This window comes from Saimiri boliviensis, chromosome 1 (genome assembly GCF_048565385.1).
Source record: "Saimiri boliviensis isolate mSaiBol1 chromosome 1, mSaiBol1.pri, whole genome shotgun sequence".
NCBI lineage: Eukaryota > Metazoa > Chordata > Mammalia > Primates > Cebidae > Saimiri > Saimiri boliviensis.
Genome location: NC_133449.1, coordinates 92,651,843 through 92,723,931, shown reverse-complemented (window position 1 = coordinate 92,723,931; position 72,089 = coordinate 92,651,843).

The window sequence follows — 72,089 nt, the reverse complement described above, 5'->3', positions numbered from 1 at the left end:
TTCTAAGCAAAAAGAACAAAGCAGGAGGCATCACACTACTGGACTTCAAACTATACTACAAGGCTACAGTAATCAAAACAGCATGGTACTGGTACCAAAACAGAGATATAGACCAATGGAACAGAACAGAGGCCTCAGAGGAAATACAACATACCCACAACCATCTGATCTTCAACAAACCTGACAAAAACAAGCAATGGGGAAAGGACTCCCTGTTTAATAAATGGTGTTGGGAAAACTGGCTAGCCATGTGCAGAAAGCAGAAACAGGACCCCTTCCTGACACCTTACACCAAAATTAACTCCAGATGGATTAAAGACTTAAACATCAGACCTAACACCATAAAAACCCTAGAAGAAAATCTAGGCAAAACCATTCAGGACATAGGTGTAGGCAAGGACTTCATGACCAAAACGCCAAAAGCAATGGCAACAAAAGCCAAAATAGACAAATGGGACCTAATCGAACTCCACAGCTTCTTCACGGCAAAAGAAACAGTCAGTAGAGTGAATCAGCAACCAACAGAATGGGAAAAAATTTTTGCAGCCTACCCATCTGACAAGGGGCTGATATCCAGAATTTACAAAGAACTAAAGCAGATCTACAAGAAAAAAACAAACAAGCCCATTCAAAAATGGGCAAAGGATATGAACAGATACTTTACAAAAGAAGACATACAGGAGGCCAACAAACATATGAAAAAATGCTCATCATCACTGGTCATCAGAGAAATGCAAATCAAAACCACATTGAGATACCATCTCACACCAGTTAGAATGGCGATTATTAAAAAATCAGGAAACAACAAATGCTGGAAAGGATGTGGAGAAAAAGGAACACTTTTACATTGTTGGTGGGAATGTAAATTAATTCAACCATTGTGGAAGACAGTGTGGCGATTCCTCAAGGACCTAAAAATAGAAATCCCATTTGACCCAGCAATCCCATTACTGGGTATATATCCAAAGGATTATAAATCATTCTACTACAAGGACACGTGCACACAAATGTTCATTGCAGCACTGTTTACAATAGCAAAGACCTGGAACCAACCCAAATGTCCAACGATGATAGACTGGATAGGGAAAATGTGGTACATATACACCATGGAATATTACGCAGCCATCAAAAACGATGAGTTCACGTCCTTTGTAGGGACATGGATGAACCTGGAAACCATCATTCTCAGCAAAATGACGCAAGAGCAGAAAATCAAACACCGTATATTCTCACTCATAGGCGGGTGTTGAACAGTGAGAACACATGGACACAGGGAGGGGAGCACTACACACTGGGGTCCGTTGGGGGGAAATGGGGGAGGGGCGGGGGAGTGGGGAGGTGGCAAGAGATAGCATGGGGAGAAATGACAGATACAGGTGAGGGGATGGAAGGCAGCAAACCACACTGTCATGTGTGTACCTATTTAACAATCTTGCATGTTCATCACATGTACCCCCAAACCTAAAATGCAATAAAAAAAATAAAATTTAAAAAAAAGAAAGAAATAAGCAAAAAACCCTTGTATGAATTCTTATTATTTATTTATAAAAATAAGCATGGTCTCAGAATAATAATTTTCTTAATTAAATGATTTTAGCTACATGAGAAATGTAGTATATCTTTTCTGATTTATTTTAAAAGGAACTTCTTCACAGATGAAAACTTTATAACAAAATAGCTCAGTATTCTTTTGGTGGGGATGAAGTCTCGTTTTGTCACCCAGGCTGCCGTGCAGTGATGTGATCTTGGCTCACCGCAACCTCGGCCTCCTGAGTTCGAGTGATTCCCCTGCCACGCCTCCTGAGTAGCTGGGACTACAGGCATTTGCCACTATGCCCTGCTAATTTTTTGTAGAGACAGTGTTTCACCATGTTGGCCAGATTGGTCTCGGCCTGACCTCAGGTGATCCACCTGCCTCAGCCTCCCAAAGGGCTGGGATTACAGACGTGAGCCACCATGCCCAGCCATAGCCAGGGTACTTTTAGGACTAGGTAGAAATCACTGATTTAAAGGGCTGGCACTTCACTCAACACCATTATAAAAACAGTTCAGATAATGAAAAAGCCATCTTCATGAGACTCTCTCTACTCTTTCCCGATGAATAAATTAGATCACAGGGGATCAGAAAAGATGAAGTGGGATATATTTACTTCCACCATTCTTCACAGAAACAAAAATGTTGAAATGAATATACACAGTTAAAAGGTAGATACCTACACATTGGGTTCTGTTGGGGGGAAATAGGGGAGGGACAACGGGTGTTGGGGAGTTGCGGGGAGATAGCATGGGGAGAAATGCCAGATATAGGTGAATGGGAGGAAGGCAGCAAATCACACTGTCATGTGTGTACCTATGCAACAATCTTGCATGTTCTTCACATGTACCCCAAAATCTAAAATGCAATTAAAAATAAATAAATAAATAAAAATTTTAAAAAATTAAAAATTAAAGAAAAAGGTAGATAAACATTTCCAAAAATAGAGAGCATGTTACATAAAGCAGCACTTTCAGAAGATACTCAGTGAAAAGATGACTCTTAGAGTTCTGTAATGCATAATGGTGTGTTAAAGCACTGATGTGTTCCAGCAAAGAAACCTGATTAACTTTGTTTGGACAAATATTGTCCACATTTGTTTAACAGCAGAACTTCCTTTGTAATAACTATGAACATAGAGGACATGCAATGTTCTCTAGTGTTTCCAGCATCTCTCTAATGTATGAAATCTTTCATGAAATTAAGCTGTTAGTATAGGCACGGAAACTCTATTTTCATGTATAGTATAGAATAACTTGAAAGAGGTTTGTTCCTTCGTTGACTCATTAATTCATTGTTCACTGAGCAGCAACTGTATGTTTAAGGATAAAGAATGGAATAATAAATGAGTAAGAGATATTGTATCTGACTTCAAAGATTGAACTTTTTGAAGAGAAATACATAATATTCAAGATGCAGAAAGAAAATATAAGCCTATTAGATAAAACTAAGGATACATTATTTAAAATCACTGAAGGATGAGAATAGGGAGATGAGTGGGCTGGAGAGATACAAATACAATTTCTAAAAGTTTTCTTTCTGGGCTAAATCTTAAAGGATTAATTCATTTTATAAGCCTGAAACAGTAAGGCAACCCCTCCTCTCACACTACTTTCTTTATCTGCTCTAGGCTTATCTGAGCTAAATCCTTCCTTTCTACTCTAAAGTTATGTATACTATGATTTTATGACAAAATTTCTGGTCAGGAAAAAAAAGGCACTTGAAGAAAGACAGAAATTTTCTTTTATCAAAACAAGTAGACAGTTCTTCTGTCACTCACATTCAGATCTCTAGAGATTATTCCAGATGAAAAATTCCATATGGCAGTTGTGAGAAGTGATGTACTTGACAAATTGCTCCCAGTACAGTTTAAGAGCAAAAAGGGTATGCCTCTAATTCATGCCACACACTGATGCCAGATTAATCTTCCCATAATACTATTCTGGGCACGATAGACCCTGACTGTAAATACTTTCCGCACATTCTACTGCATACATAAATGCTATGAAACCTCCAGTGTCTCATCTCAAACTGCCTTAAACTTGTGTTCCATGAATCCTCTCTTAATTGCCAATTATCAGATTAGAAAGGAAAGACATTTCCTAAGTGATTATATGTAAAAAAAAGAAATATTTTTAAAGGATGCAGGGATATCCTTGAGACCCTGGGAAGCAACTGCAGCTGCCTTGATGAAGGCTGAACTAAGGAAGGGGCATCATAAAGAAACAAGATATTTCTGTGCTCATTTATTTTTATTAAGATATAATTTTCATACCATAAAAGTCACCATTTTGTTTGGTTCCAATTCTTTGCTGTTGTGAATAGCGCTGCAGTAAACATACGTGTGGATGTGTCTTTATAGTAGGGTGAGTTAAAATCCTTTGGTTATATATCCAGTAACAGAATTGCTGGGTCAAATGGTATTTCTGGTTCTAGATCCTTGAGGAATCGCCACACTGTGTATACCAGAACTTAGTATCATAGTAATATTAAAAAGTCACCATTTCAAACTATACAATATAGTGTTTAGTATATACATAACGTCATACAACAATCATCACCATCTAATTTTATAACATTTTCAGCACTTGAGGAAACTCCACCCTCATTTGTTGGCATGGTATATTTTCTCCATCCTTTCATTTCTAACTTGTTTTTTGTCTTTGAATTTAAAGTGTGTCCCTTCAAAATATTCTACGGCATATAGATGGAGTTCATTTCCTTACATTCTTTCAATCCAAATCTTATTTGGAGCCTTTAATTAATTTACATTTTAATGTGATTACTGATAAGATAGGATTTACATATGCAGTTTTACTTTTCTATATATCTTATGTTTTCTTTGTTCCTCAGTTCCTCCAATACTGCCTCCTTCGGTGTTAAATAGATATTTTCCAGTGAATTATTGTAATGCCCTTGCCATTTCTTTTAAGTATACTTTTGGGTTATGTTAGTCGTTCCTTTGGGAATTACTATCTTAATTTATACCTTTCTTGTTTGGATGACTATCAGTTTAATTTCAATTACATATAAAATGCATTTATTTAGATCTGGTCTTCCTTCCCTTACTTACTGTCAAAATGTACCCTTATACATTATTCTCATCAACTTCTTAAGTGAATTCAACTAATCTAAGTCATTATCATTAGCAAATATTTGTTGATCATCCACCAACAACTCGTATGCCTACATTTGTCTTTTAAATCATATTTTAAAATAGGCTCACAAATAAAAATACATATATACTATCTTTAATATTTACCTATGTAATGATCTTTACTAATGCTCTTTATTTCTTCATGTGTATTCAAGTTACAATCTAATGTTCTTGCATTTTGGCATAAAGAACTCCTTTTACTATTTTTTGTAGGGCAGTTTGGCTAGCAATAAGCCTCTCAGTTATAGTTTTTAGGAAATTTCTCAATTACTTTTTCATTGTTGTAATAGCTTTCTCAATGCAGAATTCTTTTTCGGGAGGTTTTTGTTTGTTTCCTTTTAAAACAGTTAATAAAGCAACTACTGCCGTTTTCACTGACGTCTTAGCAGAATCAAGATTGTACACCTTCTATTTTTGTTTCTCTCTCTTGTGTTTTCTTTCCCGTTCTCTCTTTTTTTCCCTAACACTTACTGCATTATGTTAGACCTGAAGTAAGACTTAGAATTCCTCAATTTGTACATATTCATATAAAAGACGTGCATTCAAAGCAATGTGAGCCCTGTAGAACTCTCAAATTCTTTGCCAGCTACTGTTAGAATGTTTACTGTCTGCTGGCAACTTCATATTCTAAGGTACTAAAATCCCTGGAATCTGGCTGGTTCCTCTCTCTTCTCTTAATTCTATTTCTTCTCCTTATAGACTTCATGCTCATTTACCCCCATTGTCTTCTAATTATTCTGAGACAATGTGATGAAATATTCGATTCTCCAGCTTTTATCCAAAAATTCACCTCCAGGCTTCCTGTTACATATCCAAATCTATAAAAATATGTATAAAAGTAAAATGGCTTTTATTTCACATGATATAATCCCCTTTGGTTGCAATTATCAAGTTAATATTGGTCACCTCTTCCTTTAGCTGCTCATGTTCACATTTCTGTACAAAAATTCCCATTGTTCTTCCATCTTACATATAACACATTTTGACTTTGCTATGGAATACAGTTCACTTGGTAGGTCACTTAACTTGTTTCGCCAACTACACCATATGGTTCTGAGCAAGAAAAAGGTAGTAAACATTTGGTGAATCAACAAATATTTGTTAATGATAATGACCTAGATTATGTTTAATTCACTTAATAAATAGTAAGTACATACCAAGATTCACTGTTGGGGCTGAAAGGTGCAAAAAGCCACTCTATCATGCCAGCAGTATTTACAAAAGAAGCAAATAAGACAACAATAGGATACTTGTTAAAGATTTAATTAGCTTGATGCATGGTGTTCAAGCCATTGACCAATGTTCTAGTTCGTGGTGATCCTCTTCACTCACTTAGAAATGCTAGATATAACTTTGCGTCTATGTTGTTACAGAATATTCAGGAGATCAGAGAGACCAATGGGTGAAACAGGAGAATTTTATTAAGGTGGCCACCAGCTCAGCAGATTAGCATTCCAAGGCTGAATGCCTAACAAAGACAGGGTTTGTTTGACTTTTTATACATCCAGGATGATGTAGCAGCTAATCGATTTACAGAAGCCAGAACAAAGAACAGTTAATTAATTTGTAATATGTCTTGTGATGTACACTACATTTAAAAATAGCATTTTGAGAAATACATTGCGCATTCTTTGGGTGTTATCTTGCCCTGTGACCTTGCAGCTGATCTGCAAGAGAAACAGTCTTGAGATGCCTGGGAACCTTGCTGAGAATGTGGGAAGAAAGGATAAGGTAGGTTTTACAGGGAGTTCGTTAATTTCAAGCAGAGCTGAGGGTTAGGTTTTATATTGAACACAGCACAATAAACTTTATTATGCAATTACAGATGACTATTATTATTATTTAATTTCCCTCTTCAATGCAGCTATAGTTTGAATGCCTTTGCCAAAACTGGTGTTGAAATTTAATTGACAGTGTAACAGTATTAAGAAATGGGATCTTTAAGAGGTGATTAGGTGTCATGAGGGCAGTGGACTAATGCCACTATGAGGGGAGTGAGTTAGTTATCATGGGAGTTTGGCCACTGTTTTCTCTTTGTCACCCATGTGTAGTGTACTTTCTTGCCATATGATACTCTCTGCCATGGGATGACCATTGTCAAATGTCAGTGCCATACTCTTGGCTTTCCCAGCATCCAGAACCATGAGCGGAATTTTCTTAATAAATTCCCCAGTCCGTGGTATTTTTCATAAATTACCCTATGTGTTGTAGCAGCAGAAAACTGGACTAAGGTGTAAAATTGCCATCAAGAGTGGAGTTGTTGGTATAACAAATACTTGAGAGTATGGGAAAGTGACTTTGGAACTGGGTAATGGGTAGAGGCTGGAAGAAATTGAAGGAGAAGGCTAGAAAAAGCCTAGATAGAAGCATTAAGGGAGATTCTGGTGAGGGCTCAAAAGAAGAGAAGAGCTGTAGAAAAAGTCTGTATCGTTTTATAGATTACTTAAATGGTACTGAAAACTGAAGTAAAGGTCCATCCTTGTTACAAAGTAGTAAAGACCTTCGTTGAATTGTGTCTGAATCCTAGGACTTCATGAAATGTGATTAACTAAGGTATCTGATGAAAGACATATCTAAGCAGCAAAGCATTCAGCTGCTGCAGGTTACTTTTAACTGCCTGTGGTGAGATATGAGAAGAAAGAAATGTCTTAAAGATAAATTTAAATCATTAAAAAAGAAACAGAATGGAAGGATTCGGGAAGTTTGCAGCCTATCCCTCTACAGAGTGAAAAAAACATATTCCAATAAGAATATTAAGGGTATGTCCAACAGGCAGTTTGCTAAAGAGATTATTATGGACAGAAGAAATCCGGGTGCTATTCGTTACAACCATGGGAGAAAGACTCACGGCATTTTAGAGATCTCTGAGGCTGTCGCTACCTTCACAGACCCAGAGTTTTAGGCGAGGACAATGGGCCCAGGGTGCTCTCCATAGTCTCATTGCTCAGGGCTGTCTTGGGACTCTGCTGTCTGCATTCTGATGCAGCACTCCTCAGCCATCCCAGCCATTGCTCAAGCAGCCCCAGATATAGCCAGACCCATCGACCCAGAAAGTACAAGCAGTAAACCTTACGGCATCCACAGTGTTAATTCTGCAGCTGTGCAGAATGCAAGCATTCTGGTGGCATGGCTTCAGTTTCCTAGAACATTTTAAAGGATGTTGCAGACAGCTTGGTGGACTAGGCAGAAACCTGCTACCACAGAGTGTCCCAGCTAAGGCAACTTTGCTCCTGATAGAGCTGTGGGAAAGGAGCCATCTCAAAGACTCCAGAACTACAGAGTGACCAACATGCAGCACCAGTCTGTGAAAGCTGCACGGACAGAGCCCAGCAAAGCCATGAAGCAAGGCTGCCCAAGCAGGTGGGGGCCCAATCCCATCCCAATATATCTATGAAGTAGGATACGGAGTCTAGAGAGACTATTCTCCAACTTAAAGACTTAATGTTTCCCTTGGGTTTTAGAATTACTTGAAGCCACTTTCCACACCCCCTGCCACCTTTTATTTGCCCTATTTCTTATTTTTGCAATGAGAATGTCTATCCTATTCCTGTCCCACTATTGTATACTAGAAGTTGATCACTTGTTTGATTTCACTGGCTTACAGCTGAAGGAAATTTGCCTCAAAGTAAATTGTGCTTTGACTCCCACATTAAGTCTTTCTCCCACTGTTATAATAAATATGACCTGGATTTATTCTATTCTTATCAGTCTCTTTAGCAAACTGTCTGATAGACAAACCCTTAGAGTCTAGTCCACTCTAGACTTAGGACTTTTGAGTTGATGCTGGAATGAGTTAAGACTTTGTGTGTTATTGAAATAAAATTAATATATTTTGCTCTGTGAGGACATGTGCTTTGGTGGGCCAATGGCCAAATTCTGTCATTTGAATATCCCCACCCAAACTTACATTGAAATTTAATGCCATAATGTAATAAGAGGTGGGACCTGTAAGGTGTGATTAGGTTATGAATTCTATGCCCTCACAAGCAGACTGATGCCATTGTCATGATCGTAGATTAGTTATAACAGGAGTTTGGCCCCCTGTTTCTCCCTTTTCCATGTGCGTGCTTTCTTATTTCTGTGTAAAATGACCCCTGCTAGACACTAGTGCCATGTTCTTGGACTTCCCAGTCCTGAGAACAGTGAGCTAAGTAAGTCCTTCTTCATAAATTACCCAGTCTCTGATATTCTCTTGTAGCAACAGAAAAAGGACTAAGACTTGCTAAGGAACAGATATTTCATTATTTTAGCTCTTTGTTCTGCTCCAGTATTTACAGCAACTTCAGCCCTATAGATCTCATCCAGACTAAATTTCCACTCCTTTTACCTAGGTTTAATGAGTTTTTCATCCACAGAAATAAAGATAAAGTTTTCAAGATAAAAGAAATCCCTAATGCAGCTGATTTGCATTCAAAAGTGAATCCTCCAAAATCCATTATACTGACTTTTAATCAAAGGCAGATATGATGATACTTTTTGCTACAGGGGACATTTCTTTCTAAATAGACTATCTTACCATAGTAATAAGGTCTTGCAGAGGGACACCACTTCATAAACTAAGTCTTACTACATAAAAAATTAACTCATTTATTCTAGATCAAGCCATCCAGGTAGGCAGAGCAACCTTTATACTCTTTTTTTAATTTAATGAGGACATTGAAATACAGCATAGTCTTATTTGCCTTGTTGACACATTAATTATTAGAAATAAATTCCTCTGATCATGGGATTGAGGGTGATTTTCACTGGGTCCACAGTGACTATGGAGCAAGAGTAGGAACTTTGCATAAGAAAGCCAGGGTACAAAGTTAACTAACTCTCAAGAAATATTTGTTTTAAACCATGATCTCTAAAAAAGAATCTCTAAATAAGAGCCATTTCTGCCACTTTTAAAGATGATAATGATGTGACAATGCAAAAATAATGATGGTGATGAGAATGATGAAGTTAATATTTATTGGAAGTTTACTACAGGTTTGAGATTGTGATAGGTGCTTTGACTGATGAAGTAGCTAAATCTTCACAAAATTGTTCAAGTTAAGTACATCAATCTGGGTCCCTTCAGGAGACAGAAACCACACAGTAATTTGGATGTAGGAAGTTCAATATAAAGAATTATAACTATAACAGGAAGATAGAGACATAAAGGAAATTTAAATGGTAACTTAGGACTAAGGAGATAAAAACTTGGTAGAGGTGTCTTCTTCAAGGGTAGAGTAAAAATCTCATTTGATACGTTAAGATTACAACCTGAAGCATAGCAGAGAAGTTCATTGAGCTGTCCAGGCCAGAGCTGAACCATAGCTACTGGACAGAAGGATGATACCCTCTAGGACTCAGGTGAGTATAGCTGGTGAGTAGATAGATATGCAGACTGAGTCCCACTTGTTCTCAGGGCAGCATTTGCATGTTATCTTTGGTGCAGTGTCCATCTATCAAGAGTTGATGTACCCCTCTGGGGAACAGGTGGGATGAGGAAGGTGAGGGTGTGCAAAGGGAGTGGGGTTGCTGCTAGGACAAAGATTGGGCTATACCCATGTTCGTGAACAGTGAGCTGAAGTGATCTGATCACTAGACCTAGGCCAGGGTTGCATGGTAACTGAGAAACAGCATGCTCTGAGGCATAGTTGGGGCAGAACAGCATGGAATGTACCCATACACACTTAGTTATGACTAGGCAGGAGGTACAAGAAAGAGGAATGCCTCAGCACCCCAGAAATAGAAAAAGCAACTCCCTTCCTCCCCAGTGTCCCTCTAGAACTACCTGCCACGTTTCACTTTGTGCTAACTGTAAAGAAAAAATGTTTAGCTGCAGTCCATTATACCAGAGCAGGTACTAACGGGTGACTTTCCAGCTGAGAAAGCTCAGCCTCCTACTTAGCTGTGACTACAGGTGCACACCACCATTCTCACTTAGTTTCCCTATGTTTTATTTTATGGACAAATGAGGTCTTACTATGTTGCCTATGATGGTCTCAAAATATAATTAATAACTGACACAATAGGAATGCTGTTTTTTTTTTCCTATTTTAAAGATGAGAAGCAAATTTAGAGGAAGTAAGTAACTTGTTCAGATCATGTATTTAGTAGGTGGAGGAGCGCACAGACTCATCCAGATGTTTCTATCCAAAGGCACTGTTTTGGTGCCTAATATGATAGATGCACTCTGTAATATGCAAAGTCTCTTCCCACATTTTTCCAGGTAGCAACTATATTTCCCAGTGCCACCACCTTTGCTGCAAAATACAGCCATATGTTCAAGTTCTCTCCACTAGAAAGTGAGCGGAAGTGATGTGAACCATGATTTTTTTTTCTCCTTCAACCAGTGACACGACTAGAATCACAATGACCTAAGTATGCTTGGAAGCAAATATGCTGAAGATTGCAGACCCAGCTTCAGTCTGATTTCCAGTATCACTGTGAATGCGGAGCAAAGCCGCCCATGAGAAATACGCTCCTGTTCTTTAAGCCAGTTTTTAAAAGTTTATTCTAATATATTCATGGATAGATAATTATGTGTATCAAATATCAAAGTATATTGAAAGTTGTTGCCAATTTTATTTCCTGAAACGTATGTAATGCTCACTAAATATTTGTGGAAAGAGAAATCAATGAGTACTTGCCTTAATTTTAATTAAAGCTGATAAAGCCTTAAGGACCTTCCTACTGTGTGTGAAATAGTATTTGTGACAATCATCACTTGTTCACCTTGGATTTTGCTTTGAATTACTTTTTCTTCTTTTTGATTGCTGTAAACTAAGTGCAATCTCATTACTTATTCCTCTCTCCTTTTAGTTACATTATCTTAATACACAGATATTCTCTGAGTAGCTCCACTGAGTTTGCTTTACATTGCTTTAGTTCTTTACTGTATTTCTCTTTAGGGACTGAGACTATATGATGTACAGCCATACGTAGACACACTAGGAAGTAGCATAGGATAATGAAAGTCGTTAGGAATTTAGAGTGCTTAAGACTTCATTCTGTCACTCTCTATTTCTGTATTTTGGAGTTGGTTCCCTAATATCTCTGGGTTTCTGTCCCCTAGTTGATGAGATCAGGAATATATGTTGTTTTCTGAGGCTTATTTAAAGATTATGAGAATAAATACAAGTAAAATTCTATGATGATATTGGTAATTATTATTGTTATAACATAGCAAGCACTCACTCAGTGTTTGATAAAATGGATTGGAATGAATGGAAGCCATCTATTTAGCTTGATAGTCATTGTGCCTATGAAATTTCCCAAGAAGGTGCTACAACTTTTAGTACTTTGCATTGAGATCTAGTGCATTGAGAAAATTATTAACTGAATAAACTAGAAGCTGGAGATAAAGTCATCTTCTGAATACATCCAACTACTACCAGGTAATGTATTAGACTAGACTTTGGAGAAAGAAAAACTACAATGAGCTGGGAATAGTAGGAAATGGTGAATATGTAAGTTTAATATTTTAGAAGATACACTCAAGCTAAAGTAAAATTGGTTCAAGATTTAAGCTGTCAGACACATCCAGGAAGGGACAAATAGGATTTCATGGCAGTGCGACTCTGACAGAATTTCCATGATGTTTATATAAAGAAAAGACTGGTTAATGGGAATATAAATAATAGATGCCTTGAATGTCACCTTTTATGTTACTCCAAGAAGTTTTTATGTCACTTTAAAATCCTGCTACAGAAAATACATAAAATTTTAAAATAATTGTTTAGTACCCTACTCACTCCACTAAAGTATAGCTTAGAAATGTGACACAGGCCTTTTACTGGTTTATTTGGGCAAAGTATGCTAGAGTTCAACAAACATCATTTCATTGAAAGAAAAAGAAACCAGGCCAGGCACAGTGGCTCATGCCTGTAATACCAGGACTTTGGGAGGCCAAAGTGGAAGGATTGCTTTAGTCCAGAAGTTTGAGATCAACCTGGGCAACATAGTGAGACCTCATCTACACAAAAAATAAAAAATAGGAAAATTAGCCAGATATGGTGGTACATGCCTGTAGTTACAGCTATTTGGGAGGTTGAGGTAGGAGGATCATTTAACTGTGGGAATTTGAGGCTGCAATGAACTGTGATCGTACCATTGCACTCTAGCCTGGGCTATAAAACAAGACTCTGTCTCCAAAATATAAAATAAAGAAAGGAAAGAAAAAACTCATTTAAGGTAGCCCAAGTAACAGAGGTGTGATACCAGATATTCAGAGCAGTCTTAAGAAAATCCAGAGACAGCTGAACAGCCAGGCCTTGTGAAGGTCTGGAAATGAGATGCTAGTGACTGATTCCTCATTCATCCTTCTCACTTGTTCCCGTGGCCTCTCTGGCCCAGCCTGGCTTTTCTCATCTCTGTTTCTCATTGTGCCTCACTCCTGTTCTCCTTTCCATCTCATAATCAAGATTCTGCTGCATATTTATCTTGCACATAGGCCCACAGGAGCACCTTTAGAGCACCACTATCCACGACTCTTTCTCAATATCTCTCTGTTTTGTTTACTTCCAATTCATGAGAAAGAATCAGTCTTGCCCAAGTTCATTTTTCCAACATGGCATACATTACATGTTTTATTGCCCACTCAGTAGGAGCTCTTAGTAGAGCTGATTTTCTAAGGCAAGGCTTGGAAGGGACTGGCACCAGAAACCTTGCTAGAACAGATGTCATGATGGAAATGCATGGGGCTGCAGGGTAGGAATGTGTTTCATGTTACTTCTAGAAATGCTACTATTTGGTTATAGAATCTTAGGTAATCCCAGGTTTAGGTCTCTTTGTTACAGATGAAACTAGTTAGACTACTAGATGACTGTTAATATCTGGTCCAGCTCTAACTGACTTGATCATAGGAATAAATTACGTTCATATAATTACCCAAACTGGAGGTAACCATTTTGTAATGATTTGGTTTGTCTTATTGAAACCAGAGAGTAGAGATGGCCTCTTAGTAAGTTTGGCCATAAGTTTAACAAACACTAGCATCTTTGTTATAACAGGTTTGTATGGCTAGATCACTTACAAAGAAGAGAGATTTATTTAGACTTAAAAATATGGCTCAATATTTATTTATGATTCCCATTGTTTGTTTGTATAAGAAAATATTTTACTGTGTAAATCTAACCTCACATTAAGCAACATTTTATTCTATTCATATCTATGACTATAGCAGAAGTAAGAAACAATGTACAGAAACAAAACTCAACTCTTTCAGTTCATATTTAAAAATCTATAAAACATGCAAGTAACATAATTTATAAGGTAGGCTTAATGAATGTAAAATTATGTTATGTATAAACATAAAGAACAATACACACATGCAGAATACTCTTACATAGTCACATAAAAACTACAATATAGGGCCGGGTGCCATGGCTCACGCCTGTAATCCCAGCACTTTGGGAGGCCAAGGCAGGGGGTCAACAGATCAAGACCATCCTGACCAACATGGTGAAACCCTGTCTCTACTAAAAATACAAAAAAATTAGCTGGGTGCACATGCCGGTAGTCCCAGCTACTTGGGAGGCTGAGGCAGGAGAATTGCTTGAACCTGGGAGGCAGAGGTTGCAGTGAGCCAAGGTCACGCCACTGCACTCCAGCCTGGCACCTGGTGATGGAGTGAGGCTCTGTCTCAAAAAAAAAAAAAAAAACCTGCAATATAAATGGAATAATTAAAATACTAAATAAGCATTCTCTGATCACAATGTTGAACAAGGAAAGAGGGAAGGAAGAAAGGAAGGAAGGAAGGAAGGAAGGAAAGGTGGGAGGGAGGGAGTGAGGCAAAGGAAGGAAGATAAATTTCCTTACTAAAAATAGTTCTCTTCAATAATTATTTTGTCAAAGAGGAAGGAAAATCTAAATTTTTAATTTTCTAGAATGTAATTAATTAATTACAATGTTGTACATTAAAATGCACACTAATTGAGCTAAAACAGAATTCAGAACAAAAACATTCCTTAAATTCTCATGTTTTTAAAAATAATGAAAATAAATTAATGAAGCATTTTGTTTCAAATGTTAGAGAAATAATTAATTAAATATCAAAGAGAATATAAAATAAATAAGAAAGCATAATAAACCAAATAACTGCTTCTCAAACAAACAAAACAGTGAACTAACTAAAACAGTGAATTTTATAAGAAAAACTTACACAAAGCACATAGACGCAAAAGAATAAATTGTAAGAAGACAAGAGTGACAGGAAATTTTAAAATATTATATATATATATATATGTATATATATAATAGTCTACATTACTCAACAAAATCTGATTTGATATAGGAAATTTATGTGGCATAAATCATGTTCAAAGAAAATATAATTTACTCCAAATTATTCCAGATAGACAGATTCTAAAAGACAATTAGTTCAGCTTCAACACCTAAAGAATTTGAATGCCATCATTCCTGTACTTACAACAAGAAAAAGAAAATGAAAGACTAATAATTAATGTCTTAAAAACAAAAAACAAGCAAACAAAAACAATAATTATTGTCTTGTCTTAGATTCATCATCGAGAACTGAGGTTGTAGGGTGAACAGCCACCCGGAAAGGGTAGGGGGGAAGAGTGATACAGAGATCTGAGCAAAAGCTGATGGAGCCATTAACTAGTAGGAACACTAATATGGTAAATTTTATAAATTTTGGGGGGCTAAATGGGGACAAACTTGAGGAAGAAGAATTGGTAGGGCCCAGTTTTTAGGGAGGAGTCTCACATTTTCATAGACTTTACCTCCAGGGACTCTTCCAAGTTTTCATGGTGAAAACTGGAAGAATAAGAGAATGCCTTCATGTCAAGGAAAGGGGAAAGTAACCATCTTGAAACAGTCCAGAGTGTTCCTAATAAAAAAACTATTTTCCAAGAGATACTACTTTATGAGAGACTTATCTGACATAAGGGGAGTACAATTAGCCAACATCAGCCCCCTCATATCTTCTCTCATGTAAAATGTAGGGGTAAAGTCTAAGAAATCCTTCTGAAAATCATAGCCCAGAGACTCAATTGGGCTTGGTCTTAGTCCATCTGTGTTACTATAAAGGAATATCTGAGGCTGGAAAATGTATCAAGAAAAGAGGTTTATTTTGGCTCACAGTTCTTCAGGCTGTACAAGAAGCATAGCACCAGCTTCTGCTTCTGGTGAGGGTTTCAGGCTGCTTCCACTCATAGTGGAAGAAGAGGAACTGTCATGTGCAAGATCACAGGGCAAGAGAGGAAGAGAGCAAGGGTGAGGTGCCAAGCTTTATAAAACAACCAACTCTCAGAGGAACTAATGAAGCAAGAACTCACTCCACTACCCCTGAGAGGACAGTGATCAATTCATAATTTGATCTCCAACACTGGAGATCACATTTCAACATGAGATTTGGAGAGGTCAAATATCCAAACAATAATATTCACCAAAAACCTGAGAATAAAGGATAATATTGTAGAACACTTCTCTCCAGATCCTTACCACAACATTGACAGGGACTCACTGGCTTACAACAGATAAAGTTACAAATTACAGACTGTATTTAACAAAGAGTTCCGAGAGAAACTCATAAAGGGAACTAGAAAAAAACAGAGAAAACGCATTATGAATAAATAAAGGAAACATTAAATAATGTATTGTTCTTATTCTTGTAATAATAGCAACAATGCATTAGGTGACTATAGCATTTAGATAAGTGAAATAAACAAAAATGATGTCATAAGGCATGGGAAGGGAAGAATTGGAAATGCTCTATCAGGTACCTGCATAACCCATGAAGTAGTACAGTATGATTTTAAACAGACTTAGATTAGTTGTAAATGTATATTACAAACTCGAGGGAAATGACTAAAAAAATTAAAAGAAGTATAAGCAGTATTTTAAATTGTTTATTTTGCCATGATCTTCATGAACACAATAAATAATATTACTTACAAAAGGAGAGAAAATATAATGATATAAAATGCTCAATTAAAACCAGAAATACCAAAGAACAGAAGTTAAAAAAGAAATGGTACACATGCAACAAATAGAAACAGTTACAAATGTGGAAGGCATCAATTCAACTATATCTACAATCACTTTAAATGTAAATGATCCAATTAAAAGAGAAAGACTGACAGAGTGGATTAAAAATACAGACTCAACTCTATATTACCTACAAGAAATCCACTTTAAATATAAAGACACGGATAGATTAAAAGTAAACAGAGAAGAATATGTCATGCTAACACCAATCAGAAACAAGCTGAAGCAGCTGGCTATATCAATTTCAGACAACACTCAATTTGGAATAAGGAAAATTATCAGGAATAAGGAGAAGCATTATTTAATGATAAAGAAGTGAATTCTTTAAGAAGAAATAACAATTTTCATATGTATGTACCTAAAAAGATTTTCAAAATAAATGTGGTAGAAACTGATAAAACTGCAAAGAAAAACAGACAATTTCACTGTTATAGTTGGAAACTTAAATATACCCCCATCAGGAATTGACACATCCAGCAGGCAGACAATCACTAAAAATATAGTTAAACTGAACAGCACCATCAGTCAACCGGATGCAATTGACATTTATTGACTATATAATTCAATATCAGCAGAATACACATTCTTCTCACCTCACATTAAATATTCACCAAGACAGACCACATTCTGGGCTATAAAACGCAGATCAAAAAAATTTTAAAGAATATAAATTATACAACGTTTTCTCCAAGATCTCAATGGAATTAAATTAAAAAATAATTGCAGAATGATGAAAATGTTAAAATATTTGGAGCTTAACCAAGACACTTCCACCTTAGGAAACTAGAGAATAAAGAAAAGATTAAGACTGAATATGACTAACTAATGCAGAAGAAAGGAAATGATAGAAATTAAAACAGAAATCAATGTAATTTAAAATAGAAAATTAAATGAGAAAATAAATGAAACTCAAACCCTCAAACTGAGTCACTGGAACTATATCTATCTATCTATCTATCTATCTATCTATCTATCTATATCTGCCAGGATAACTAACACAAAAGAGATGAAACACAAATTACTAATATCAGAAATTGGGGTCATTATTACCTATTACATGCTCACTGAAAGAATAATAAAGGAATACTACAAAGAATACCATGTGTACAATTTTGATAAATGAAATTTACCAATTTCTGGAAAGAAACAACCTTACAAAAGCTTGTGTGACAAGGAAATAAATTCCTTCCACAAGAAGAGAATATAATTATAGATATATAATTAATATATACATAAATAATATACTTGATCTGTACTATTAAAAATTAAATCAGGCCGGGCGCGGTGGCTCAATCCTGTAATCCCAGCACTTTGGGAGGCCGAGGCGGGCGGATTACAAGGTCAAGAGATCAAGACCATCCTGGTCAACAGGGTGAAACCCTGTCTCTACTAAAATTACAAAAAATTAGCTCGGCATGGTGGCGCGTGCCTGTAATCCCAGCTAGGAGGCAGGAGAGTTGCCTGAACCAGGAGACGGAGGTTGCGATGAGCCGAGATCACGCCATTGCACTCCAGCCTGGGTAACAAGAGCGAAACTCCGTCTCAGGAAAAAATAATAATAATAATAATAATAATTAAATCAATAAGCAATACTTTTACCAAAAAGAAAACATATAGATGGTTCATAGGTGAAATCTACCAAATGTTTTAAAAATGAAATGATACTAGGTTTCTATACTGGTGGTCTCAAACTCATTAGGCACCAGGAACTGGTTTCCTGGAAGACAGTTTTTCCAAGGATCAGGATGTGAGAATGGTTTCAGGAAGATTCAAGCACATTACTTTTATTGTACACTTTATTTCTATTATTGTAATATATAATGAAATAATTATACAATTCACCATAATGTGGAATCAATCAGTGAGAGCCCTGAGCTTGTCCTGCAACTAGCGGGTCCCACCTGTGGGTGATGGGAGACAGGGACAGATCATCAGACATTAGATTATCATAAGGAGCGTGCAGCCTAGGTCCCTCACATGTGCAGTTCACAATAAGGTTTATGCCCCTATGGGAATCTAATGCCGCTGCTGATCTGACAGGAAGCAGAGCTCTAGGGATATCAGCGACGGAGAGCTACCGTAAATACAGTTGAAGCTTTGCTCACTGTTCCCTCACCTGCTGCTCACCTCCTGCAGTGCGGGTGGTCAGGTTTCTAACAGGCCACAGAGAAGTACTGGTCCTGGGGGTTCGGGACCCCTGCTCTATCTTCTTTCCTAGGAAATAGGAACAAAGGGAATACTTAACACATTCTATAAGGCAAGAATGTCCCTGCAAACAATTTCCTATAAAGACACTGCAAGAAAGAAGAAAACTACAGACCTATAACCCTATAAATATAAATGCAAAAATCTCAACAAAATTTTGGCATTCAATGTAATAAGTTATAAGAAGAATTATATACATCATGATCAAGTGCTTCTAATTTTAGATATGCACAACTGGTTCAATATACAAAATCAATATAATTAATTACATCAAAGGGTTACAAAATAAAAAGGACACGTGCACATGAATGTTCATTGCAGCACTGTTTGCAATAGCAAATTCCTGGAACCAACCCAAATGCCCATCAATGATAGACTGGACAGGGAAAATGTGGCACATATACACCATGGAATATTATGCAGCCATCAAAAACGATGAGTTCGTGTCCTTTGTAGGGACATGGATGAACCTGGAAACCATCATTCTCAGCAAACTGACACAAGAGCAGAAAATCAAACACCGCATGTTCTCACTCATAGGCGGGTGTTAAACAATGAGAACACATGAACACAGGGAGGGGAGCATCACACACTGGGGTCTGTTGGGGGGAAATGGGGGAGGGACATTGAGGGGTGGGTAGTTGGGAGCGATAGCATGGGGAGAAATGCCAGATATAGGTGAAGGGGAGGAAGGCAGCAAATCACACTGCCACATGCGTACCTGTGCAACAATCTCGCATGTTCTTCACGTGTACCCCAAAACCTAAAATGCAATAAAATAAAAAATTAGTTAATTAATAAAAATAAAAGGTATATAACCATATCAATAAATATAGAAAAAGAATTTGATTAAACCCAACTCCCATTCATGATAAAAACTCTCACAATGGGAGATGTGGTGGTTCATGCCTGTAATTCCAGTGCTTTGGCAGCACACTGATTTTTGTTGAAAGAAGAGTGGCTGCACTGCTCCTGCTGAGTTTGGCCACATGATTATTTGCTGTTGCTACCAAGTCATGGTACCTGACGAACATCAATTCCTGTGAATCTGTACGAGAGCAGAGCAAAATCTCCTTTCTAAAATGCTCACTTTTTTTCCAAGATTGGGGAAAAATCATTTCTTGTGAGTTGGATACTTTTATATTTTAAGTATTAATATAATATATGGACACAGTCCTTTTATTTTGGGTATCTGGAACATTTTGCTTTGTTCCATTCAACATAAAAGTCATGAATGATACTCTCAGGCAAAATTCTCAGAATGCAAAGCTAGCCTACATGGGATCAGTGAAGAGTGAAGATCGCTGCCTCCCTTCAGGACTTCACGACTATTACAATTGCAGCACATCATCAGACCACAAAATCTTAGACTAGGGTTCCTTGGGATTCACAGGAAAGATTGGCATTAATCTGTTGACAACACCAACACATGTACAAATCATACAATTATGAATTGATTTGACTACAAAATAGGTCCATCAAAATGCCAGCTGCCAGACCTTACTTCTACACAAATCACAAAATAGACACTGATGGTTTGTTCAGTTAGTAATTAGAAGACTTAACCATGAGTTAGAGTCCCTTAACACACTGAGAAGACAAATAATTTAGATCCTGCCTAGAAATGGTTTTCCTTTATAGAATCTTCTTTCTTTTCTTCTGTATTTACAAATAAAGGGTATTACTTTTGTTTCCACACATACTTAATAAATGAAAAGCAGAGAAGTTTGAGGGGTTGGAGAGAAAAATGCTCCTGTAGTCATGTGCCCTGTTTTTTTTTTTTTTTTGAGACTGAGTCTCACTCTGTCACCCAGGCTGGAGTGCAATGGCATGATCTCTGCTCATTGCAACCTCCGCCTCCTGGATTCAAGCAATTCTCCTGCCTCAGCCTTCTGAGTATCTGGGACTGCAGACATGCCACCATACCCAGTTAATTTTTGTATTTTTTTTTTTTTAGTAGAGACTGGGGTTTCACTATGTTGGCCAAGTTGGTCTCAAACTCCTGACCTCAAGTGATCCATGATCTGTCAGCCTTGTACTCCCAAAGTAGGGTGTGAGCCACCATGCCCACACTAGTCATGTGCTCTTGCAACTCAGTAAGTATTCATACTTCTCTCTTCCATTAGACTAGATGTGCCTGGAGGGCAGAAACCATACTCTACAATCCCTAAGTATCCTGCTGCTAGCAGGGGCTCCAAACAGAGAATAAATAAATGCTTGCAGAAAGAAAACTTACCATCTATAAAAAGAAAGTATTTGATTCACAAAGAATAATTTGAGGGACAGGTGCAGTGGCTGAAGCCTGTAATCCCAGCACTTTGGGAGGCCAAGGCTGGTGGATCCCGAGGTCAGGAATTCAAGACTAGCCTGGCCAAGATGGTGAAACTCCATCTCTACTAAAAATACAGAAAGTTAGCTCAGCATAGTGGCACGCACCTGTAATCCCAGCTACTCGGGATGCTGAGGTGGAGAATTCCTTAAACCCTGGAGGCAAATGTTGCAGTGAGTCAAGATCCCGCCCCTGCACTCTAGCCTGGGTGACAGAGTGAGACTCCGTCCCCTCCCCGCAACAAAAAAAGAAAAAGAAACAAAAAGGTAGAATGATTTGAAGGGAAAAGACAATTCAGGAGCAAGATGAGTTGAACTGCAGTGTGGACATGTGAACATGGGAATCAGAATGATTCATGCTGGGCTGGAGTGGCCACGGCCAATTGTGTAGTCCCTGGTAAGCTCCTAAAGTGTGACCATCTTAAAGTAATAGGATTTTTAGTGATCTTAATGGGATTTCTAAATCAGATTCTGATTCTGCCACCACTCACAGCATGGTCCCTATGAGCTGTAGGTGTCTCTGTAGATGGAAACAAATATGTTTATTTGAGGACTAATAAATTTCTGCAATTATCTGGATTTTGTTACACAGAAAAAAAGAGCAAGTAAGGAGGTTGCGAGAAGGAATCTCCTCTGGTGAATGAGTATGCAATGTAACCCTGGGAACTCACAGATCTGGGGGTCCCACAATTCTGCTGGGATGGAGGTGGAAGGCAGTGGCTTTCTTCTTCTTCAGGACATGCAATAATGTGCTACAGGCCCACCACAGCCTCCAGGAGTTGGACAGTCAGCCTTTCAGTCAATCACAGAAATAACTAACACCCAAGTCCAGATTGCCTAGCCCCTAAAAGTCTATTTCTCCACCCCATTATTTGCTTTCTCAGGCCTGCAGTATAAAGAGGGAGACCTCCAGAAGGAGAGTTCTTTTTTTATTTTCAATACTTTAACTTCTGGGGTACATGCGCATATCATGCAGTTTTGTTACATAGGTATACACATGCTATGGTGGTGGTTTGCTGCATCCATCTCCCCATGATCTACATTAGGTATTTCTCCTAATGCCATCCCTCTTGCATTAGAAAGCAACCCTGGCTGTGCTGAGCAGATGCCCTGGACTAGGGTGCACCTCTGCAGAATTATGAGAAGCTGTAGGGCAGGAACGGTGGTGTACCTACATCTCCACGTTGGCTTGGTGAGTTTTCCCTTTTCCCCACAGAGCTTTTTCTTAATTCATGCTAAGTGCTGGTGTGATGTTGAATAATATTTTCTGCCCTCTTTTGTGACAGATGGTAGTCCTGGAGAAACCCACCTGATAGAACATCTATTAAATCTTCCACAAGAGCTATAGTTGTCAGACACTGACTAGTATTGTCTCTGTCTCTTTCATCCTTCATCCTACTACAGCCTGCTTCTCTTGCTCATGTCTGGCAACCTGTGGAATTCGGACTTCTATAGGTAGCCATTCACTAGATTACAGAAGTTCTGTCCACAGATCAGCATGCTGAGAAAGGAGTAAAGGCTCTTGAGTATACTGATACGTGTCCTACATCTGGATGGAATTTAAGGTGGAAAACTCACAGCTTTTCTGTCCTGCTTGTCTTTGACAATGGCAGAACCTCATGAAAATAGGTTTCCTGTTAACTTGGTGGGTTGTTTAGTGAATCTCTGAGTTGAGCTGGACAAATATTCATTTATTTAGTTTAATAAATAATATAAAGAAGAATATTTCATTTCTACCTGCCTTTATGCTACGCTGTCATTTACATTTTATTTGGATAACCTAAGTATATTAATTAGCATGTTAATGCTAATAAATTGCTACATTTGAGACTTAGGTTGAGAGGTGGTTTACTGCATTATATTGTAAAAAAGATAATACTATACTTATGTGGCCATCACCAGTTTTCTTCAACAAGAAAACAATGGAGTAGTGGCTTCTTTAGAAAATCTTCAGATAAGCATTTGAAACTTTTGTCTTTCAAGATATAATGGAAAGAATCCACTTTTCCCTTGGATCAATCATGGATGACTTAGCCCATTTTGGTTAAAGTCTTTGAAAATCCTTCAGTGTAATTTCCATTATGTTCTTAATACCTTTAAACATTAAGGGGATTAAGAGAAAGAGAAAGATGAATTTTCTTTCTTCTCTGTATCAAGACGTTAGGTTGTTTGGAAATAGTTTAAAAGAAAATAAACAGAAGAGGCTGCATCTCCAGCATTTAATAGCTTTGCCATGATATAATTTTCAGCAATGAGTTTACTTAAATATTTTTCAGATTACCATAGTTATAAACTGGATTTACTGTAAAATACAAAGATATATAACCCAGTAATAGGATTCACATTCCAGGTAGATGTTTTTCCTCCCTGGGGCAGAAAGAAAAACAAGAAGATAGCATTTTTCAGAGTTCTAGGAGACATCATTCACATTGTCTTTGGAAATTCAAAGACAGCAGTGACTTTCAAAATTTAAAGATATATCAATTCATTAATTATCGATATTTAGAAACAGAATAGAAATTTAGGTTGTTTTCATAAACTTCAAAGTAAAGCAAGGCAGAGCGTGGCTGGTTTCCTGCTTTTCTTTCTTTTTTATTCCTTTTTAACTTTTCTCTCCCTTGTTATATCCATTTTTTACTCTCATTTTTATTCACCTTTTGCACTATTTTACCTACTATATCATTTTATTGAACATGACCAAATAGAATCTCTCATTTTTTTATTATTCCAAACCAAAATAAATTTCATTCTAGTGTTTAACAACTCACTGCAAGAGCATCTATGTAAATACTACCCAAGCAAATAAATGCATTCCACTTTTTGCCTGAACTAAAATACCAAGAGAAATCTTGTCAAAAATTAAAGGAAATGTTAAGACTATACCCTATTAATCTTTTTATTACTCGTTATTATAATATTATATATGTACAAAGACATACAGAACTACGAGTATAGCTCAATGAATATTCACAAAGTAAATACACTTGTGTAATCACAAATCAAGAAACAAACCAGCACCTCGGGAGAACCATTTGCCCTCCCAGGATATACCCTCACCTCTCCCCAAAGGTAAACTGAATCTTAACTCTTTTTACATTCAATTATTTTTGCCAGCTTGTTTAATTATAATGGAGAAATGGAGTATATATTGCTGTGTTTCGGCTTCTTTTATTCAATACTATACTTACATACGATTCACCTGTGTTGGTGTTTGTCACAATAGTTCATCAACTGTTGTGATCTGGAGTTTATAGAATTCCATTTTAGAATCTACCACAGTTCACATTTTATTTCTATGGTTAATGTACTTTTAGATATTTTTAGTGTTGGGCTCTTAAAAGCCCATAAATGCATTGTTATCAGGTATATATCCAGAAATGGAATTATTGGGTCATGGGTAATGCATAAGTTCATTTTTCTGATATTCCCAAAAGCTTTTCAAGTAATTTTACTAATTTACACAGCAAACTAGCAGTATATCAGAATGCAATTATTTCATGTTCTCTCAACACTTTGTATTTTGATTTTTTTTTTTAATTTTAGCTATTCTTTTGGATTTGTAATGGTATTTCATTGAGCACTTTTTCATACGATTATTTAGATATGCTGATCCTTTACAACTTCTTATTGAAATCTTTTGCCCATTTATTTATACTATCTTTATCAAATTTTATATTGATTATAGGGGTTGTTTCAGAATCTATGAGTCTTTTGGTCAATATGTGTATTCCAAATGTCTTTCTTTTCTCACTTCCCTTTCTAGTGCTTTGTGTGTCCTGTTTCGCAAATCTTTCCATAACTCCAGGCCATGACAATACTCATTTGTATTATATTATAGCAACACTGTTTTATCTTCTACCTTTAAATCTCAATTCACATGGAGATTACTTTTTTTATGTGCTTGGTATGAGTAGTGGTCAAGGTTCATTTTTAAAATTAATTATTACCTTTTATGCTTTAAAGTTTAAAGGTTTTATGCTTTTAAAGTTTTAGGTTTATAGATAAATTGAGCAGAAAGTACAGTTCTCATACACTCCCTTACCTCTTCCTACCTTTCCTCTATTAACTTGCGTTTGTGTGGCATATTTGTTACAACTGATGAGTCAATACAATATCACGCTTTTGTCTCCCTCTGCCTGTGCAACAAGCTTGGTTTCCATCTTCACTGCTTCATGCCATCCTCTCCAGGAGGCCCTACGTGAGTCTGCCACAGGCAGATACTGGGAAGCCCAAAGGAAAATGCCAGAACACTTGGAAGCTGCTAAATAATTATGCAAAAAGTGAACCACAGTCTTTTATTGTGATCTTACTAATATTTCACATGAAGAGCCAAGGTGGCCAACTAAATGCAGTCAGAAAGAGCTTTTCTCACCTGAAGATCAGACCATGAAGACCAGCACACTCTCAGAAAGAATGCATTGAGGGTGGACAAAAGGAGGGGGCAGACCCTGGACTGAAACAGAAAGAAGATGGGAACCCTGCACGGGGTTTCTGAGCAACAAGACCCCTTACAGGCCTCAAGTTGTTCCTGGGGAAGGAATGAGCTAAATAGACATGGAGTGGACTACTCTCCCCGTGAACCTCTGGAATCCTAGCTGCTGCAGACCTCATAATCACCTTGGACATTTAAGCTGGCAGGAAAAGCTTCTCAGAAATTTGGCAGGGACAAAAATCAAGCCTGCAGGGAGCCCAAAGGGCTTGGCATGAGTGCAGCTGCAGCGGAGCACAGCCAGGGATGCCCATATGTCAAACTTGCCATTCTCCTCGAGGTGGCTTTGGCTTTTGTGGACTGTCAGGAAAGGGCTATCTTGCCTGTGGAACAGAACAGCCACTGCCATAGCTCTTTTACTGGCAGACCCCACATCCCTATTCAAGTTCAGAAAATTCAGGTAACTCCTGTAAAATACTACTCAAGATGACCATCACCAAGACACAGTCCTCAGATTCTCCAAGGTCAATATGAAAGAATAAATTTTAAAAGCATCTACAGAGGAGGGGGATATCATCTACAAAAGGAACCCCACCAGGACAATGGTGGGCTTTTCATCAGAAACCCTGCAAGTCAGAAGAGATTGAGGGCCTATATTCAGCATCTTAAAAGAACTATTTCCAATTCAGAATTTTATATCCAGCCAAACTAAGTTTCAAAAGTAAAGGAGAAATAAATCCTTTTCAGACAAATAAATACTAAGGGAGTTTGTTACCAGCAGACTTGCCTTACAAGAGACCTTTAAGAGAGTGCTAAACATGGTAGCAAAACACTGTTATAGGCAACCATAAAATCACACTTAAGTACATAGACCAAAGACACTATAAAGCAACTACACTATCAAGTCTACATCACAAGCAACTAACAACACAAAGAGAAGATGAAGTCCACACATATCAATACTAATCTTAATTGTAAACAGGCTAAATACACAACTTAAAAGACACAAAGTTGCAAGTTGAATAAAAAAGCAAGACTCAACCACATGCTATCTTAAGGAGACCCACATAACATGAAATGACATCCATGCATATAAAAGTTTTGCTTACACTATACAATAATCTATTAATTGTAGAGTAACATTATTCTAAAAAGCAACGTTCATACCTTAATTAAAAAATAATTTATTGCTAAAAAATAAGTACGCCAGATCATCTGAGCCTCCAGCAAGCTGGAATCTTTTTGCTAGTGGAAGGTTTTACCTCAATACTGATGGTTGCTGGCTGGTCAGAGTGGTGATTGCTGGCAGTTGGAGTGGTTGGGACAATTTCTTAAAATCAGACAAAAATGATGTTTGCTGTATTGATTGACTCTTCCTTTCATGGAATATTTCACTATAGCATGAAATGCTCTTTGACAACATTTTACGCACTGTAGAACTACTTTCAAAATGGGAATGAATTCTTTTAAATCCTGACACTGCTTTTTAAAATATGTTAATGCAATATATTAAATCCTTTGTGATCATTTCAATAATGTTCACAACATCTTCACCAGGAGGAGATTCCATCTCAAGAAACCAATTTATTTGTTCATGCACAAAAAGCATCTCCTTATCCCTTCAGGTTTTCTCATGAGATTGTAATAATCAGTAACACCTTAAGATTCCATCTCCAATTCTAGTTGTCTTGCTATTTCTACCACATCTGAAATAGCTTCCTCCACTGAAATCTTGAGCCCCTTCAAGTCATCCACAAGAGTTGGAATCAACTTCTTTCAAACTCCTGGTAAGGCTGATATTTTGACTTCCTCTCCATAAATTATGAATGTTTGTAATGGCATCTAGAAGAGTGAATCATTTTAAAGGTTTTCAACTTACTCTTCCCATACCCATTTGCAGAATTGCTATCCACAGGAGCTATAGACTTAGAAAATTTATGTGTTTTTTTCTGTGGTTGTGTTTTTTTTTTTTTTTTTTTTTTTGAGACGGAGTCTCTCTCTGTTGCCAGGCTGGAGTGGAGTGGTGCGATCTCTGCTTGCTGCAATCTCTGCCTCCCGGGTTCAAGTGATTCTTCTGCCTCAATCTCCCAAGTAGCTGGGACTACAGGCACTAACCACCATGCCCAGTTAATTTTTGTATTTTTAGTAGAGATGAGGTTTCACCATGATGGCCAGGATGGTTTCAATCTCTTGACCTCATGATCTCCCTAGTAGCTGGGACTACAGGCACTCACCACCTCAGCCACTCAAAGTGCTGAGATTACAGGCCTGAGCCACCACTCCCAGCCACAAAATGATTTTCTGAGATAATAAGACTTGAAATTTGAAATTACTCTTTGACATATGGGCTGTAGAGTGGATGTTGTGTTAACAGGCATGAATACAAGATTCCACCAGCATTCTTGGTGACCAGGGGCATTGTGAATGAACAGTAATGTTTCGAAAGAAATCCATTTTTCTAAGTAGTAGATCTCAACAAGGGCTTTAATAATTCAGTAAGCCATGTGGTAAACAGACGTGCTGTCATCCAGGCTTTGTTGTTAAATGTATAGAGAAAAGGCAGAGTAGATGCAGCACAATTTTAAGGGCTCTTGGATTTTTGGAATGGTAAATAAGTAATGCCTTCAACCTAACATCACCAGTGCATTAGCCTGTAACAAGAGAGTCAGCCTGTCCTTTGAAACTTTGAAGGCAGGAGCATGCTTGAAAACCAGTGATGTAGATTGAAGGTTGATCGAGTCTGTCTATTCGAAATTTTGTTTGTTTTAGGTGAAAAATTCTTCTGCCTTTGATGAGGAAGAGATTTGAACATACATCCTTAGATTCCTATTTCTGTTTGGGCCCTGTGGTAACTCCACTTCCTTACCAGATATATCAACATGTAACATATAAGGGCTCTTAAGCTTCCTACTATTTAGCTTTTCATAAATAACTTTTAAATAACATTTAACAATGGGGACTCAGTAGGTTTGTAGTTTTTAAATATTCTATAGCTAGAGAACCTAGATTTAATCTATACTTATTTAAAGATGAAAATGAGATGAGGAGTGACAAATTCAAGTAAATATTTTAAAGCCTAAATTTTAAAAAGATTTGAAAAAATTTAACCTTCAGTAATACATCTCACATCTGTGAGTAACCAAAAATGTCTTGAATAAAAAAATTTCACACATTCATGATTTGTTTTTGCCATTAATAGATGGGGTATTTTTACTTTTACTATTCAATGTTTTCTCTTTATCTAAAATTCTATTATTTTTAAATACTATCATTTTCTCCTTTAAAATTAAGAATTCATTTCTTCATTGAAAGAGGGATTTTAGTTTATTTTACATTTAAACCAAATGTGCTGTGGTAGGTATATTTAGGAGTTCCCTCAGTGACTGAAATCTATAATTGACCAAAATATTTTTTACAGAATCTGATTTAGGCTAAGTTTGGCAATGCAGTGAGTTACAGAACAGTTTCTCTTGATCTAAACAGTTGTCAGACTATGAAAATCAGTGGAGCTTGAGGCTAAGTTAGATCAGAAATTTAATGCTCAGACCCTTAACTTTGTGGACTTCATAACTGAGACAATTCTGATGTGACAAGTAAAGGCAAGGCCAGTAATCTCAACAGGGCCCTTAGTGAACACTCTTCTGGAAAATAGAATATTTGTAGGCATTTATCTCCTAGAAGGAAAGGGCCTGAAAAGTCTTTAGAATGCCCCTTTTATGGTGGCTGAAGCTCAAGCTGGATAAATGACTTATTCTTAGTCCCAGAGCTGGTTGGTGGAAGAAATAGGGTCAGAATTTATATTTTCTGACTTCTAGTCCATGTCTCTTTCTACTAGACCTCTCCACAACAGGGCATGAGAGGCCATCTGGTGGGTGGGCCACTCACAGACAGCAGAGTTAGAATTAAGCATGTCCTGAAGCTGCTAAGTCCAGAGCCAGAAAAGGCCAAGCAGAGATTTCCAGGGTGTAGCATCACCTTGGAAATTTCTAATTAACTTTCTAATTTCCTTAGAAAGTTAAAATGGACAAAATTTTGTCAAGAAAATGCAACATTTTCTGGTAAGGGACTAAGAGAGAAGGAAGATGGGTATGGCTAATGGGGAGGAAATTGAGTAAGTAATTAATATCTGAGTGTTTGGAAATGTCAGAGGATGAGAAGGTGAAATCTGGGCCTCTGTGATTATCATTTAGTAACCTTAAGTGACAGAGAAATGTACAAGCTCATGCATAAATCCATTCAGTAGGGGATTGTAGGCAAATATTAATACAAACTGTTCCTGTTTCAAGACATTTATATTAAGGTCTTTATCAGTCTAATACAAAAATAGAGAAATAAGTAATTCCAAAAGAAAAAAAATATTCTTCTAAATCTATGTTTAAAATAGATGTACTTTTCAGTCAGAACAACTCTAATATATGAAAACACTGCCACACTGTTATAATCCTTAGAGGAGGATTGTGATTTAAACAAAACTATTCAAGAATGTTGATTCTTCAAAAAAACAAAACAAAGAAACAAAACAGATAAATATGTTAAGAACTTTGTAATGAAGCAGAAAGAAAATAATCTCACACTGGGTTTCTATAGTGTTATATCTCTTGTGTAGGAGCTAAAAGTGACTGTGTGTTCCAAACAAACACAATTGTATCAACAAAAACACTTCAAATGTTTCCAAAGAACTGAACTGTTTGATCAAATGTCTGGATGTTTGTCTATATTTTCTTCATTAAAATTTGAGGTATGATAATGCAGGTGCAAGCTATTCACTTTTTTTTTACTATCTTGATAACTAAACGTATTAATCACCAGCCATGCGTTCATCATCAATCTCTAGTATCAAGGTCATGAAGGTGATTGGTCTTGGACAGGCTGTTGATTGATAGAGCTCACTGATAATTCTTTATCTGGTATAATTTGGCTATTATAATCACCTTAAACATAAGTATGTTCAAATTTCAAGGGTAATATTTGGGAGATTGTTCTCCCAAATGAAGATGGGAGAGTAGGGGAAATAAATGTCAGATGAGAAAAATTAAAACTATTAAAATCAAATCGTTTACCTCATTATGGCCATTGTACTTGATAATGGAACAGGACTGCTGTTCTAATGCAGCATATTACTGAAAATAACCAAAATACTTGCATCATCTCTCACTTTAGAATTTACGAAACACTCTCCAATAGAGTACCTTTTAATATTCTCTATAATCAAGTGTAGTAGTGTGGTATAATGTAAAAATGTGTTTGGGTTTTGTCCCTGATTCCTGGCACAGAGCTCCTAATACTCTCAGGATTTTTTGGGTGATAGAAATGTCTTCTGTTATTCATAAGGAGCCCCCTTTGAGCATACCTGAATTTATGCTGATAAGATGACTTAGGATAGGATCCCCAATTACTTTCAGGACCAGGCTGGCTACCAGAAAGACCAAATGATTAAAAGAGCTGGTGCTTTCAGGCCCATCCCCAGCCTCTAAGGAGAGGATCCAGGGACTGAAGTTTGAGTGCCATAAAACCTTTCAATGAGATTCAGAAAGCTTCCAGGTTGGTGACATTAAAGTGCTGGAAGGGTGGCACACCTGGAGAGGACTTGATAGCTCCATACCTTTTCTGATGTAATTCTTCCATCTGGACGTTCCTGAGTTGTATTCCTTATCATAAACTGGTAAGAGTAAGTACCTTTTTTTTTCTTCAATTAGTTGTTCTAGAAAATTAATAAACATGAGGAAGGAGTAATTAAAACTCTAAATTTATAACTGGTTGGCCAGAAATACAGGTGGCCACATGGGACTTGAGAGTGGCATCTAAAGTGGGGGTAGTCTGTGGGACTTAGCCCTTAGCATATGGGGTCTGCATGGATTCAGGATAATTAGTGTCAAAACCGAATTGAATGGTAGGACAACAGTTGGTGTCTAGAGAGTTGGAAATTGACTAGTGTGAAAAAAAAATCCCACAAATTTGGAGTCAGGTTTGACAAACTCTTGCTGATGGTGTTAATGACATCTTACCTTCTTTCAAGTTGCAGGTGACAGGTGTGTATGCGTGTATATGTGTTTGGAGCAGGATGTGGGCAATGACAGGAAACAATTCAGAGTCAGGCTAAATATCAACAGCTATACTAAATGGTAGCAAAAAAGACCATGGGCCAAGCGGCTTGTATGTGTCAACTCATGAATCACTAGATAATTACATCATGAGGCAGAGTCATCTTAATGCAGTGGTTGAGTTAAAAATGAAACTCCAAGCTACAAGTGATGCTTTAGATCACACTTAGAGAACTTGAAATGGAAAATCACAGTGATTTTCCTCAGACATTTTTTTAATTATAGCTGCTTTTTAAAATATGCAAATATTTTCTAATGATGTTAGCTTCATCTTACTTAACTCATCCATGTATGACGCATTAAGTGTCATCTTAAACTGATAAATCCAGGCTATGATTTCAACACAGTGGCCCCTTGTGCATTTCTTTTCTTCAGGAATGATCTCAGAGAGCTTCAAATGGAACACAACTCTAATGACAAGTTGAATAGATAGGTTCTGCATTCATTTTCAAAATCTGTAAATCCTGGTGGATGGCCCTCCTTGATTACTATAACAACACACCAAAAGTGCAAATCTGATTAACTGTTCCTCTTCATAGCCTTAGTGCTTTCAATACATGTAATCCTTAACTCACTTGAACAACTCCCAATACTCTTAATGGTAACTCCACCCCCCTGGTCAGCTCCAGAAGGGTCTTCATTTTCTGCACCATGCCCAGTCTTGAGCTTTATCGCTGTCTCTCCATCATGGCGCAATCAAAGCATATGGAGTTAATTGCATTCCCACATCCTGCTATGCTCCCATATGTTCTCAAGTTGTGCAGGAGTCATTAGATTGTGTGCCTGAAATAAATAGCCTCTCCCACCTCTCTACCTGGCTGATTCCCACTCATCGTTCAAACGCAGGTTAGGTGTCATGTTCTCCCACTCTCTGAGAAGCCAATTCTGTCTGCCAGGCTGTGATTTTTTGCTTTTGCTCTGTCTTCATAGCTGTTCTTACTTACCGTTATGATTCTTACATGGAGTTGATGGCATCCTTGCCACTAGGGAATCTGAACAACAGGCACTGTGTTTAATCATATGAGTCTGGTTCCTGGCAGCATGATGCACAGCAGTCCCACAGCAGGTTGAGTGAATGGATAAAGCCAATATGAAAAGAAAGTATAACCTTCTTCCTTAACACAAATACATTAGTGATAAGTGTTTTAGATATGTGGTGACCTAGGTTATTTATTTATTTTATTTTTTAGAGGTGGGGTCTCATTCTGTCACATATACTGGAGTATGATGGTGAGATTATACCTCAGTGCACCCTCAAACTCCTAGGCTGAAGTGAACTTCCTGCCTCAGCCTCCCTAATGATGTCTTAGGTTATTTAAAAGCAGTGTTGACCAAGGATGGAAATGATCTAAGCAAATTTTACAAATGTCTTTGGCAAATGCCAACTGTGTATGGCACATCTAATTTAACAGAATTTAAAGGCAAAGCATGGTTTGATGGAGACTTACATTAATTATTATTGTATTCTGTCAATACTTTCAGAATATTTAATTTGCACATTTCAGATAACACAAAGAACCCTGAAATTATATTTTCATTTAACCTTTCTTCCTTTTTTTTTTTCCTATTTCTGTGCTTCCTCTATGTGGGAGCAATTGTGTGGAATGGTAGCACAGCAAGGGCTAGGAGGAGAGCTGAAGCGTTGACTGAAATAGTCAAGGCTGTCTTTAAAGGAAGGAGCAATCTCTACAGAACTGTATCATTATTTGACAACTTTGCAGCACACTTCTATAGTATAAGTGTTTTAACAACTATCTAATCAAAATATTTTATGACTTTTTCTCTTACTACAAATACCATATGTCCTTGTTTCAAATAATAATCTTGCCTTCTAAGAAAACAGAAACAGGCTGAGTGTAGTGGCTCACGCCTATAATCCCAGCACTTTGGGAGACCAAGGTGAGTGGATCACCTGAGGTCAGGAGTTTCAGACCACCCTGGCCAACATGTGAAATCCTGTCTCTACTAGTAATACAAAAATTAGCTGGGTGTGGTGGTGCATGCCTGTAATCCCAGCTACCCAGGAGGCTGAAGCAGGAGAATCACTTGAACCCAGGAGGCAGAGGTTGCAATGAGTCAAGATCACACCTTTATACTCCATCCTAGGTGACAAGAGTGAAAGTTTGTCTCCACAAAGAAAAAACAGAAACAACCCCAAGGGGAACTTCCTTGTCTTCCTTCTACAAAGCTACCAAACCTCCTGTATCTGCTTTCCCTCCTGTAAAAAGAGAGAAAGACCCACATGCCTATTTTTTATACATGGTAGAAATCATCCTCTTTTACCTTCCCATTAATTTCTCTTCTACATTAGTTGGGCCTTTTTATTATTATGTCTTATGTAATTGCTTGTTCTCCATTGGTTTATTCCCATTCTGGTGCACTGTCTCCCAAATTTAAGTAAATGCATAAGCCCATCCTAAACCCTGCAACTCTTTCCAGGCATTGACTCATTTTTCAACAGCACTTTACAGCCAAACGTCTTGAAAGAATGATTGACAACTGCTGATTCCACTATTACATCTCAATTTTGCCCAACACACACAACCAAGATCCTGATCTCACCACCCTAAGTCTTGCTTGGTAAAGCAGTCAATAACCTTCATGCCGTATTTGTCAGCACAGCTGACCACTCTTCCTAGAATTCTGGGAGAGCCCATAATCCTGGTTTCTATCAACTTGATAGACTTCCTTCTTAGTCTCTTGAGATGTTTTCTTCTCTGTTCAGTCTCCAAATAATATTGGCTAGCAGGCTTACTCTTGAGCCTCTCCTATTATCTAATCACAATTTATCTTTATGTAATTTTAACCATAGCATTTTTAAAAACATATTACACATTTGTTGATGACACCCAGACTTATATTTCCAACTTTCAACAGGAACCTCTGGCTCATATAACCAACTTGTCTGCTTGAACTCTCCATCTGCATAGAGACAAGTAGCTTACTATGCCACAAATAATTTCATTTCACAGTTCAAACCTTAAAATTACCTCCCCCACAATCTCATCTATTTCAGTCAATGGCTCTCCCATTTATCCAGTGGCTCAGTGTAGAAATTCAGAAGTCAACATGCTTTTTCTCTTTTCATTATCCTCTCCATCAAATCTTTCAACAAAGCTTGACCCAGAAAATATGTATCATACATGACAGCTTCTCTCCATCTTCATGGCTACCACCCTAATTTAAGCCAATTTCAAGGGTTTTTTTTTTTTTTTTTTTTTTTTTTTTTTTTTAGCAGCTTCCTAACGTAAGTTTATTATTTGGCTCCATACAACTGCTGGAGTGATATTTTCAATTGAAAATCAGAATATGATTCGTACCTGTTTAAATTATTTCAGTGATTGTCTCTGCAACTGAAGTCCAAATCAAAATTTTTAATATAGTTCCAAAGTCCTCCATGACTTGACTTCTGCCTGCTTTGTCAACTGTCTCTCTAATGACTCTGTCACAATCAAGTTGAGCCTTGCAGGCCTTCTTACTGTTTTTTATTGAACACATCAGACTTGCTATCACATTAAGGCTGTGGCACAAGTGATTTCCTCTGTGAGTATTTTTCTACTAGATCTTTACATGGCTGCCTCCTTCAAAACATTCACTTGAAATCTCAGATCAAGTTTAGTATTATATGAGGTCTTCCTCATCTTCCTCATCTAAAGGTGAGGTCTTCCTTGAATATTTGATTAAAATCTTCCTCACTTTACCTATCTATACCTAACACCTAATATATCATCAGGTTTCATATTTTCTTCACACCATTGATGGGTATAAATATAAACAGAAACTTAGTGATGAATATAGATAAGTAACCCATACACACTCCCCAAACAAAATTTAATCTTGCTTGGTAAACACCCAGACCTCGTGCTTTTTTTCCTCTAACCTCAAATATTGAAAGTTTCCATCTTCTTTATGGAGTAGTTGAATCAGGTAAATGACATAATGGATATAACTTAACATTCACACCAGAGGCAAATATAATTTTTAAGACACACAGACATCTTTGGTACCTGCTGTCTGCTCAGAGAAAAATTATAGACTGAGAAAGATGGAAAAGATAGTAGCTTCAAGAGAAAATAACAATTAAACCTTTTAAGAGCCTGAGCAGATAGAGAAAGGAAGTAGTAGAGAAAGGCTGGGCCTTGTGGCTCACGCCTGCAATCCCAGCCCTTTGGGAGGCCAAGACAGGCAGATCACCTGAGGTCAGGAGTTTGAGACTAGCCAGGCCAACATGGCGATACCCCGTTTCTACTTAAAACACAAAAATCAGCTGGATGCGGTGGTATACACCTGTAATCCCAGCTACTTGGGAAGCTGAGTCAGAAGTATCACTTAAACCTAGGAGATAGAGGTTGCAGTGAGCTGAGATCATGCCACTGCACTGCAGCTGGTGCAGTGGTGCGAGACTCTGTCTCAATAAAAAGAATACAGAAAAACAGAGAAAGACCCAAGTAGGATAATCTCAGTAGAACTTGGACAATTAAAATGAACACATCACAGAATCACAGATGCCTGCTGAGGGAAACTCCTTTTATTTAGCTGTATTTCTGTTTCCCTTTCCCCTTGACTGTAATTGAAAGTGGGTGAGACATGTGTACATAAACTGCTCAGATCCCTGGTCTCTGATTACACATGTAAGGTGAGCTGAAGTCTCCGCCAAACTAGACTAAAAACCAGCACACAAGTGGTGTCCTATTTTTCTTGCAAATAATTGGCTATTTTTCTCGGATAAGACCTTTTTAAGCATGACTCTGCTTTCAAACTTCCTTTAATTGCTAAATACCAATAGATTCTGCTTTGCTGAGCATTCCCAAACTGAGGACAGAGGAACCATTCGTTGGCTTCCAAGAGGCAGCTTGCCAAGGGCAATGTTACTGTTCTGGAAGTGTACATTCTTCCTATCAGAGTGAGCAAAAGAGAGTATTTCAGCAGTCCTGGCACAGCAAAACATTAAGTTAATAGAAGACAATGAGCATAGGATGACCCGTTGGTTCAACACACTGGGAATTTATGGATATGCACCAATTGTCTCTTTAGCTGTCCCTCAGAGTACCCCAGAAGTCAGGAAGTATAAAGTCAGGAGAAAAGCAATAAATAATAAGACAGTAGACATATTACAGGATGAGATTGCATTCCATTTTTTTGCCTGGGAGCCAACTGCAATTTCAATAATCTCATGTAAACTGCTTTATTTGTACACATCTGAAAGCAAGGCCATTCAGAAACAGCAAGAGCTGGTCAGCAACTGATAGCCTGAAATGGAAATGTATGCACTTTTAGGCTCCAAAACAATTTGATCTGTACAACCTGAGAAACCAGCTCCTCATGAGATGAGGAATGTTTATATAGATTGGCAAAATAGCACACAGAAGCTGCAAAACCCCAAAACCTCAGGAACAGGAAAAATCATGATCAGACAATAAACTAGTTTTAAATTAGTGAAGTGCTGGGCTATCAGCATGAGCATACTGCATGCAAATATGCCTCAGATAATTTAACACTAATTACTAAAAAGAAGCTGTGTTTTCCTGACCTTCTCTCTTACCTTCTTCTCTGTTTATGCATATTTTGTTTGTTATGCATATTTGGCATGAGCCTGTAATCCCAGCACTTTGGGAGGTCAAGGCAGGCAGATCACCTGAGATCAGGATTTAGAGACCAGCACAGCCAATATGGCAAAACCCCGTCTCCACTAAAAATACAAAAATTAGTTGGGTGTGGTGTCACATGTCTGTAATCCCAGCTACTTTAGAGGCTGAGTCAGGAGAATCACTTGAACACAGGAGGCAGAGGTTGCAGTGAGCCTCTTTCATTCTGTCAATCTCTCCATCATTTTATGCGTATTTGGTTTTCCTGTATTTCTTTTTTCTCTGTTTAGTCTTTATTAGGTCAACTGGGAGAGTGCAACACGTGGCTATGACTGTAGTATGATATGTTGGGCTTATTTGGGGATTTCCATATAGACAGCTTCAGCTACTCCAGCAATTCCCACAGGCAGTAGGGAGTCTTTTAATATTTGTGTATGCTTAAATATATTCATGTATTTATTTCTACTGATAGCTACATCAGAATCCAGTGGTATGATCATTTCAACTTTGCTCGGCTTGTAAGGCTAATAGAACAAAATCCCCAAAAAAGGAAATCAGAGTTACAATTTATTTAGCAAGACCTTCACTACCAAGGGAAGTGGCCTCTGACTTTCAGGGGGTAATATCTGCCAACACAAAGCCATGAAAGGCAGATAAGGGATTAAGAAATTTTGCTAGTTTGTCTCTGGGAATTATTGTAGATAGATGCTATTTGAAAGACTGAAAAGGATTTAAATATGTAACACTGTTACAGTAGTTCTCATTGGATTATGCAAAAGACGTCTAGCTGACTCTTAAGCGCGGATTCATTAATGCTTTGCTCTCTTTCTTTACCTCATCTTCCAGTATACAATCTGTTTGGTTTTAGCTGGGGTGACCCAGTGCTTCCTGAGTCTCCCTTGATCATCTCACACTTGATAACACCTTCATCATATCGGAAAATAAGAACACAAACTGAAATCCAGTGTTACATTTTTCATCATCAATTGCTGTGAAAACCCAAATAATTAAGAACATGATCAATGTATACATTGGCACTGAAGAATATAGCATTTTATTCTTCCATAACATAGTAATTTTTATTTCTGGCTACATATTACTTATGAGTCACATCTGCTACTAGACTATAAAGTCCATGGGGACAAAGACTGAATCTTGGTCATATTTTATTTGTAGCATCTAGCAAATGTCTGGCACATCCTTGGCTCACATTGAATAGTTGAATTTTTTTTTAAAAGGTGATTTGGAAAAGTTCATGGCCAGGCCAGGTGGCTTACACTTGTAAAGCTGGCACTTTGGGAGGCCAAGGTGAGATCTCTTGAGCCCAGGTTTTTGAGACCAAAGTGGGCATCATAGTGAGACCTCATCTCTATAAAAAAAAAAAAGTTAGCTGGGCATAATTGTGTGTGCCTGTAGTCCCAGCTATTTAAGAGGATAAGCCAGGAGGATCCTCGGAGCCTGGGAGTTTGAGGTTGCAGTGAGCCATGACTGCCACAGCAGTTCAGCCTGTGAAGACTTTGTTTAAGGATATAGATCTTAATCTATTTATTCATCTGGTAATAAAATAATTGGAGGAGGTGAGAAGTATAGGTACAATTTGTTACATGATATTAAAAGTAAATAATATTATAAGGTTCATAAGATAGAAATATATTCCACACTCATTTAGTCACTAATATTTAATCCCTATCATGAGCTATAGAAACAGCAGTGAAGGTACACATAAAGATCCATCCCTACCACAAATACCCAGAATGGGAAAGTGAGAAAGTAGACGAGATAGATGCACACACACACACAGACACAGACACACACACACACACACACACACACACAGAGCGAGAGCGAGAGAGCGAGAGAGCGAGAGAGAGAGAGAGAGAGAGAGCACCATGGGGGGAGAGAGAAACATACTTGACACAGCTAAGGAAACAAATCATACAGGGAAGAAGGCTGGGAAGTGCTGTGGTGGTTGGCGGGGCACTGACATTTTGGTTTCAGTGACCAGGAGAAGCCTCACTCAACGTACCTCTCAGCAAGCACCCAAAAGAAATGTGGGAGTGAGCAAGACTTCTCTGTTGCAAAAACTCTGAGTAAGCAGCATGCCCATATGCTCATGACGTGGCTTGAAGACCTATGTATATTTTTATTCTTTGGCTACTTTTCTTTCTCTTTTTTTTCTCAAGTTATTTGATTATCATGTGGATTTGGTGGGTTTTCTTTTATTTATTTTGGCTGAGGTCATTGAGTTTCTAGGATTTTTAGGTTTATAATTTTCATCAAATTTGGCAAACTTTTGAACATTATTGCTTTAAATAATTTTTCTGTCTCCCGTTTTCTCTTCTCATTTGGAGGCTTCGATTATCCATATCTTACTCTATGTGAATCTTCTCTGCAAGTCCCCGGTGATCTGTTTATTTTTTCTTTAGTCTTTTTTCTCACTAAAACAATTTTTGGTCAGTTTCTATTCTTTCTAAGAGAAATACTATGGACAATTTCTAATCTTACATCTTCAAGTTCGCTGATCTTATCTTCTTTACTATCAAATCTGTTCTTAATCTCAGAGATGTTTTTATGGATTATCATTTTCTTCATTGGGTCATTAGCAATTAGTGACAATTTTCTTATTTTTCCAAATTGTTATGCTTTTATCCTTGTATTACTCCAGTAGAACATCCAGTGCTCTTCTGAATAAGAGTAGTGAGGACAGACATTCTTGATTTGTTCCTGAACTGAGGAGAAAAACATTCAGTCTTTCACCATTGAATTTGATGTTAGTTGTATATTTTACTTATCTATGTTGTTCTTTGATATGGAGTCTTGCTGTGTTACCCTGACTGGAGTGCAGTGGCCACAATCTTGGCCTGGCTAATTTTTATATTTTTAATAGAGATAGCATTTTGCCATGTTAGCCAGGCTGGTCTTGAACCCCTGACTTCAAGAGATCCACCCATCTTGGCCTCCCAAAGTGCTGGAATTACAGGCATGAGCCATTGTACTGTGCTGCAGTTGTTTTTATAGGTGAGTTTTTGAACATTTTTTAGGATTCCATCTTGACTTATTTGTAGTGTTTTTGCATTGTTTGCTTAGTTTTCTGAATGGTCTGCTAGGTACTACAAAATACATATATAACTTATTATAATCTACTGGTATCTGTATTTAAACACTTTGGGTGAAGTATAGAAACCTCCCTTTGCTTTTTAGATCTTTTTTACCCTCTTCACTTTTTCACTAATCTTAAGTATTTAACTTTTCTTAAGTATTTCCTCTACGTGTATTAAGCACTACACAAGATGGCTCTATACTTTTTACTCAGCTATTATACATGCTTTAACCCTTTTTTATGTTTGCCCTGACAAAACATGTCAGTGGCACTTGCAGCTACAGGGTTTACCCCAAGATAATTTTGCCATGACATATCTGGCTTTCACTATTATTTTCATATCACTCTAGTACATCAACTTTGGGAAAAAAAGACATCGTTCTACTTATCACATTCTGTATTTGGTAGTGGTATTTCCATTTACAAAATATGTTAATTCTCAATTGCTGAATATGTCAAGTCCTAGAAAATGTGGCATTTCTACTCATGATGTTAACATCATTCTCAAACAGTTGTTGGCCAAATATTCAATTAATAAATCTGATTGCTCTGAAATAGACAATTCTGATTATTCAGATGACTCTGATGTTAGTTCTGTTTAGAAACAACTCCAAGAACAGTTTTTACATTTTATTTTCACTTTGAAAGTCAGATTTGCTTCAGTCTCGAAGAGTATGTTTATGTAAAATTAAATGAGCATTAGCAGCAAGGTGTACGTTAGAAAAAAAATGGAAAAAGGGTTAAGAAACCCATAAAGGCATTGTATTTACTTCTATTTTTACCCATTGTAACATTCCTTTTTGTTTCTGACATTCTAAGCTGTATTCTTTTATCATTTACTTTCTTTTTAGAGAATATTCTTTAGTCATTCTTTAAGGGAAGATTTGTTACTAACAAATAGTCTTGATTTTTCTCTATTTTAAAATATCTTTGTTTCCACTAATTAAGTATTTTTTTTAAATATAGAATTTATGATTCACAATTATTCTTCTCAACCCTTGAAAAGTGCTGTGCACCTTACTTCTGACATTTATGGTTTCAAGTGAAAAATCCAATGTCATTCCAACTACTAACTGCTGCTATTCCCATAGAGGTAGGATGTCTTTGTTTTCAAGAGTTTTTGTTCCCTTTTGGTTTTCAGGAATTATGGTATGTCTTAAAGTAAACTTTTCTTTTTTTAAAAAAAAATTATCCTATTTGGGTTTCACTCAGCTTCTTATACCTATAGGCTTATATCTTTTAAAAAATTTGGGAAGTTTTTGGCCATTATGTCATTGCCTTTCCAGTCCCACTAATTACCACCATTTTTTCTGGGACTCAAATGGTATTAAGTTCTCTTGTGACTGTTCCATAGGAACCCAGGTGATATGGTTTGGCTCTGTTTCTTCACCCAAATGTCATCTCGAATTGTAATTCCCACATGTCAAGGGGCGGAACTATAATCCCCATATATGGGGAGGGAAGTGATTGGATCATGGGACCAGTTTCCTCTATGCTGTTTTTATGATATTTAAGTGAGTTCCCATGTGCTCTGATGGTTTTATAAGTCTTTGACAGCTCCTCCGTCATACCCCCCATCTCACCTGCTGCCATGTAAGACATACCTGCTTCCCCTTCCACCATGATTGTAAGTTTCCTAAGGCCTCCCAAGCCATGCAGAACTGTGGGTCAAATAAATCTCTTTTTAAAATAAATTATCCACTCTTGGGTATTTCTTTACAGCTGTGTGAAAACGAACTAATACATCATATCTCTGTTTAATAATTTTGTTTTTCAATCTATTTTCTCTGTTGTTCAAATCAAATAAATTCACTTGATTTGTTCTCAAATTCACAGATTCTATCACCTGCCATGTCTACTCTACTAATAAGCTCATCTATCAAGTGTTTTATTTTACAGTAGTTTTCAGTCCTGTAATTTTGATTTAGTTATTTTTGGCAATTTCTATTTCTTTGTTGAAATTGTTTTTTCCATTTGTTTCCAGATAATTTTAAGTTGCCTGTTAAAGTAGTTTTACAGTATTTGCTTTAAAACTCTTTTTAGATAATTCCAATAGAGTAGTCTCCTCTTATCCACAGTTCTGCTTTCTATGGTTTCAGTTACCCTTACCCATGGTCAATCATGGTCTGAAAGTATTAAATGGAAAATTCCAATAATAAACAATTTATAAGTTTTAAATTGCACACCATTCTAAGTAATGTGATTAAATCTTGTACTGTATTGCTCCTTCCTGCCCTGGACGTGAATCATCCCTTTTCCTAGTTTATCCATTCTGCATACACTACCCATCTGTAGATCTTGGTATCAGATTGAAAATCCATAGTATATATAGAACTTGGTACTATTTGAGGTTTCAGGCATCCACTGGGGGTCATGGAACATGTCTCATGGATAGAGTGAGAGAACTGCCTCTGATTTTTCTCAGTGCTGTCATTTAATTGACTTTTCTCACTCAATTTGTGCTGGTTCTTGATAAGTGGTTTACATTGTATGTTGGACTCTGAATACTATTTAATGAATTAAGTAGTCAACCAAACAATCCCCTTGTTGAAGTGTAGTTAAAAAACTTGGTATGTGAGCATGCTCTGCTTTTCACTGGGCCCCATCGATATCAGCACCAAGCACTGACTCACTGCCTGAGTGTAGATGAGTGGAGTGAAATTATTCTCCTTAGGCTTTACTAACACTTCCTCTTTCCAACAAAAAATGAGAACCAACTGGTACTGCTTGTTGTCTCCCAGAAGGAGTGTGTCCTCTGCTTCCTGCTGTGTTTCACTGATGCCAAAGAGGGAGGAAGCTGAGGACTGACTCAAAAACCACTTTTATTTTTTCTGCTACAGGTATGAGGAAGAAACTCAGCTCCTCACTGGAGCCCACTGATGACAGGGGTAGGGAGATGGGGCAGTGAAGTCAACCGGCTTCATTTCACACCACCTCTTCCCTTCTTTAGTGCCAGGTGGTTGAGCACGTTCAGCCTCCCCTCGGTTCCTACTGACACTGAGTTGGGTGGAGTGCTGTTCAGCCTGGCCTTCCTCCACCTTGCTAAATTTCCTGCTGTTTGTGGAGGGTGGAGTCTCCTTCACTCACTGCTGAAATCTACTGACGCCACCCCAATGGGAGATCAAAGTACTGCATACCTCTGCAGGGAGGGAGTGTTGGAGGGCTGCTGCTTGCACAGGTGGGTGGGAGGTGGGGTGGTAAATAAGCTCCCTTCAGTCCTGCTGAAGCCTGGGGTCTGGGAAGGTTCTGTGGATGTTTGCCTGAAGTATGGCAAATATTGTCAATGAGCATTTCCATTTTGTTAGGACACACTTTTCCAAGATTTTTGGCTAAGGTAACAGGCTTTTCTTGGAGCTTTTTATGTGTGTGTCTATTGGTAGTTCTGGAGATTCCACAGTACCTTGTCCAGAATATAGGAGTGGCAAAAGAAATACCCAGGGAATTGGCCATAGTGTCTTCTCTCAAGTCCTCAGTTCACCAGGCAGCCTACCTTCTTTTCTTTTTTTTCTTTTTCTTTTCTTTTTTTAATTGCATTTTAGGTTTTGGGGTACATTCGAAGAACACGCAAGATAGTTGCATGGGTACACACATGGCAGTGTGATTTGCTGCCTTCCTCCCCTTCACCTATATCTGGCATTTCTCCCCATGCTATCACTCCCCAACTCCCCACCCTCCACTGTCCCTCCCCTATTTCCCCCCAACAGACCCCAGTGTGTAGTGCTCCCCTCCCTGTGTCCATATGTTCTCATTGTTCAACACCCGCCTATGAGTGAGAAAATGCAGTGTTTGATTTTTCTGCTCTTGTGTCAGTTTGCAGAGAATGATGGTTTCCAGGTTCATCCATGTCCCTACAAAGGACACAAACTCATCATTTTTGATGGCTGCATAATATTCCAAGGTGTATTTGTGCCACATTTTCCCTGTCCAGTCTGTCATTAATGGGCATTTGGGTTGGTTCCAGGTCTTTGCTATTGTAAACAGTACCTTCTTTCCACCGTTCAGGCTCTTTCTGTGCTTGTTCATTGGGCTTTAACTCATTTTATACTTATAAGTGGGAGAACCTGTGAGTGAAGGGGCTACTCCATCTTCCATTCCATTTTTTCTAGAACCACAGACCAAGATATGCCTAAAATATTTTATGAATACATCATCCTTGCACATATTTATGAGGTGTATGTGATACTTTGATAAAAGCATGCAGTGTGTAATGATCAAATCTAGGTAATGAATACCTCCATCATCTCAAACATTTATCATTTATTTGTGTTAGGAACACTCCAAAGTTAGAGTGAAGGAATACATCTTAGGGTCTGACAGCACAAGAGGATGACTATAGTTAACAATAACGTAGGATATATTTCAAAATAGCTAGAAGAAGAGATTCGGAGTGTTCCCAATGTAACTACATTCCAAAAAGCTCTTTTGTGAGTAGTAAGACCTCAGTGCTTGGAGGAATCAGGTTACAAATTTTATTCAAATCGAAGTTTCTACTTTGACTGACTTAAAAGTGAGCAGGATAATAAGCTGTTTACTAATAATCTCAATGTGAACAAAAGGATACCCCAGGCAAGAGCCCAGGCACAAAGGGGTAGAGGAGGACAAAAGCAATTGACCAACCTACAGTCCAAAAGTGAGGGGTAAATAGACTCATCTATGCTGATAGAGTGGTGGCCACAGCTGGGGATGGGCGCACTGAAAGTGTAGTGACTGTTACAGCTCCAGATATGGTCATTTATTTTATGTATCTTTTACCCCCAAAAGAAAGTTTAGAGAATAGTTTACTATAAGAAATTTGTAAGAAAAAAAAAAAAAAAAAGGAATCTTAAGAAAATAGCATCGTCTTTTCTGGAAACAGCAATATATATTTTTGTGTGTGTGAAGTTACACTGAACTTTTTAACTCTGTATTTAGAGAATTAACTGATTCGCATTTTAGATTTCCTTACTCCTTCTTCCAAATTCTATTTTAAATAAGCTTTTGAGAATTGTGTGGTAGTGAGTGGGGAAGGAGAGGAAGTAAAAAATAAAATAATAATATGGCAGGCATTGACACTAATTTGCACCTCTAAATGACTTTTATAAATCACGTTCTTCATTAAAAAAGAGAAAAAAAGGAAATTGTTATCTCTCTTACCTGTTCCCTTCCCTACTTGAGAAAGAAACAAAGAAACAAAAACTTGTCAAGGAAAAAGAGGAGCGGGGTCTTTTCTCTGACATTAGCATTATAACACGTTTATAGCAAAACATCAGCTCTTTTCTTAAAACAGGTAAAATGCAAATACATTAGGATGCTGAAGGTTCAAACTATGACACAATATGACCTTGGCAAAGGAATGTACAGAAAGGCAAACATAAGAAGCCACCATCCGGCTCCCAGGATCATACCAATAATTCAGCAGTCAATGATTTTTTATCATAGAGCCATGTTTCCTTAAATAAATTATTCTAGCTCCCGTTCTGCTGTTACCTATGCAATTGCTTTTGAAATAGAATGCATTCTTATTCTAAATAAGTGTGCTTGCCATGGTGCTGAATATCATTTCTTATTCTGAGACTAGAATATTAAAAATAAATATTTGCAGCTCCTGTGATAACAAAAGAAACACAACATGAAGTCCAACGAAATGTAAGACAAAAGAAGAGAAAACATTTAAATGCCGAACTTATAAAGAAAACAAAAAGCAAAAGCAGTTGCTTGACGTTTCAGAACTCACTGGCTTGAAATAAATTGTTTGCTGAGTAGCAATTTTCTCATTGTTTTAAATGAAAAGTAAATCTATCCTTTTAAAAAAAATTAGATATACTCAATTTTATGTAATAGCATAGAACTTTATTTTCTGCTAATGCAAATAAATGTCCTTCACACATAGCAGACAAGTAAAATCACCAAAAAAATCTTAGTTTAGTTGTTTTCCTGATAGCAACTTCGAATCGATACATCAACTAAGTAACTTCTGCCAAGACTTAGTTGCCATCACATTTGCTTGTTTTTATGTGGTTTCCGGCAATCAAAAGAGAGAAGAAGAAGAGGAAAGAAAATAAATTTCATTCATATTGTAATGACAACTTTAAAAAATTACAAATTTAGTTTGTTTCAAGAGGAACAAACAAGGAAAGGCAAATGAATCAAGAACACAAGCCCAGGTATGTCTCATCTCTCTGGCATTCATTTCCAATGCTAAGAAAAACAGAATCAATCATCTTACCACGCCTAGACTCCAGCTTCACCTCCAAGATAAATAAAAGATCTGACCATTGGTGCATGAATTCAGAATGCAATTATCTTCCTGATCTTGTCACCAGTTTGCTATGTGACTCTAGAAAGACTACTTCTCTTTTCTATCTTTGTATTATTTTATATCTTCAAAATAAAGATATTTTTATATTGTGCATGCCTTTTAGGAAAATATAGTGTGACCTCAGCATGGTGTAGGTGGTTTGAGAAGCAAGTATCCCTTTATGTAGCTGGGAAATCACTTAATATGCTTTATAGAAGAAGTGCACTCCATTAAGTTATTTATAATGCATATTTCCTCAAAAAATAGTATTGTGTTATTAACTTTCATGAGGTAATCAAAGTTGCATTCCTATAAGGAAAAAATCAATTATCCAGAGGAGGCAGCATTCAGATTCAGATTCTACTGAGATTTATTTGTTGAGCACTGAAAATATGCCTGGTAGTTATTAAAAATTTTACATACTTCATGAAAATTAATCTTTACAACAATCAGTCAGGAACTTCTTTTTAACAACAATAATGTCGTTACTGTCTCTTTTTTTTAACAAATAAAGATGTTGGGGCTCAGAGTAGTTACGTGACTTGTCAAGGTGACAGATGGAAGGGGTTATGCCAAGATTTAAGATTGGGCCCATTTCTGTACATTTTCTATTCAGTAAACTCTTGTTAAGAAAACAGGCACCCTCACAGCAACCTCGCAGCAGACTTTCTGTTATGAGGAAGGCACCCAGCAGCTCTGACTGGTAGCAGTTTCTTCATTTATTCAGCAATCATGTTTCTTTTAGGAATGACAAGTCAGATACTGCATTAGATACTGGCAATACAGCACAGTCTCACCAATAGCAGTCTAACCGTCGTGACTGTGATGATAAGTCCCAGCACAGAGGCATGTATGAGAGTCTAGAGATGTGCAAAGAGAATTCTGCTAGGCCTGAGGGAATCATCCCAGAATGCTGTGCAGAAGCGCCTTGAGGTTCCAGCAAAATAAAACCGCCCAGGAATGCTGTGAAGAAGTGCCTTGAGGTTCCAGCTTACATTTTCTGAAGTTTACTCTAAGTTTGAAATTTTATACTCTGTAAAATTGATTATGTTGCAGTGTATCAACTTACAATTTGTCATTAAGAAATGAACTATATTACCATGCGTGAGGAGAGCTGGTCAAATGAATGCAGGCAGGGTCGGGCCTTGAACACACTTCCTTACTGAAGCCTCCATTTTCTCTGGAAAGCTGGGTCCTCTTCTCACAATGAAGGGCTATTAGTGGACTTCACAGGTTTCTTTGAGTTGACAAATCCCTGTTAATCTCTGTGTGAGAAAGCTGACGCATCTTTTCATGTCAATTAACATTCAATCTTATCAACATCGTCAATATCTTTATAATAATATTTCACCTACATTCAAGTTAATAAGCTTTATTTAGAATAAGATGGAATAATTGTAGGTGTTTTTTTGTAGAGTTGCTAATTTACCCTGAGTTCCTGTTGTGTTTGGCCCACTTTCCAAATAGCATAAGCTTTTAAGCTTTTAAGCTACCATTTTTGTCTGCTTTCTCCCCAGGTTTCTCTTTATCACCTAAATACGGAGGAGCTTTAAAGGGATACGTAAATAGATGAAGAGGTAATTGGGGAGAAGAATTAGGCATTTTAATTTGTGAATTCTCATTCATAACATCTAAGGTAACCTTTTTATATAGGGTTTGTAGCCCACATTCTAGCCCAGAAAAGCCTATTGACAGGAACCAGAGATCACTGGAGTCTAGCAGCCAAAAAGGAAATAATGACAGGTTGGTGCTAACAGAAAAAACAAACTCTATAATGGAGGCTTACTCTGAGCCACTATGAGTAACTGTGACCCCAAGAAAAACACAAACCCAAGAAGCCTTGAGTGACTGGTACTGAGGTGGTCAGATCACAGTTTTGGTTTTATACGTTTTAGGGAAGCTGGAGCTACCCAAATACATAAATCGGTATGTGGATGGTATACATCGGTTTAGCTTGAAAAGGTGGGATATCTTGATGAGGGGGCTTACAGGTTGTAGGTGGATTTAGAGATTCTTTAATTTGCAATTGGTTAAAGGAGTAAGGCTCTGTCTAAAATCTGGGAGTCAGCAGAAAGGAATGCTTTGAGATAGGGATGCGGTATGGCAACACTGACGACCTGCAGGCGTGACTTAACCCTTGCCAGGCATGGCCGTAGGTCCAGTGTATACTGCAGTATCTTATTGCAACAGAGTCTATTTTAGCCATCTCATGATGTCTATTTTAACATGAATGCTGGTCAGTGCTGTGCTTGACCTCCAAAAGGGTGGGGGTTTAATGAGGCATGTTCAACCTCCCTTCCCAGCAGGCCTAAGAATTCAGTTTTTAGGGTTTCCTGGTGTTCACTTGGCCAAAAAGAGGTCCATTAGTTGGTGAGGTGAGGGAAGGCTAGGATTTTATTTTTAGTTTACACTGAATGTGAAATCTGAAGGTGTTTTGACTTTCAGGCTTTCATAGTCTGATCCTTTTAGCCATTTAAAGAAAGAGTTGGTATAATCCCAGCATTTTGGGAGGCTGAGGTGGGTGGATCACGAGGTCAGGAGATTGAGACCATCCTGGCCAACATGATGAAACCCCTTCTTTAATAAAAATACAAAAATTAGCTGGGCATGTTAGTGAGTGCCTATAATCCCAGCTACTCGGGAGGTTTAGGCAGGAGAATTGCTTGAACCAGGGAGTTGGAGGTTGCAGTGAGCCAAGATTGCGCCACTGCACTCCAGCCTGGCAACAGAGTGAGACTCCATTTCAAAACAAAAAAGAAAGAAAGAAAGAGCTTGGCAGACTGCTGATCAGATGTCTTGAGGGCTTTGCTTCATTCAGAGAATCATAGGATTCTAGTGGGCAAAGAAAAAGAAGAATGGAACATGACAGTTTTGCCTTGGAACCACGGTCTTTCTGACAGAATGGTGGCAGAGCAGCGCTCTAAGCTACCTTGGTGCACACAGATGTGGGAAAAGGGAAGAATAAGTCTCAGACTGTGCTCAGGGTGTAACAGATTTATAGCACAGGGAGATGTGCAGATTCTCAAGTGCAATTTTTATAAAGTCTATTTATTTGAAGGAAATGTTGGCATGTTTGAACTGTAGTGATTCCAGGATCGAACTGGTCGTTTGATTAGCAATGGTCCTCAAAAAGCTTGCAGACCACTTTGATTCTTACAGAAGTCTTACCTGGTGCTCTGGGAAAATATAAATATTCAGATAATACAAATACAGAAACAGGATTGTTTTCGTCTTACTAAAGGTGACCTTTTAGCTCTATGAAATCTGTTTGTAAAAGAACTAAATAGGAAACCAGAAGAAGGAACAGAGAAAGAAGCATAAGCTGTGCCTCCCACAATGACTGTCTTATTCCTTTCTCAGTTCCTGGTGTGAAAGTCAGAGCTAAGTGTTTCACAAGGGAGCACTCAGGGAACAGGTGTTGACTGAGGAACAGAGGCAGGGAGAGGGAGAGAGGGAAAAGGAAGAAATAAGGGAAAAGGGATGGAGAGGAAGCAAAGGGAGGATGAAAGAGATAGGGAGAGGAAGGAAAAGACAAGAAAGGGAGGGAGAGGGGGACAGGGAGGGAGAGTGGACAGGAGGAGGGGGAGGGAAGAAGACAAGGAGTGGGTAGACGGTATGGAGGAAGATGAGAGGGAAGAAAGAGGAAGGGATGAAGGAGGGGAAAGGGGGAGAGCAGGAAGGTTCAGGGGATGGAGGAAGTTGAGGGAAGAGAGAAAGAGGAGGGAGAGAGGAAGGAGGGCAGGAGGAAGGGAATGGAGGCAAAAGAAGAAGGATGGAGGGAGAGAGGATACGTTTATCAACTTCTTTAAATATGTTCATTTAATCTCTGTTAATCCCCCAAAATGCAGTGCATTAGTACCTGGGAGGCATTTATTTAGAAATTATGTATTGCCAAACAAATCAGATTACCTTAACCAGAGTTAAAGGGGAGTGAAGCAAGGTTCTCAGCCCCTCAGGGGCTTCCTGACAAAGCTAGACCCCAAAAAGCTGTCTGCCTTGCTAAATACATGGCTAACTAGGACAGCTTTGGCAGAGGGCAGAACAGAACTGATCTGAGTTCCTAGAGTGTAACATCCTAATTAGATTTTTATCTATTTTCAGTTATGTTTACGTGCTTGTAATCGTTTACCCAAATAACTTTTTACATATACCACTCTATGCCCTTGCATTTTTTTTCACCTAATACTATCACTGATGGTATTATTTCACTTAATAATATCACTGGTGATAGATACTTCCAAAATGCACTGTATACTGTATTTTTATCACGTACATTTCAACAGTTGTGAATATCAGCTCATGTTCCATTATCCCAAAACCTTGGGGTTGGACGTAATTCAGGATTCACAATTTTCCAAATTTTAGAAAGACGATGATAAAATTCCTAGAAATATATGTGGATGCACTTCTTATTTAACCACTACTGCTATTTCTGCAATGTAACAAATGAATATTTACACTGACTGGAATGAACAGAGATTTTAAAAAGCCTCATGTCAACTCAGAGCAGGTTTCAGCATCAAATAAGTCTGCTCTAAACCACTTTAAAACTTCAGTGTTCCAGAGCTTTTGAAACTGTGATGTGCTTACATGGCATTTTAGATCTATATCACATTACATGAAATCACACGATTTATTATCTATTCCCCAATAGATGGATGTGGGTTGTTTTAGGGTTTTGTTATTAATCATAGCACTGCAATGAACATGATTGGAAATGAATCTTTGGAAAATACTCTATATTCCTAGAGTGACTACTCAGAAGCAGAATTACTGGGTCAATTGACAGATAACTTTATATTTTAATAAATACTGCCAAATTCCCCTCCCAAGAAGTTGCACTGATTTCTCCCTCTCACAAGCATTCTGGTAAAGGGCGTCTTTCCCCATACTCCTGTATTCATTGCTAGGGCTGCTATAACAAAATACCACAGACCGGGTGGTTAAACTGACATTTATTTTCTCACAACGTGAGAATCTAGAAGTACTAAGTCAGGGTATCAGCCAGGCTGCTTTCTTCTGAGGCTGTGAGGAAGAATCTGCTCCCAGCCTGTCTCCCCTCTTCAGCAGCTTCAGGCATTTCTTGGCTTGTAGAACCCTGTCCTCTCCACGTCATCGCTGGTGTTTCTTCTCTATGTGTCTGTTTCTGTGTCAAAATGGTCTCTTTTTATAGGGACGTGGTCATATTAGGGCCCACTCTAATGACCTCATCTTAACTTGCTCATCTGTAGAATTCCTATTGTCAAATATGGTCATAGTCAGAGGTACTTGAAGGGAGAGAAGACTCAATTCAACCCAGAACATCTCCCAACCGTGACTGCTACTCACCTTCTCCAGTGTCACAGTTAGAAAATGGTACCTCTCAATTTCCATTTGTATTTATTTAATTCAGTTGGATTTGAGAATTCTGTCTTAATTTTATTAACTTTTTATTTTGAAATGGGTACAAACTCACTGGAAGTTGGAAAAATGCACACCCTGAGTCCCATAAACCTTTCAGCCAGCATCCTCCAAAAACGACATTTCATGTGTCTGCACTATAGTATCAAAACCAGGAACCTGACATTGCTATAATGCTGTTAACTAAACTACAGATCCCATTTAGTTTTTACCATTTTTACATGCGCTCCATTGTACATGTAATAGGGGCAGGTCAATGTTCCCTGCCATGTGATTGCTTGTATAACCATCACCACAGTCACCACAGTCAAGGTACAGAGAAGCACAAAGCAATTTTCTTATAGCATCATTCACAGTGCCATTCACCACCCACTCCATCCCTCCCCCAAACATCCATCTCTCCAGTTCCAGCATTTGAAAGACATTCTATAATTGTATCATATGGCACATAACCTTTATAAATCAACTTTTTTTCTTTTCTTTTTTTTTTTTAATGGCGTCATGCTGCCACCCAGGCTGGAGTGCAATGATGCGACCTCAGCTCACTGTAACCTCTGCCTCCCAGGTTCAAGCGATGATTCTCCTGCCTCAGCCTCCCATGTAGCCGGGATTACAGGTATGCCCCACCATGCCAAGCGAACTTTTATATTTTTAGTGAAAATGAAGTTTCGTTGTGTTGGCCAGAAATGATCTCTAACTCCTGACCTCAGGTGATCCACCCCACTCAACCTCCCAAAGTGCTGGGATTTTAGGTGTGAGCCATTGCGCCCGGTCAGAAATCAGCTTTGCTCACTCTGCATAATGAATGCCCTTATTTGGTTGTTGCATGTATGAGTTATTTATTTTTTTATATTCCTGACAAATATTTCGTTTAATTATTTTTGATAGCATTATATTTGTATTTATATACATATATTTGTAAATTACTTCTCCATGTCTTTGCCAGATTAAAAACAGGCATTATCTTTTTGTTACTGCTTTTGGCTTGCTTTATCTTTTTCATTTAGAACTTTATCATTTAAAATTTATCAATCATTAATTTTTCAGTTTCTTGGTTTTCTGACACAGAAAGGACTCTCACCCAAAACTTTAAATTCTAAATTTTGAGTCTCTCTAGAATTGTTGTGTGTGTGTTTAAAGAGTGAGGTAGGGATCAGCTACTCTGTGGGTCTTCACAGACCATGAGCGACCTCCATATATGACCATGATTATTGGGGCATATGCTTTGTAAAATTTTGGTCCAACATAAGTGTATGCATGGATGCTTGCACAGCCAGCGCACCTGCTTGTCAGGAATGTGGGTTGTGAGCTTTGCTTAATTATGACATCAAACTCACTGAGCTGCTAAATATCACCTGCTGGTTTCTGGGAAAATTGTCCAGGATTCCAGATCTAGGTGAAAAATGGGAGTTAAAGCAGGTGTAGCTAGACCTTGGTAAAGTATATAAAGTGTTAACATGCAAAATACAAGATTTAGGTTTGCAAGATGATGCAAATGTACGACTTTCTAGCTAGATTGCCAAGGTCAATACACCTAGGAGATATATATGTATATAAGCAAAAATTTCTAACCCTGTTACTAGTGATGGGGGTAGGGTAAAGTACAGGGTGAGAGCTCAGTGGAGCTTCCACAGTGGTATGTAGGCAGGTTCCCAGGGGTTAGGGATATACTTCCACCTGCAGACACAGTGACTTCTCTGTTGTAGTATTTATGCAGGGCCCGTCTTGTATCACCTTTAACACTAGGAGTTATTACCCAGCTATTACCCAGCAATAGCCAGTAGATTAGGCTCCAATCCTCATTTGGCATTGATAGCAAGTGTTTTTCCTCTATACTGTTTTTCTATTGGCTAGATCATCTTTCTATGCTCAGGATATATTCTTATAAGGAAGTTGCCAGCACACATAAACACCAACAACTGGGAGAGGAACCAGGAAGGAATGTTGCAAAAGCCACATACCATACAAAGAATGGCTGATTCCCTCCCACAGATAATTGCTAAAGACCCTGAAACACTCGGGAGACTTACAGTTAGAAAGACATCCAGATTTTATCTATGTGAAGCCTCGGGACCCAACATGTGCATTTCCTCTGTAGCATCTGTATCAGTGTACTCAGACAGCATCAACATGGCATTAAAGTCAAGTTGTTCTGGTTGTTCATCTCTGCTCCACAATTCACTAGTTATGTGACCTTGACTCAATTATTTAAATGTTCTCTATCATAAACTGGGGAGAATAAAAGTATATGCCTCAAAATTTTCTTAAGCAGATTAGATTAGATAATTTAGCAAGTATGCTTAGCATAGTGCCAGGCACGTAGTACTAAATGCCACCTGCCATCACTATTACCTCCAGCGTGGGACACTTTCTTCTCCTGAGGCACCCCAATAACTTAGAGGCAAACTATAGTCCAGGTTTCTGAATTCACCACCATCTGCTGTTGCATCCACGGTGCTGGAATTATCTCCCGAAGGGTCCTTTTACCTTGTTTCTTTCTTTACAGTATGAACTGAACCCACCGTTTCAGAAACATGTATTACTTAAAGCCTGTTCCAGGCAAAAGTAGGATAAAATGGGCAATCTGAAAAGCTCTTGCCTAATAAACTATTAGCAGGTGATAATGGCTTAAAGCTTCTGCCTTCCTGCTTTATGATGCGCCCTCAATTCTTTCTCCTAAAGGAGTGACTAACAAGGGAATTCCTGTCCAACAAGTGCCATATGGGAAGAAGGGGTGAGTTGCGGGGTTTTTCTTGCCATTCCCTCACATCACATAGGCATCTGCATTGGTATAAATGACATCTGCTATTTTTGTCTACCTAGTTTTCCATTTTAATTTTAAGCAACAAGAACTCATCTTTCCCTTTTAGGAACAATTCCTTCCTACCCTGGTGGGACCACGAAGCTCAGGCTCCTCTCCTAGCCAACCAGAATTTCCCTCAACTGGGATGAGGCCAGTGGAGGTGCAGGACCCAAGCAGAATCTTTCCTTGTGTATTCATAAGAACTCAGAAATGCGGAAGGTGTCTCATACTGGTCATGAACCCAAGGATCAGGTATGCCTGAGGATCATCTTTGCCATCACCTGCAGAACAAAGCAGAAATGGGAGATGGGGTGAATGAAAAATGCATTTTTTTAATTTTTTAAATTTTAGATTACTTAAAATATGACATCTTTTAAGTAATCTAGAGACAGCCATGCCTGTTGGGAGTCATGGGCTATTTAGTTGCCCAACTTGGTAACATCTCACCTCACCCACCCATCTGGCCTATTTTTTTCCTTTAACTGGCTTTGTGGGGATTGCTATTACAAGCAACTAAAAGTGTTGTAATGAATACAAATGAGTACAAGTGGATCTCTGTTAGAGGAGTGACGAGTTATAAAAATCTATTACCACTGTTGAACAGAGAACTCACAATGTAAGCTATATTGGTTGTAAGTAAGTCAGTAGCATAAGAAAGTAAAACATAGACCTTATAATGTATATCCACTGTGCACAAACCCTTTGATAGTTCCATTTGCTTTCTTATAAAAGCCCACAACCCTCTGTAAATCAGACTAAGGCTTCAATTCCTACATTAGTTATTACCCAAATGTCCACTTTTAATGTTTTAATGCAGTTTTATGCAGTTCCACCTTCCTGCTGTTCCATGTGTCTGTAATGTCACTTCTTGATTTTTGCTTATTTAAAATTTAAGAGCTTGGGTTCTGGCCTTCCAGAGCCTCAATTTTACTACTTACCTGTTCATTGCCATAGAGCAAGTCATCCAAACTATCTAATCTTTATTTTTTTAATAAAATTATGTAGAAAATAATAGTAACTACCACAGAATATTGTTGTAAGATTTGAATGAAATAATAAATTAAAATTTCTGGCCCATAGTAAGTTCTCAGTGATCATTAGCTACTGCCATAGTTGTGACTGGAACTCTTCAGTATAAAGCAGCCTTTGTGTGATGCTACCTGGATCAATAATTGTTGAATTAATAAAAAAAATACCCTTAGTCTTTAGAAAAATTCTTCAATGTATAGTCTTCTCCACTATGTGGGAAATTCCTTGTTGTACAGACAGATAACAATAATGGTTCAGACAGTGAGTGAACTGTGAAGTCAGATAAAAAGATTTTAAGGCTGGTTCTGCCATTTTCTATCTCTGGGAGCTTGGCAAGTAACTTTCCCTCTGGGAGCCCCAATTTCCTCACCTATGCTTGTGGATAATGAGTGTACATACGCTTAATGTTCCTGAGAAGATTAAATAAGACCATCTAACTAGTTAGTTATTTGTGACAATAACGTCTCTCTTCCTCTCTCTTCAGTGTGTGCTGTCTAGCACACTCCTTGGTATAGTAATCCCTGGGTAAACAGGTAGTATTAATATTCTTTTAAAATTGTTTTTTTTTCCCACAAGTAGCAAGAAAAAGACAAAATGAAATCACTAAAACAAGTTCAGCTCAATGAGTGAACATGACACATAGTGTGGATGAGTATCACTCTGTTTCTAATGCCAAAACTATTTTGCTTGGTTTACATGGAATGGAAAAGTAAGAGTAGTAGAACTGCTAGCAGCAGTCACTGAAAAGATGAACTATTTTCCATGGCTGCTTAAAGTCACTGGTATCCACTTTTCCCCAAGGGCTTTCCAAAAAACGGTTCTCTGACATCGACATCTCTACTTTGCTTCTTCGCAGCTATACAAATCACATCAAGGCTTAAGTCACTTTAAATCTTGGTGACAACCTCCGACCCCTACTCAGGTGCTTCACCTGTGCTTAGTTATGCAAAGAATCACCTAGCTCAGTGTTTCCGTTGCATCAATAGCAATAACAAGGTCAAGATGAATTAAGCCATCCATTCAAGCTCACAGCCAGAGTAACATAAAGTCTTCTGTTAAGAAAAGACAAATGTTAGATGTTGCCAATAGTCAATTAAGCATGCAGGTCCTATGAAAAGCCCATTTCAGGTATTAGAACTGGGAAATGATAGAGAAGAATAGTTCATACCATCTTTAAAAGGCCCAGGCGATGTACTTAATTTTCGAAGGAATTCCTGCTGAACGACTAAGATGACTGCACCTCATACTCATAAAATTAGGCTAGTCTCTAACAACTTTCTTTTGTTTTTAGGATACTATACTTTTTATGTTTCAAATCTGAAGTGCATCAAAAGTGAATAAACTCCACCAAAAAGCAGTCCCTGAGACCCCATGAGACCCAGTGCTTTGCACAGTTTTCAGCTTGATCAATAGTCGTGGGGATGATGGTGTCAATCCAGGCATTCATTGGTTTCTTCCAAGAAGACCAGATTCTACAGATAAATCTGATTGAGGACAGTTCAATTTCCATAAATGTCTGACCCAATGTAGGCAAATTAAGCAACATGGATAATTTGGAGATGTATTAAATGATAACATGACATTGGAAAATTTATATCAAAGCATTTCAAATTTTTGAAATTTCAAATTTATTTGTGGAATTTTATAATGTTATAATAAATGACAAGGAATTTAAGGAAGTAATTAAGAACATGAGTTTTGAAATCATATTGCTTGGGTTTGAAATCCTGCTTTACCACTTTCTAGCTGTGTGATTCATTTATCCTCCCATGCCACAGTTTCCTATGTTTTAAAATGAGGTAGTATCTTTTTCTAACAATGTTGTGAACTTTAAATATATATATACGGTATCTAGTCTAGTAGCTGACACTGGTAAGGATTCAAAAAATGTCAGCTTTTGTTATTTTGAATTAGGAATTTAATGCGTGATGCCTGATTACTATGGAAAACTAAGTTATTCTGCATTCTTGAGGTGGGATGAAGTGCTATTACACACAGCTGATGTGACGTCATTAAAATGTTATTAAAGTTCCAAAGATTAGTTTACATGATCCTATGACAACATATTTTCAGAAAATTATCAAATATAAAGGAATATTTTACACTCTCTATTTGTGACATCATTTCCCTTGTTAATCAAGAAAAGCCTTTATGCCCCTCTTGGTCCCCCATTAACCAATAAATCTTCAACCTCTGTGGAAGTGGTTAGAACAAAGAGGACTGTGGGCAATTGTTCAAACTTGTGTTTCATTCCTGTCTTAGACACTAAAATACATTGAATGGAAGCATTTTAGAATAAACTGGTGCATTTACTATTGTTTGCACTCCTTGTGAACGGCTTGTAAAAGCTTTTCTTGGTGCCTACCTAGTTTGTGTATCTTCCCATTGTCATTTTCCTAGTCTGGTCTGCCTGCATTAACATAAAATGATCGATCTCTCTTAACGGTAAGCTAAACTTCAACGCTCATTACTATGTATGAGGTCTGATTTCACTCCAATTTAGCATTAATAGTCTGATTTGTAGATTTTCTAAATGAACAACATCATTTTAAATGACCATTTGATTTCTATGTACCAGTCCTTCCATTTTCAGGTATCTGCCAACTTCCCTTACCAGCTGGTAACAAAGCACTGGCTCCCACATCTGCATCATGAAAGAAGTCCGTATGTAATAGCCTTTCTCTGTCATCTCCAACACACCTATAGAAGCCAATGTTAAGGATATTGTACTATCCTCTGATCTTATGTTTAGGCTACTAGGGAGCAGTAGATAATAGGGTCATGAGTGACTTTGGAAATTACCTGATATTGTGAGATCCTTGTCAATGTTTCTTTTCACTTTTAAGAAAACAGCCTTGCTGTCTATTTGGAAAATACAGGAGATGAGGTGTGGCTTAATCATTGTATAAAAACCAGACAATGTCAATGTACAATTTCTGTTCTCAGGAGATCTCTTTAGAGCCAGTTGTGAATTTGGAGAATGGACAGGCAGAGAGAGGATTTCATGCAGTGTAGCTTTCAGCATCACTCTTTATTTTTGTCACTCTGGGTGGAAGAGCTCCCAGATTCAATGCCTGCCATCAGTCTTCTTTGTAAAATGAAATTTCACATAGGAGAGAAACATTTTTTAAAATCAAAAGTAAGGAGATAAAAGCAACCAAATGTTATTAGGAGACAAACTGGTTTCCAAAAAAAAAAAAAAGTCGGTTTGCAGGTTTGAAGCTGGGAACTGTCATTACAATGGATGGGGTGTGTGAACAGAATCTCTTTGCCACATATTTTAATTGAACATTTTTGAAACAGGAACGAGTGTCAAAGAACAAAAATAAAAGTTAAAGCAAAAATGAAGTATCTTATAACTCCCTGGCAAAGTATTCTAGTTCTGAGGCTGTTAAAGCAGCTTCCTAGAGTTACCCTTCTCTCAAATCCTTTCCTCCCATCAAATGACAAAACAAAACAAAACAAAACAAAAAATAAGAGAATTGGATAAAGAACCCCCAGGGTCTTGAGGCAAACACCTAAGTCATCAATACTTTCAATCTGCTTTCCTGGCTCTTCAGTTACTGAGTCCCCCTTTTCAGTCAGCAGCATTAGTCATTTCTTCTTTTATATTCCATATATAAGGGTCTTTATTCTTGTTTCCCTCTGTCATTACAATAAAAAACGTTATTATTCTTCTCTTAACAACAAGACACCTGCTTTCAGGGTAGCAAAAGACAAAAATGATGATTCCTATCTTCTGCAATTTGTATGTGATAAAACATAGAATTCATCTAAGTCTATGAATGCATTTCGAGCGACAGAAGAATTTCACAGAGAGATAAGAAAGGTTCTGTGCAGTTTGCAGAGGGGTCCCAGTTGTTTCTATGCTGCAGCTGTCTCTGTGTTAACCTACAGTGCCACTGTGGGGACCTTTCTTGAACAGTCTGTCTTAGGATCCTGTGTAGGGATGTGGCAGACCAGGTCTCACTAACACAGGCCTCCATACAACTCTTTCAGTACTAACTGAGTGGTTAAGTTAAATATTAAAAGCTAAAAAAGCGGCCAGGCGCGGTGGCTCAAGCCTGTAATCCCAGCACTTTGGGAGGCCGAGGCGGGGGGATCACAAGGTCAAGAGATCACGACCATCCTGGTCAACATGGTGAAACCCCGTCTCTACTAAAAATACAAAAAATAAGCTGGGCATGGTGGCGCATACCTGTAATCCCAGCTACTCAGGAGGCCGAGGCAGGAGAATTGCCTGAACCCAGGGGGTGGAGGTTGCCGTGAGCCGAGATTGCACCATTGCACTCCAGCCTGGGTAACAAGAGCGAAACTCCATCTCAAAAAAAAAAAAGCTAAAAAAGCTAGTGACCTTATATAAAGGCTACAATGTAACAAAAGACCACCAACATTTTTGCCTAGGTCTTTCCTGGCCCTTTTTTTTTTAGATTGTATTTTAAGTTCTGGGGTACATGTACAAATCATGCAGGATTGTTGCATAGGTATATACATAGCAAGGTGGGTTGCTGCCTTCATCCCCCCATCACCTATATCTGGCATTTCTCCGCACATTATCCCTCCCCACCCAACCCACTCCCTGCTGTCCCTCTTCTAGCCCCCTCCAACTGACTGCACTGTGTGATGCTCCCTTCCCTGTGTCCATGTGTTCTCATTGTTCGACATCTGCCTATGAGTGAGAACATGCAGTGTTTGGTTTTCTGTTCTTGTGTCAGTTTGCTGAGAATGATGGTTTCCAGATTCATCCATGTCCCTACAAAGGACATGAACTCATCATTTTTTATGGCTGCATCATATTTCACGGTATATATGTGCCACATTTTCTTTATCCAATCTATTGTTGATGGACATGTGGATTGGTTCCAAGTCGTTGCTATTGTGAACAGTGCTGCAGTGAACATACATGTGCATGTATCTTTATAATAGAACAATTTGTAATCCTTTGGATATGTACCCAGTAATGGGATTGCTGGGTCAAATGGAATTTCTATTTCTAGGTCCTTGAGGAATTGCCACACTGTCTTCTACAATGGTTGCACTAATTTACACTCCCACCAACAGTGTAAAAGTTTTCTTATTTCTCCACATCTTCTCCAGCATCTGCTGTCTCCTAATTTTTTAATGATCGCCATTCTAACTGGCATGAGATGTTATCTCAATGTGGATTTTGTTTGCATTTCTCTAATGGCCAGTGATGGTGAGCATTTTTTCATGTTTGTTGGCCTCATATATGTCTTCTTTTGAAAAGTGTCCATTAATATCCTTTACCCACTTTTGAATGGGTTTGTTGTTTGTTTCTTCTTGTAAATCTGTTTTAGTTGTTTGTAGATTCTGGATATTGGCCCTTGTCAGATGGGTAGATTGCAAAAATTTTTTCCTATTCTGTTGGTTGCCGATTCACTCTTAATGACAGTTTCTTCCACTGTGCAGAAGCTCTGAAGTTTAATTAGATTCATTTGTCTATTTGGGCTTTTATTGCCATTGCTTTTGGTGTTTTAGTCATGAAGTCCTTGCCTGTGCCTATGTCCTGAATGGTTTTACCTAAGTTTTCTTCTAGGGTTTTTATGGTGTTAGGTCTTATGTTTAGATCTTTAATCCATCTGGAGTTAATTTTAGTGTAAGGTGTCAGGAAGGGGTCCAGTTTCTGCCTTCTGCATGTGGCTAGCCAGTTTTCCCAACACTGTTTATTTTAAACAGGGAATCCTTTCCCCATTGCTTGTTTTTGTCAGATTTGTCAAAGATCAGATGATTGTAGATGTGCAGTCTTGTTTCTAAGGCCTCTGTTCTGTGCCATTGGTCTATGTCTCTGTTTTGGTATGAGTACCATGCTGTTTTGACACAAGCAGATGGAAAACATTCCATGCTCATCTTTGGGAAGAATTAATATTGTGAAAATGGCCATACTGCCCAAAGTAATTTATAGATTCAAGGTTATCCCTATCAAGCTACTGATGACCTTCTTCACAGAAGTGGAAAAAGCCACTTCAAACTTCATATGGAACCAAAAGACAGCCCGCATAGCCAAAACAATCCTAAGCAAAAAGAACAAAGCTGGATGCATCACACTGCCTGACTTCAAACTACAATGCCACAGTAATCCTGGCCCTTAAAGCATGACAAATAACAAAGGAATACTTAACAGGACCCATTTAGGATTAAACAAGTTTTGACTGGGCATGGTGCTCATGCCTGTAATTCCAGCATTTTGGGAGGCCAATGCGGGTAGATCACGAGGTCAGGAGATCAAGACCATCCTGGCTAACACGGTGAAACCCCATCTCTCCTAAAAACACAAAAAATTAGCCAGGCATGGTGGCATGCACCTGTAGTTCCAGCTACTCCAGAGGCTGAGGCAGGAGAATCGCTTGAACCTGGGAGGTGGAGGTTGCAGTGAGCCAAGATCATGCCACTGCCTTCCAGCCTGGGCAACAGAGTGAGACTCCATCTCAAAAATTAAAAATTTAAAAAAAAGTTTTATTGGGAATCTGAAGAAACTCCCCAGGCCTCCACAAACAAGTTTCTTAGGGTTCTAAAGGAACTTCCTAAGCCTCCATGATTTAGCAGGAGACAAGATAAGGGTAATCATCCCAGCACCTGGACCCATTTAGATTAAGTAAATTTACCAAGGCTCCAGAGGAAGGTCTTTAGGACTCAGATCTTAGTTACAGATTAAAAGTCTTTAATCACTTATGTCTTTAGATAAATGCACGTTTACATGTAGACATATAGCCTAGTAAGTATATAAGCTCTGGAAAAATTTGTAATTTTGAGTTGTTCTGGTGATAATTTCCAGGCCTCCTCCCTGCAGCTGGTTGCAGAAATAAACTCTCTTTCTCCCCTGTTCATCTGTATCTCATTACTGGGCCACAAGAAATAGCAGCCTGACCTTCAGTTTTGTCCAGGAAAAGGGGGGACAATTCAATTACACACATGATCTTTGCGTGACAAGAAAAGTTAGAAAAAATGAATGAGAGATCGATTTTATCACAGGTATTTGTAATATTATTAATATTCAGCATCAGTGAGAGATTAAGGGCCTGCCGCAGTGTGATAGAATTCTGAGAACAGTAAATGCCTTCAGATTAGATGAGGCATCCTTAACTAGAAGGCTATGAACAATGGAGAAGGGAGACCATGTTCTTGTTACCATGAAGCACTCTCAAAGACACATCTAAATGTCTCGACCTGTTGGTACATAACCCAGCCAGTTATCAAATGAAATTGAAGAGAAATGAAATGAAAAGAAAAAAACAAAACTGTCAAATCTGCAAATTACCAGGAGCTGTCTCGGATTTACTGCTCTGTGATCACGTTCTCCTAACCTGAGCAAGAGCAGCAGGCCTTGTCCTGGGAGCCCGGCAGAGGATGCCTGCTATATTAAAGAGACATTTTTAGTAAACATCTATAATTTTCCTTCCTCTGCTTCCATATCTAGTTTAATTTTTCATTAAGCATCTCTCAAAAATTGGAGATTATCAGTAGTCTTCATGCACTTTGACATACACTAAGATTTTGGGAACCTCCAGGAACTGGGAGGAAGACAAACCTGGTTTAATAAGGTAGGAAAAATCTAAGCATTTCTTACTTCTTTTTCTTCTGCAGAGATATCATTGACTCAGTGACAATGGCTTTTCTGTAGAGAAAAGACAGAGGCTTTTAGAGAGTCTGTCATTTTCCTTGCCAAGACATTGTTTTGTATAAAGAAATTAAAACCCCCTTAATCCCATATTTCAATAGGGTTCTCTAAAAACAAAAATAAACTAATGAAATAAATTTCTAACATGGCATAACAGAATCTTCCATTCGTTCAACATTTTAACTCCTCTTACTATCTTGCAAGCAGAGCCGTATGAAAGACCTAGAAAGAGAGATTTCAGTTAGCAAAAGTGTTGATGTTTCCTACCTAACATGTAGAGATTAGAAGATTTTAGTTAAGAACTCTGGGAGCCAGAGGCAGGAATCACAGGCAAGAAATAACTCCCTCCTCTCTCTCTGAGGGGGAGTGATGAGGGTCTACTTAAGTGCTATTTACAAATTGTGAAGTGTGTAGGAACTCACCACCCTCAGTTTCCTGTATTATTAATATATTGCGTTAGTGCAGTACATTTATTACAATTTTTGAGCCAGTATTTATTCATAATTATTTACTAAAAGTTCGTAATTTACATTGAGCTTCACTCTTCACGAAGTACATTCTATGGGGTTTTAACAAAGTTTAATGCCGTGTATTCACCATTGCAATTTCATACAGCTCAGTTTCATAGCCCAGAAATTTCTCTGTGCTCTGCCAACTCATTCCCCTGCTCCTTTAATTCCTGGGAATCACTGATATTTTTACTATATCCCTAGTTTTGCATTTTTCAGAAAGTTACATATTTGGCATAATGCAGTATGTAATCTTTTCAGATTGGCTTATTTCACTTATTAATATGCTTTTATGTTTCCTCCATGTCATTTAATAGCCTGATAGCTCATTTCTTTTAATATTCCATTGAATACATGTAACACGGTTTATCTATTTTCCTACTGCAGCACAACTTGGTTACTTCCAAGTTTTGGCAATTGTGACTAAAGATGCTATAAACATTCATTTACAGGTTTTGTGTGGATATAAGTTTTCAGCTCATTTGGGTACATACCAAAGTGTGTGATTGCTGGCTTGTATGGTAAGAGTATGTTTAGTTTTGTAAGAAACTGCCAAGCCTCTCATAATGTGATTGAACCGTTTTTCATTCTCACCAGCAATGAAGGAGATTTCGTGTTATTCCACATCCTCACCAGCATCTGGTATTGTCAGTGTTTTGAGTTTCAGCCACTTCCACCGGTACGGTGTAGTGTCTCGTTGTTTTAACTTGCAATTTTCTAATAGCATATATGTTGTTGAGCATCTTTTCATAGGTTTTTGCCACCCCTATACTTTCTTTGTGAAGTGTCTTTTCAGATTTTTTTTTTTTTTGCTTTTTTTTTTTTTTTTTTTTTTTGAGACGGAGTTTCGCTCTTGTTACCCAGGCTGCAGTGCAATGGCGCGATCTTGGCTCACCACAACCTCCGCCTCCTGGGTTCAGGCAATTCTCCTGCCTCAGCCCCCTGAGTAGCTGGGATTACAGGCACACCCCACCATGCCCAGCTAATTTTTTATATTTTTAGTAGAGACAGGGTTTCACCGTGTTGACCAGGATGGTCTCGGTCTCTTGACCTTGTGATCCACCCACCTCGGCCTCCCAAAGTGCTGGGATTACAGGCTTGAGCCACCGCGCCTGGCCCTGCTCGTTTTTTAATTGGGTTGTTTGCTTTTGTACTCTTGAGCTTTAAGATTTTTTTGTATATTCTAAGTCTGAGTTTGTTTTTATCAGAGAAATGTTTTGCAAATATTTTCTTCTGGTCTGTAAACTGTCTTTTCATTCTCTTAAGTGTCTTCTGCAGAACAGGAGATTTTAAAAAATTTTATGAAGTCCAAATTATCAATCTTTTATTTCATGGATCCTGCTTTCAGTGTTGTTTCTTAAAAGTCATTTTCAAACCCAAAGTAACTATATTTTCTATTATCTTCTAGGAGTTTTATACTTTTATATTTTATATTGGTATCTATTATCTACTCTGAGTTGATGTTTGTGAAAGATCTGTGTTTGCATTTATATTTTTGTCTGTGGATATCCAGTTGTTCCAGCACCATTTGTTAAAAACACATTGAATTGCCTTTGCTCCTTCATCCAAGATTAGTTGGTTATATTTGGTGGACTCTATGTGGGCTGTCTATTCTGTTGTATTGATCTTGTTTCACAAATGCCACATTGTTCTGATTACTGTAGCTTTATAGGAAATTTTTATTTTGGTGAGTTTCAGTACTCTGAGTTTGGTATTTTTTCCATCTGATTTTGGCTTTTCTGGGTTCTTGGCCTCTCCATATAAACTTTAGAATCAGTTTGTAGATACCCACAAAGTAAGTTGCTGAGATTTTGACTGGGATTGCATTGAATCTATAGAGCAAGTTGGGAAGAATTGAGATCTTAACAATATTGAATTGCTCATTTCATATATAGAGAGTATTTCTATATTTATTTACATCTTCTTTGATTTTTAAAATCAGAATGTTATAGTTTTCCTCATAGTGACTTTGTACATATTTTGTTAGATATATACCTAAGCATTTCATTTTTTGATAAAAATATAAATGATATTGTGTATTTAATTTCAAATTCCAGATATTTGTTGCTGATGTATAAGAAAGCAATTTACTTTTATCTATTAACCTTTTACCAAGAAACAAGATTTTCATGCTGTATTTAACACCTTATCGGCAAGTTATTTGCTGTTCTTACATCTCCCCTGCCCCATCCCGTGGCATCATATTGAAATATGCTCTGTTATCCTGTCTTGCTGCCTGTCTTGCTGCCTTCCTCCCACAGATTCCAATACCTAGGTTATAAAGCTAACTTAGGAACTTTGGGCCCAAGACTGCAGTGCGAGCCAGAAACTTATGTTTTACGAGCCTAGTTGTGTGAGTATAGATGAATATCAGCATTTACTACAGGAAGTTTTCTAATTGCTAAGCTAATTATAGTGGTGTCAGTGAATAAATATGTGAGTGTGTGTATGTGTGAATGTGGAGGGTTAAGTTATGAGTGGATGGATTGCTTTCAATTTCAGCTCTGTATTACCTCTTTGCAGCAGTTTTATTTTTTTGTTTTGTTTTGTTTGTTTGTTTGTTTGTTTGAGACAGAGTCTCGCGCTGTTGCCAGGCTAGAGTACAGTGGCACGATCTCAGCTCACTGCAACCCCCATCTCCCAGGTTCAAGTGATTCTCCTGCCTCAGCCTCCAAAGTAGCGGGGAATACAGGTGCATGCCACCATGCCCAATTAATTTTTTTTTTTTTTTTTTTTTTAGTAGAGACAGGATTTCACCATGTTAGTCAGGATGCTCTCGATCTCCTGACCTTGTGATTCACCTGCCTCTACTTCCCAAAGTGCTGAGATTACAAATGTGAGCCACCATGTCTGGCCTTTTGAAGCAGTTCTTAAGGTGTTTTTGGAGAATCTTACATTTAAAAAGGGTGCCCACATGCTTAAGCAGAAGATTAAGGTGTCAAGGCACGAAAAACTGCAGCTCCTGGTCATCACTAGAGCCCATGACTGTGTTTTCTCTTCCAGGTTCTCTTCTGTTTTCTCTTTTGTGTTTTCTCTTTCAGCTCCTAGGTTAGAAATGGCGCTAAATGAGACTGGAATAAGGTCAGAAGGTATGTGGGGCCACACCAACACCCCCTTTCTCTTTGGCCTTGAGCTCTCTCAGTCTTTATTTTGTATAATAGATATTTATCAATAAGATCATGTTTTTCTGAGCTTTCTCCAGCATAAGCTTCTCTTGGGTCAGAAAAGTTAACCTCATTCAGTGTCAGGGACTGACACTGACACAAGTACAAGTCAGGCTGATCTGATATAAATCTATCCCTTTCAATGGGTTATGTGGTTCCATCCCATAAAATGAAGCTTTAGTATAAAATCATATCCTGTGGCATACAACATATGCCATTTTAGAGTTAGTGGCTATTTAAGCTTATCAAGAATCTTATAGTTTCTCAGTCAACTCATAGAAGTGAACACCTACTTTGTCCACCCAATGGCAAAGCCGGATCTGCTACTTAGTCATTAGGAACAGAATGAAATGACTTGAGAATTTTATTGAACAAGTTGCAGAATAGTGTTCTCTGAAGAATGAACCAAGTTTAGTTTTGCTTTTTGAGGTGTATGAAGGGTGTATGAAGTAATCCTGAGGTACAACACACACCATTCAAGAATGGCTGCATCATTACAAAGCATCTTTGCAGAGACTACTGTGTCAATATAATTCCCCTTTAGAGCACATCTATTTACTTCTAGTTCTTAAAAACAATCCCCTTTGGCCAATAATTGAAAACAACGCTTTGAGAAGCAGAATGTCAGAATCTTCCAGCTTCAATATAGAAAGTGGTGCAAACATCACGTAAGATACACCATTTGCAGAGTATATAATGATCAGATTAACTAACAAAATAAATAATTCAACAATATGAGAACACTGACAGCAACACAATCCAAAGAACTTCATGAATTGATTTAGTACTATTGTAGTAACACCCTTTGGAAGTATATATAGCTATTTAGATTTCACAGTAAGTTTGGTATCGTGATAAAAGGTAATCCTAAAACACCAACTTGTATTATTGCCAACATTCATTATCATTCAGTACACTGGGTAAATGTCATTGCGCACTGCAGTGATGAACAAGAAGCTGTATGGCTACATATTTAAACCGAATTTTAGACTGCTCAGTCCACTACTATTAATAATATCGAGAAGATACCTATTTCTTTATAGTATATGGAAATAAGAAATAAGTCTTATATATAAAGTACAAAACTTAAGTCTACTTCAGTCTACATCAAGTGCAAAACTTAAGCCTAAATTAGGGACATACAAAATAAAATGATATACTCAAAGAAATGGATTGCTTCCTATAGGCTTACCTTATCCATTTACTAAAGGAAGGAAGGAGTTACTATTTGTTATTCAAGAAACCCAAAAGAGCAATGGCTACAGACAGATATAGCAACCATGTTAGTGCCCCAACACCTAAACCATCTTGCCCATCTCTGGGAATATATTATCATTACTGAATAGCTCTTTCCCTGAAAAGTAAACTGCATAAAGGTTAGAAATACCTTGTAAAAGCTCATTCCTCCTCCTTCTTTTTCTCCCTTTCTAAGGGACTAAGTGGTAACTATCAATCAACAGGTGTCACTGGGGTGCTGAATTAGAGAAGGGAGCAAAAGGGCTCTGATAAAGGTGCAGACTTTTTGATTTTTCACTTAACTGGCACCTTAGATAGTATCTTAATTAACCTTCTCATCTTGAAGATGAGGGAGTAAAGATGTAGGATCTTAGTTGCTTATTGAGACTGGGTCACTGGATTTCTAAGGCCAAGTCCAGAGTTCTCACCACACAGGCAGCTGTCTAAGGAAAGGGTTTAATTTTCTCAGGATCCTTGATAACTTTAGTCAGTAATCAGTTCTCGGCATTTCATTGTATCCAATTGTTAGGAGTATTGCATATTCCGCCCATGGGTAGAGAGAATGTTCCTATGGGCCTGGGGCCCTGTGGGCAGCTGCAGGGCGGGCTACCGTGAGCACTGAGACAGAATCGGGGCCTCCTTTCTTCTTTCTCAAGTGTGCTTAGTGCTGCTGCAGGCTCACTCTAACCATTCACCTAACGGTATTCCTGGACATCCGTGTGAGGCTTGACCTCATTCCCATTCAAGGACAGTCATCTTGACACTGTTTTTCTCCATTTCCTGTGATTATATAGATGGCAGCTTCCAACTTGAAAATTAGGACTATGCTAGAAGACCTGTGATTTCAATTGCCCCAGTAGGCTAAAGCCTATTTCTATTTCTAGGGCTATATTAACCATGTCACATACACTTTCTCATGGTTACCTTAAGGCTACATTTCCCACAATATTTTCTGACAACTATTTCATACTCTGTAGGAATAGAAAAAAAAACGTGCTATTATTAAATGAGTTTGGGCAGCCTGCATATTCCACCTCCTGCTTTCAGCTGCACCTTCCAGGGACTAAGAGCCCCTGTAGGAAATAACCTAGTTTATCTCAACATTTGCCAGATACAGATGAAGGTGTGAGACCTTTCTTCATGTGACACTGACAACATCCCCTGCACTGCTGAACTCTGGGGCAAAGTGTCTTCCATAGCTATAAGGTTTGTACCAAACGTTATGAAGCCTCTGCTTACCAAACCTTCAACTCCTAATTTCATAAATTTTCTGCTAAGCCATGAACAAGGGAGATTTCCTGTCCTTCCTGAACTGGTAGATAGACAAGCTTGCTGTGTTTTTACCTTTATTTTAAAGTGTGCTTGCTAGAAGTGCATGAGACATCGATTTTGGGGACAGACATGTCCTATCCAGAGTGTGAAGCTCCCTCAGCCTCTCTTCCATGAGACTGGGGTCGTAATAAAAATCACTTCCTCCACCCCAAGAAGAGGCCTACATGGAAGGATGGATGACTTAACACCAGGGACACCCTAAGGAACACAGGCCTGGCTGCTGGTGTTTTTATACCACACAGGGTTAAATACCGACTCCGGCTGCCTCTTCTGAGTCATAGCTATCTCTACAAAGAGTTGAGTTTGGGGCTTTATTATAGTCTCCAGTGGTGAAAATATGGGGGAAATGTCTGTCAAGTGTTTTCAAAGCAATGTTTTCAGTAAGTATGTTTCAGTGACACTTTGTAAAAGAAAAGGGATAATTGTGAACAGTGCCCCACCTCGTTAGTATTGAAATGTCAGCCCAGCCCAGCCCAACCATGGTTTCTTGCCTAGAGAGGGTCTTGACCCAGACACTCTTACAATGCTGCCAGTGGCCTCCTATAGAGCAGAGTGGTAACTCATTCTTCATTGCCGGGTACATAGATACTTATTTTTAGGCAAGTTTGGGGTTATTAAATGTTTTCTGTTTCAGGAGTCCTGTTCACGTGAGTGGCAAAGGTTTTGCATAAGCTCCAGCACTTTTGGCAGCCACCTTTGCGTGAAGCACAGACAGCTTTTGTAATTTTAAGGGGCTCCATCTCCTGTGCCAAGTCACCTGATCAATTCTCTTGGAAAGAAGACTTAAGGGACCACATTTTTGAAAATGGATGTTTGTATATGGTAGGGAAAATGTTGGGAAAGGTTTCAGGTCAGGCCACTTTCCTTTTAAATGAAATGTGACTTCAGTGTCAGAAGTGATACAAGGCAATATGATATGGAATAACAGAAAGTCACCTGCTTCCCTGTGCTGCCCTTTGAGAGAGCTCTTAGCTTTCTGAAATAGAGGCAAATAGCCAAGCTTGAATTTGATCTCCTATTCTTCTCTTTTGCAGGTTCAGTGTCCATGCATGACAAGCCTCATTTTGAACTGGCATCAAGGCAAAAACGTAATGGCTTGGCAAACATTCATAAATAATGTCTATACTTCATACGGATCTTTCTGAAGAATTTGGCAATCAGTTTTGAGTTGTTCTGCATGGAAACTCTCTGAGGTAGTAGAGATAGCATTACTAGGAAATTATTTGAAGGATTTATGCATTTTTCACTATTCTAAGCCATTTAGGTGAGTTATCTAATCACGACCCTATGATACAGATACTATGGAAAACTTGAAGTTGAGAGAGGTTATGTATTGTACCAAAGATTGATAGCTATTGCTGTCTCATCAACTATCAGCTATGTTCTTCTCCCAGTCTTGGCTGGGCACACTCATGCATCTATGGTTAGCTGAGGGTCAAATGGGTATCTCTGCTGAACCTGGTCATGCTTTCTCATATGTTTGGGGTTGATGGGCTCCTAGGTAAGTCTTGGTGGCAACATGTGGACTCTCCATGTGGATGTCCTCAAGCCGGCTAGCCTGGCACTGTTCATGAGAAGGAGGCAGATAAAAGGCAAATTGCCTTTTGAGGTTTAGTCTTAGAACTGGAAAATGATTCTGTCACATTTTTTTGAACACAGCAAGTCACAACCCAGGACAGATTAAGAGAGTGTAAAATAGACTTTACCTTTTGATAGGAGCACATGCAAATTTACAGAAGATTATTTTGAGCAAAAAAAAAAAAAAAAATGCCTAAGAGAGTGGGATATACTCATAAACCCAAGACTTAGATTTTACAATTAATATCTTACTGTTTTTTTAATCACATATCTATGTGTCTTTATTATTATTATTATTATTATTATTATACTTTAAGTTCTGGGAAATATGTGCAGAATGTGCAGGTTTATTATTACATAGGTATACATGTGCCATGGTGATTTGCTGCACCCATCAACCCATCTTCTACATTAGGTATTTCTCTTAATGCTATCTCTCCACTATCCCTCACGCCCTGACAGGCCCCTGAGTGTAATGTTCCCCTCCTTCTGTACATGTGTTCTCATTGTTCAGCTCCCACTTATGAGTGAAAACATGCAGTATTTATTTGGTTTTCTGTTCTTGTGTTAGTTTGCTGGAATGATGGCTTCTAGCTTCATCTATGTCCCTGCAAAGGACATGATAGACAGAATGTCTCTTCACATGATAAGTCCATGTTTGGTGTGCCATGCAACTGCAAAAATAGTTTTCAAAATGGCTG